Source organism: Phyllobates terribilis, unplaced genomic scaffold, assembly GCF_046119375.1.
Source record: "Phyllobates terribilis strain yellow unplaced genomic scaffold, ASM4611937v1 Scaffold_12__6_contigs__length_324123572, whole genome shotgun sequence".
Lineage (NCBI taxonomy): Eukaryota > Metazoa > Chordata > Amphibia > Anura > Dendrobatidae > Phyllobates > Phyllobates terribilis.
Genome location: NW_027362772.1, coordinates 155807871 through 155879364, shown reverse-complemented (window position 1 = coordinate 155879364; position 71494 = coordinate 155807871). Strand labels below are relative to the sequence as shown.

Genomic DNA, 71494 nt, shown 5'->3' with positions numbered 1-71494 from the left:
TTTTCACCTCTCTAAAAAAAACATCCTAAGAATGTCCCCGTCAGTAACACGATGTCCTGTGATCCCAGATGAACTATGACTGGAAGGAATAACTACCTGCTAAAGTCATTGTCTTTACTGGTCCTGAGTGACAGCACCAGGCAGGGCACATTACTGAATACGTGGACGTGGGGTTTTTGGGGGGTTTTTTTGTAAGGGTTTATCGGCAGCAATGATATGTTGACACTCTCTCATTCGAGAATGAAAATACAGGACAACAAGAATGACAGCAGCTTCTGCGCCTCGGGCAGGGCTGGGCAGAGGACGGCTCGGCAGAGGACGGGGATCCAGCTGTTGCTGACCTACTTCTTCCATAATGATCATCCGGCCAATATTCCCTCGGTTTGCGCTGTAGAACTAGGACATGACCCAACTCTGTTATCTATGCACCGGGGTAACAATGACGTTGTCTGTAATATAAATTTTTAAAAAAACGAAAACATTTTTTTTTTTTTTTCGTACCCCAAAATTCTGAAAACATTTACATTTTTGAGAATTATTAACAAAAGTTATATGACCACCATTGCAGCTCCTATTTTTACCGCAGAAGCAGAGGATACAGGGTAGTAAAAAAATCAGATTATCCCGAATTATAATACATTTATTGCATAGTCTGGAAGTGAATAGAAACCCGTGCAGCTGAAACAGTGACAGATCTGTAAAATGTATCAGTGATTAGTAAGAACTATAAGTCTAGAATCCAGGACAAGAGGAGGTTTTGTGCTGTTGTATTTAGCTCACAGAAGATTGCCTGGACTGATGCATTGTAACAAAGCATCAGCTGTGAGAGTAGGAGTAGGTGATATCACTGGGCTAGGTGACGGTGCAGGGCACCACTGTGAAAGGACAACATATCCCTTCATTCTCAGGATATGTTTGGACCCCCCCCCAATCATAAACTGATGACATATCTTAATATTGGCTCTGATATTTAAAGGGGTTGTCCATTAAACAACTTCCGCTGGATAGATGATAAACGTATGATCACTTAGGGGGCAGCTTCTGAGACCCCACCAAAGCCCTTCTTTGTGAATGTAACCCTACTGAGCATGTGCGACCACCACTCCTGTATGAAGTATGGTCGCACATGCTCACTACCTCTATTCCCACGGGTCTGTTCTCATGTCAGACTCCCACATTTACCACCTATCCTGTTCATCGGTGACATGTTAATTAAAGGGCAACTCCTATAAAGGGCTTGTCCTCTTTTATTAAATGTTGTAAAAAAAAAAGTATTAAAATACCCTTCACTTACCCTCCCCGGGTCCAGTACTTCGTCTCTGTTTTCATGTCGACATCTCTGCAGCTATTTGGCACAAGCTGTTGAGCTCAGTGTTTTGGCTGCAGAGATGTCGACTTGATGTCACCGCTGCAGCCAATCAATATAGACTTAGCGTTGGACCCAGGGAGGGTAAGTGAAACAGCGCACAAACTGTATGTACAATAAGACTGTGTAACAGATAAGGAAAATAATGATATTACTTACATGGCAAGTGGGGGCATTTTGCCAACTATGACAACTTGTCTGACAACTGTCGGTGAGTTTCACAACCCCACCCTTTTAGGGCGACAGATTTAGACGGGGTGTGTCATGGAATTTCCGGAAATACTAACTTTCTAAATGCAGATTCATTACGCTGTTATGTTACGGCTGCATCTTGGATGAGTTACAATCATCTAAGTGGGAACGTTTCTTCTTGTGGAGAGCGCAAGGAGACTCATAGGCCATGTAGTGCTCCTTAGGACGTGAACTGTAACGCTACCTATTGGATGAAGCAATCCTAAAAGTCAATATTAAAATCCTGATAATTATAATAAAAGCAACCACTGTCCATGTATCCTTCTAGTTCATATTGATATCAAAGATGGGGCAACTGCAGAAGAACCCTCTCTATGAGCCAAAAAGGAGAACTTGCTCTATACAAGCGGCTCTTGTTTTGGCCGACTCAAGCCTTTACGTGGATGGTACTTCATCTTCAGCCGCTTCAGGGGAAATGTCTGCTTCCCTGCAGCTTTCCCTGGCAAGATCAGATGATTGTCAGGAATGGGGCCACATTCTGAAAGGTTTGTCTCTCACTTCCGCATCGGGAGGTGAGCTTGGCTGGTGATGTCGGCTTTACAGATATTTGATTGCTCACAGACTTTCAGGAGTGAACAGAGGCAGATTACCCCTTTAAGGAATTTCCAGAAAAGGTGAAGGAACCATATAAGAAACATTTTCTGGAAATTATTAGTCTATGTGAAAATTAACTGGGACATCTATCGGAGCTTAAACACTACCTTTATAACACAGGTATATATCAGCTGCATCACATCAAGGTAGTAAATGTCAACATAGTCTGGTCTGAATGTCTGTCATGCTGTCAGTACACCAGGTGCCCTCAAAACACTTCCCAGCCTCACTGCCTTTGTATTCAAAGTAGTACTGTTTTGTTTTTTTTACCCATCCAGTCACTTGTCCCCCAATATTTACCATTCAGCTAGTATTACCTTATTTAGTTGTTCCTATTTATAAATTCATATTATTTTTCAGTTACTTAATTATGAATTGCATGGGTTACTATCTCAGTCACCAGAGCTTCCTGCATGATAAAATTGCATGGGCTGCTCTACTTAGCAGCTTCAGTCTTCTTCCCTGTTATCACAGTTACTGATTATGACTGCACAGCTCCTGTCACACAATCATAATGTAGGAGATCACAGCTCAGGTTCCATGACTTTGAAGGCCCCTTTTTTAGTTCTTTGCTCATATGGTGTCGATGAATGTACCAGCTCCCTGCTTTTCTGGTGTTGTTGCAGTGAATGTTCTCTCATGGTTAACCTCTGTGGCCGTCTCCGTTTGCGTTTCAGTTCACAGCCTACTTGACTGCTTCCTGTACTTGACAGAAATCTGTCCATATTTACCATCTACACAAACAATCTCCTGGCCACCTGTTGATGAAATTGAGTGAACTGTTTTACTTAACTTTTCCAGAAAACGGGCTGCTATCATATACTTCTTTTCAGTTAAGTCATGTGATCTCATAGTGACCCCCCCCCCCTTGTAAATTACACGGCTTTATGTTCTCTGAAGGGGGTTACCATTTCAGTCTCCAGAATTTCCTGTATGATGAAATTGAATGAACTGTTTTACTTAACTATTACACAGGGAGGAAGACATCTCCTATCTCAGGTACAGATGATGACTGCACAGCTCCTGTCACACAATTTTAATATAAGAGATCACAGCTCGGGTTCCATAACCTTCCAAGACTCTTTTCAGTTCTTTCTCCTATTGTGTCAATTAATGCACCAGCTCCTAGCTTTCCTGGTGTTGCAGTGAATCTTCTCTGGTGGGTACCCTCTGTGGCCATCTCCGTTTGTTTTCCAGTTTAGTGCCTACTTGACTGCTTCCTTCACTTCACAGGAATCTGTCCATACTTACCATCTACACAGACAATCTTCAGGCCACCTCTTCCCTGGAGTAGCTCTCCAATGAACTAACACTTGGTCCTACCTCCTGTTATATCTAGAAACCTAGCCTCTGCACTTCCAGTGCTTCCGGGTTCATGGCTGCAACACAAGGCAGCCATTTAATTGAAAGGCTGTTGACACAGTTCATGGATAGGACCAATTTGCTCTCTTTTCTAGCTCATGGTTGGGTTCCAAGTGTGGCACCACCTCTACAACATCCATATTTGTAGCCCTTTTCGGTTACTTAGACTTCATCCCTCAAGTTTTAGGCTAAGTTAATACATCAGAAACCTTAGATTCAGCTTTGGTTGTCAATAGCTGTAGAAAATAAGGAAAAATGGAAGAAGTTTGCTTGGAAGCTTTCCTTATTACTGATGTCATTACTCCATGAGCAATTTGGGAAATTTCCTAGTGGAAAGATAACAGCACAGAACTTGTTTATTTTCAGAAGAATGCTCCCTTGTATCAGCTCTCTATGTTCTGGAATATCCACTTGCCCAACCCGTGACTGGTCACATTACTTCACCCAAGTAAGCACATTTATGTGATAGGACACTTCATTGTTACACCTGAGCTGACAAGACATGACCTCAACCAGCTTAGGTAATGCCTGCTGACTGTATTGAACAGACTGTATGTCTCCAAGGCTCTGATTCACGATGGACACCTCATTAAATGCCCGGAGGATGAGCCGTGTGTATTTCACTTTACTAGAATACAATGCATCACCAGTTTCACTTATAACTTCTACAACAAATCCCGTCATTGTTGAAGGTGAGCAATTTAATTCTCCCCATGTGATGAATTGACATGTGTGCCTCCAATTTCATTACTGTACCTCCGTGTGCCTCCAATTTCATATGGAGGGTTTTCAAAAAAGCTTTTCCTATATGCTTCGTTACTAGTAACTCATTGCTGGACCCGGGGAGGGTGAGTAATGCACAGTTTGTCTCTTTTTTTGCCACTAACCGAACTTATAGGAAATACTTTTCCGGAAAGGGGTCAACAACTTTAAGGATTTTTATGTGCTGTATTATGACGGTAATCCACAACGCATTGAACAATATGGCGACACATAAATGATTCTGTACAGTATCCAGCAGATGTTTTCTCTCACCTCTGTTTTTTCGTTAAATATAAAAGTTGCATAAAATTACATTTAAAGTGTGTTTTGTTTTTTTTATCATTCATCTGGTCACTAGTTCCACAATATAAGTCATTCAGCTAGTGTTACCTTATGTAGTTGCTCCTTTCTATTTATAAAAACATGGTATACTTTTTTTCAGTTAAGTCATGTGATCTCACAGTGACCCCCGCTTGTAAATTACATGGCTTTATGTTCTCTGTAGGAGGTTACCATCTCAGTCACCAGAATTAACTATTACACAGGAAGAAGACAGGATCTGCTATCACAGGTTCAGATGATGACGGCACAGCTCCTGTTACACAATTTTAATGTAGGAGATCACAGCTTAGGTTTCATGACTTTCAAAGACCCTTTTCAGTTTTTTGCTCCTATTGTGTCAATTAATGCACCAGCTCCTAGCTTTCCTAATGTTGTTGCAGTGAATCTTCTCTGGTGGGTACTCTCGGTGGCTGTCCCATTCACGTTCCAGTTTAGTAGCTACTTTTTATGTTTTATTTATTTTACTCACTTATATAATGCCATTAATTCCGCAGCGCTTTACAGACATTATCGGCACTGTCCCCATTGGGGCTCACAATCTAAATTCCCTATCGGTATGTCTTTGGAGTGTGGGAGGAAACTGGAGAAGCCGAAGGAAATCCACGCAAACACAGGGAGAACACACAAACTCCTTGCAGATGTTGTCCTTGGTTGAATATGAACCCAGGACCCCAGGGCTGCAACGCAGCAGTGCGAACCACTGAGCCACCATGCTGCCGTAACTGCTTCCTTCTCTTCATAGAATCTATCCATACTTCCCCTGTAAATTACATGGCTTCATGTTCTCTGAACGGGTTTACCATCACAGTCACCAGAACTTCATGTATAATGAAATTTCTTGAACTGTTTTACTTTTTCCACAGGGAAGAAGACAGGAGCTGCTATCAAAGTTACTGATGATGGCTGCACAGCTCCTCTTATACAATTTATAATGTAGGAGATCACAGCTCAGGTTCCATCACTGTATACTTATATTGGCTTATATAGGGGAATATAGCGGGCAGGAAAAGTACCATATATAAGAGAAATCTGTAGCATAAATTGACATGTCGCAAAATTTAATCACATGGCGCCAGTTAATGCTGCAAATTTTCTCCGCAGCTAGTGGATAAGATATCGTAAAATCTCATCCACAATGCTGGTACTGACTTTGCACCTCTAGTTCATGATTCCGAAAGCTAGAAATACTCAAAAAACATCAATGTCTGGGGATGTCCAACCTCTGGGACCCTGAACAGTTACAATATTTGGGTGTTGTAGCCCAGTATGACAATATTATTTGAGCCTGGTATGGTAGGTTTTCTTTACGTTCTCCCCTAAGTTTTCTAAGACCTTAGTAACTCTCCATAGAGCCAATGATGACATACTGCAAAGAGTCACAGTCATGCAACACGGCGGCTCTATCAGTCACGTAACTCGCATCACAAAACCAGGAAAGTTAAACAGACTTTAATGTCTGCAGCTTGGGGAAGCCAGTACAATAGAAACTTTCAAGTACTTCCCGAGTCGCCTAAATTCCTTGTCTTAACACTTCCCTTTCTGTACTTTGTTGTATCTGTGAAAGGGGTTTATGATATTCTGAGCTTGTTACATTTGCTCGTTGCAAAGCAGTTTTATAGGAAAATAGGGGCTATGATCATTATGATGACACATAGATGATAGTTGTCACATGCAAATGGCCCATACAGTCTATATCATTCCTGACTTACCCCATTAACATGCGCATTTCACCCATTATTTCAATAGGAAGGAGAAAAATGTGTCAGTATAACTTCTGGCACCACATATCTATGGGGAAAATAATAGGATTAGACAGGTGAAATACCAGATTATCCAGTCCATGCTTTGCCTGTGGAAAAAAGTCACGGGATCTTTTTGAGGGGCCACATGAGAGTGTAGCGTCGGCGTCCCTGCCTCCTGCTAGGCAGGGACGCTGTTCCCCTCACCTCTCTGCTCCGTGCCCGGCGGCTTCCTCCCGCTCTGCTTGCAGCGCCCGTTCTCCCCCGGTCACTGTGCTTAGGGCGCGCGCGCGCTCCCCCTCTCTTAAAGGGGCCGCGCGCGTCGCCCTAAGGAGTACCCGTCCAATGGCCGGAGGATCCCTCCATATATAAGGCACCTCCTCCAAAACAGAGGTGCCCGAGCAATGTTGTTGCACTGTTCACTACTCTGCTTCAGCCCTCAGGTCCCGTTGCCAGTTACCTGCCAGTTACCTGTCAGTCTCCTGCCAGTTTGCTGCCTGATTCCTGCCTGTCATCCGCTTTCCTGCTTGCTAGCCTGAGGTCCGACGGTCTGCCTTCCGACACCTGTCAGTCTGTCTATGGACCAGCTTGCCCGCTCACCTGGGAGCGCTCACCTGCTACCTGCCTGATAGCCTACCTGGAGGCTCCGCCGTCACGTGCTGTGACCACCTGCCAGTCCAGAGACTCTTGCCGGCTCACCTGGGAGCGCTCACCTGCTACCTGCCTGATAGCCTACCTAGAGGCTCCGCCGTCACGTGCTGTGACCACCTGCCAGTCCAGAGACTCTTGCCCGCTCACCTGGGAGCGCTCATCTGCTACCTGCCTGTTAGCCTACCTAGAGGCTCCGCCGTCACGTACTGTGACCACCTGCCAGTCCAGAGACTCTTGCCCGCTCACCTGGGAGCGCTCATCTGCTACCTGCCTGTTAGCTTACCTGGAGGCTCCGCCGTCACATGCTGTGACCACCTGCTTATCCTGAGACTCTCGCCTGCTCACCTGGGAGCACTCATCTGCCATCTGCCTGCTAGCCTACCTGGAGGCTCAGCCGTCACAGGTCGTACCTGCCCGTTTACCCAGAGACTGCCCCGGTCACTTGCCGTGACCTCCTGCCCGTTTACCCAGAGACTGCCCCGGTCACTTGCCGTGACCTCCTGCCCGTTTACCCAGAGACTGCCCCGGTCACTTGCCGTGACCTCTTGCCCGTTTACCCAGAGACTGCCCTGGTCACTTGCCGTGACCTCCTGCCCGTTTACCCAGAGACTGTCCCGGTCACTTGCTGTGACCTCCTGCCCGTTTACCCAGAGACTGTCCCGGTCACTTGCTGTGACCTCCTGCCCGTTTTCCCAGAGACTGTCCCGGTCACCTGCTGTGACCGCCTGCCTGTCTTCCCTGGTCGCCACCCGCTTCCTTACAAGGACTGCCCCCTTGTATAAGTTGCTCAGAGGTTCCGCCTCCCAGACCCGTTACAGTTTGCTCGGGCCATGGAACCCGGTGGCACCCAAGCTCCCTCGCTCTCGGACCTTTGTCATGAACTGTCCCGACAGAGGTCCCAACAGGAGTCCATCCTGGGTCACCTGCGGAAAGTCAATACTCACCTGGACACTTTGACTGCCCCACCAGCAACCACCAATACCATAGTATCCTGCTCTGGAATCCGGCTTTCTGCACCTCCTCGCTTCGGAGGCGACTCCGCTCAAGCTCGGGGCTTCATTAACCAGTGCACCCTGCACTTTGAACACCAGTCCCACCAGTTTAACTCCGACCGGGCCAAAGTAGCCTTCATCATGTCCCATCTCACGGGAGAGGCACTGGCTTGGCTAAATCCTCTATGGGAGAGAGGAGACCCTCTGGTGTCCGACCTGCCAGCCTTTCTCATGGCTTTCCGGAAGGTCTTCGACGAACCCGGACGGAGGACCTCATCCGCCTCATCTCTGCTACGCCTCCGTCAAGGGAGTCTCACCGTGGGCCAATATGCCATACGGTTCCGTACCCTTGCTTCGGAGCTGGCCTGGGATAACGACGCCCTGGTGTCCGTCTTCTGGGAGGGTCTGTCCGGCCGTATTAAAGATGAACTCGCTGGTCGGGACATTCCTACCACTCTCGACGACTTGATCACACTTGCCACCCGGATTGACATCCGGTTCCAGGAGCGCGCTAGGGAGGTCACCCGTGAGAGGAGGATTCCACGTCTAGTCCCTACCTCTCAGAGACCCGTCACTCTCCAGGCACACTCACCTGAGCCTATACAGGTCGACCAGACCAAGATGGTCAAGACCCGTCAAGACTTACGTCGTGCCGAGGGGAGCTGTTTCTACTGTGGCAGTAAGGAGCACCGGATCCGTTCCTGTCCTGAGAGGTCGGGAAAAGCCTGTGTCTAGGATCGCTCGGAGAGGTCGCCCTAGACAAAAGTAAACCCTCTCCATCCCTGATGCTGTCTGTTTCTATCTTCTGCGGAGAGAACCGCTATTTTGAACTGGTTCAACTTGACTCTGGAGCTGCTGGAAATCTCATCTCTCAATCCCTGGTAGAAAAATACCACATTCCCACCAAACCTCTGGCCGTACCTTTATCTGTCGCCGCCGTGGATGGGGGCCTCTTACCACATCCCATCCAACTCATCACCGAATCTCTGACTCTACAGGTGGGAATGCTGCATTCTGAAAGCATCTCCTTTCATGTTCTGCCTGGACTCTCTCACGCACTATTGCTTGGCCTGCCTTGGCTCCAGAAACATGCACCCGTGCTTGATTGGCAGACCGGAGAGGTCCTTCGCTGGGGACAGGACTGCCATAAGACTTGTCTAGTTCCCGTTCGTCCTGCCCGTCCTTCTCCTACCCCAGCCAATCTGCCCGGTCTTCCGGTTCCCTATTGGTCTTATGCGGATGTCTTCAATAAAAAAGAGGCAGAGACTTTACCTCCTCATAGACCATACGACTGCCCAATCAACCTGATGCCCGGCTCTACTCCTCCCCGTGGGCGAATCTACCCTTTGTCCGCTGCTGAAACCCGGTCCATGTCTGAATATATTGAGGAGAACCTGGCCCGGGGATTTATCCGGAAATCTACCTCCCCGGCGGGAGCAGGCTTCTTCTTTGTCAAAAAGAAGGACGGCTCACTCCGTCCATGTATAGACTATAGAGGCCTAAACCAGATTACTGTGAAGAATAAATACCCCCTTCCGCTTATTCCTGAATTATTTGACCGTCTGAGGGGGGCTAGAATCTTCACCAAACTGGATCTCCGTGGGGCGTATAACCTGGTCCGTATCCGTCAGGGGGATGAGTGGAAGACGGCATTCAATACCCGGGACGGCCACTATGAGTACCTTGTGATGCCCTTCGGTCTCTGTAACGCTCCTGCCGTCTTTCAAGAGTTGGTCAATGACATTTTCCGTGATCTTCTCTACTCCTGCATGGTGGTGTACCTGGACGATAGCTTGGTCTTCTCTCCGGATCTTCCTACTCACCGGAGGGACGTTCGTCAGGTCCTGCTCAGGCTCAGGCAGAACCACCTCTACGCTAAATATGAGAAGTGCATCTTTGAGCAGACCTCTCTTCCATTTCTGGGCTACATAATCTCTCAGACAGGTCTACAAATGGATCCTGAGAAACTGTCTGCCATCCAGAAGTTGCCCCGACCAGAGGGGTTGAAGGCTATTCAGCGGTTCCTGGGCTTCGCCAACTATTACCGCCTGTTCATACCGCACTTCTCTTCCCGGACCGCCCCTATCTCTGCTCTCACCCGTAAAGGTACGAATCCCAGAGAATGGCCGCCCGAAGCAGAGGAGGCATTTCTTTCCTTAAAACAGGCCTTCCTCTCCGCCTCGGTGCTGCATCGTCCGGACGGCAACAAACAATTCTTCCTAGAAGTTGACGCTTCCTCCTCCGGAGCTGGGGCGGTACTTACCCAAAAATCTTCTTCCGGAAGAAAGGTAACCTGCGGCTTTTTCTCCAAACTTTTCTCCTCTTCTGAGCGCAATTATTCTATAGGAGACCGAGAATTGTTGGCCATTAAGATGGCACTGGAGGAGTGGCGTTACCTGCTCGAGGGGGCTCTCCACCCGGTAATAATTTACACTGACCACAAGAACTTGGCATATCTCCAGAGCGCCCAGAGACTTAACCCGCGCCAAGCCCGGTGGTCTTTGTTTTTTGCGCTCTTTGATTTCATTCTTCATTTTCGTCCGGCTGACAAGAACATCAAAGCTGACGCCCTGTCCCGATCCTTTCTGGTGTCTGATCTTGAGGAGGAGCCTAAACACATCATCGATCCCGCCAGAGTAATGCAGGTAGCCCCCGTGGGCCTAAATCGTCTCCCTCCCGGTAAGACGTTCGTAATGGAGTCCGATCGGGAGAAGATTCTACACTGGGGTCACTCGTCTAAGCTAGCTGGGCACGCCGGTCAGAAAAAGACCCTCCAGCTTATTACCCGGCACTACTGGTGGCCTACCCTGCACAAGGATGTAATTGACTTTGTTTCTGCCTGTGTGTCCTGCGCCCGCAACAAAGTTCCGAGACACCTGCCTACCGGCCGCCTTCTTCCTCTGCCTGTGCCTGCTGCCCCGTGGCAACATATAGCTATGGACTTCATAACAGATCTCCCCGTCTCTGCCAGTTGTACGGTCATTTGGGTGGTCGCTGACCGCTTTTCTAAAATGGCTCATTTTATTCCCCTGCCAGGCCTCCCGTCTGCTCCCGAGCTAGCTAAAGACTTTATCCGCCACATCTTCCGTCTCCATGGTCTGCCTCTCCACATCGTGTCGGATCGTGGGGTTCAGTTCACCTCACGCTTCTGGAGAGCCACATGTAAACTGCTCGACGTCACCCTGGACTTCTCCGCTTACCACCCACAGTCCAATGGTCAAGTGGAGCGGATCAATCAGAATTTGACCAGTTACCTCCGGCACTTCGTTAATGCCCACCATTCAGACTGGGTGGATCTCCTACCATGGGCCGAGTTCTCTTACAACAATCACGAGAGCGAATCTTCTTCTAAATCCCCGTTTTTTGTAGTCTTCGGTCAGCATCCTCGGATCCCTTTTCCTGTCTCCACCTCTGTGGACAACCCGGCTGCGGAATCTCTCGTTAGCAAATTTTCCTCCATTTGGGAGAGTACCCGATCCGCACTCCTTCAGTCGTCCGAGCGGATGAAGAGACACGCCGACAAAAAACGCCTGGATTCCCCACAATTTCGTCCCGGAGATAAAGTCTGGCTCTCATCCAAATATGTCCGGCTCAAGATTCCTTCCTATAAGTTAGGGCCTCGGTTCATCGGCCCACTGGAGGTTATCAAACAGATCAACCCGGTGGCCTATAAATTGAAACTCCCGGCCAACTTACGGATCCCTAACTCCTTCCATGTATCACTTCTCAAACCCGTGGTACTTAACTCCTTTTCCAAGTCTACAGGTACGCCTCCTGCTCCGGTTTCTGCTGAAGACGAGTTTGAGGTAGAGAACATTCTGGCCACCAAAAGGGTAAGAGGAAAGACCTTTTTTCTAGTGGATTGGAAGGGGTTTGGTCCTGAGGAGAGAACATGGGAGCCCCGGGAGAACATCCATGCCCCTCTCATCCTTGCTAAATTTTTGTCTGGCCTAAAAAAGGGGGGGCCTAAAGGGGGGGGTACTGTAGCGTCGGCGTCCCTGCCTCCTGCTAGGCAGGGACGCTGTTCCCCTCACCTCTCTGCTCCGTGCCCGGCGGCTTCCTCACGCTCTGCTTGCAGCGCCCGCTCTCCCCCGGTCACTGTGCTTAGGGCGTGCGCGCGCGCGCTCCCCCTCTCTTAAAGGGGCCGCGCGCGTCGCCCTAAGGAGTCCCCGGCCAATGGCCGGAGGATCCCTCCATATATAAGGCACCTCCTCCAAAATGGAGGTGCCCGAGCAATGTTGTTGCACTGTTCACTACTCTGCTTCAGCCCTCAGGTCCCGTTGCCAGTTACCTGCCAGTTACCTGTCAGTCTCCTGCCAGTTTGCTGCCTGATTCCTGCCTGTCATCCGCTTTCCTGCTTGCTAGCCTGAGGTCCGACGGTCTGCCTTCCGACACCTGTCAGTCTGTCTATAAACCAGCTTGCCCGCTCACCTGGGAGCGCTCACCTGCTACCTGCCTGATAGCCTACCTGGAGGCTCCGCCGTCACGTGCTGTGACCACCTGCCAGTCCAGAGACTCTTGCCCGCTCACCTGGGAGCGCTCACCTGCTACCTGCCTGATAGCCTACCTAGAGGCTCCGCCGTCACGTGCTGTGACCACCTGCCAGTCCAGAGACTCTTGCCCGCTCACCTGGGAGCGCTCATCTGCTACCTGCCTGTTAGCCTACCTAGAGGCTCCGCCGTCACGTACTGTGACCACCTGCCAGTCCAGAGACTCTTGCCCGCTCACCTGGGAGCGCTCATCTGCTACCTGCCTGTTAGCCTACCTCGAGGCTCAGCCATCACATGCTGTGACCACCTGCTTATCCTGAGACTCTCACCTGGGAGCACTCATCTGCCATCTGCCTGCTAGCCTACCTGGAGGCTCAGCCATCACAGGTCGTACCTGCCCGTTTACCCAGAGACTGCCCCGGTCACTTGCCGTGACCTCCTGCCCGTTTACCCAGAGACTGCCCCGGTCACTTGCCGTGACCTCCTGCCCGTTTACCCAGAGACTGCCCCGGTCACTTGCCGTGACCTCCTGCCCGTTTACCCAGAGACTGCCCCGGTCACTTGCCGTGACCTCTTGCCCGTTTACCCAGAGACTGCCCCGGTCACTTGCCGTGACCTCCTGCCCGTTTACCCAGAGACTGTCCCGGTCACTTGCTGTGACCTCCTGCCCGTTTACCCAGAGACTGTCCCGGTCACTTGCTGTGACCTCCTGCCCGTTTTCCCAGAGACTGTCCCGGTCACCTGCTGTGACCGCCTGCCTGTCTTCCCTGGTCGCCACCCGCTTCCTTACAAGGACCGCCCCCTTGTATAAGTTGCTCAGAGGTTCCGCCTCCCAGACCCGTTACAGAGAGGCCATGACTGTTATGGAGAACCAAACCAATAGGTTGAAATTAATAAATTAATTCTGCTTAAAATGAACATTAATTACAATTAATATTAATATACAATTATATCACTTAATATTGAGCGGAATTAATGATGCTGACATCCCCACCTATATACCGTATATGAGCCTGCACACAGCCTCCCTATATACAGTATGAATAACCACACAGCCCCCTTTATATATATAGAATGCGCACCTACGCAGCCTTCCTATATACAGTATGAGACCTCACACAACCCTCCTGTATACGGTATGAACCCTCACATAGCCTCTTATATACAGTATGAGCCCTCACATAGCCTATATACAGTATGAGCCCCCACGTAGCCCTTCTAGATACAGTATGAGACCCCTATATGCAGTGTGAGCCCACACATAGCCTCCTATATACAGTATGAGCCCTCACAGAGCCCTTCTGTATACAGTATGAGCCCCCATACAGCCCTTCTATATTCAGTATGAGCCCCCACATAGCCTCCTATCTTTAGTATGAGCCTTCACATAGCCTCCTATATACGGTATGAGCCTCCACATAGCCTCCTATATACAGTATGAGCCCCCACATAGCCCTCTACATACAGTATGAGCACCACATAGCCCTCCTACATACAGGCACACATCTCCCCTATATACAATGTGAGCTCCCACATCCTATATACAGGCACATCCCACACACATTCACACATATAAATATATAAAAAGACACATACTCACCTCGCTCCCATTCCCCTGTGCTCTGCTCTGGTCTTTGCTGTGTGCACTGACTTTCCTCACAGCAGACGCGATGTAGTGACATCATCGCGAGAGCTGTCCCAGTTGCACATGCTGACTGAGAAGGAGGAGCTGGCAAATCCCATCCTCCACCATTGTATCAGGATGTCGGGCATAGTATGGCCCATGGGCCTGTGTTTTCAAACATAACTGAGAGGTCATTAACAAACTCTAAAAAATGAACACAGTGCCATCTGCTGTCTGCTCAAGATAGTCCCCCAATTCACTGAACCATTTTAGGGCATGTACGCCTACTGGAGACAGACACCCAGACGCAGTCTAGTATGTCTGAGTGTCTGAGCGCGCACGTTCACTCTGTCAGCACCATTATAGTCTATGGCCCCGTCGGCGCGTACACCCAAATCCTGTTTGGGGGAGGTTCGGACATAAACCCCGAATGGACCAACAAATGGGTGCCAAAACGCAGAGTGAAAGCACCGTCAGTTGGAAATCCATATTTCTTTCATGTAAACCTGGAATATATGTTCTGAAGGTTTGGAATTCTTCAGCATTCCAAATTCTAAACTTTATTCAAAACTTTGTTTTCTATCTGCTATCGGACAAACATAGCAGACAGCTATCCTTCCTGACTCTCCAATGTACATGAGCACTTGGTTCGGTTGACCATTTATAGGTTTTCAAGAAGGAGAGAGGAGAAAGCCACTGCCAGACACTTCTGGCAGTGGCTTATCTCCACTGAATTTACAACTTCTCGATCCTTCTGTCCTCCTCTATCAGGAGATACTCTCCACTCATATCAGTTGGTTGACCAGTCCTGTCAGCAGGTTCTATGGACTTTCATCTAATGTATATGTGGCCCCTAAAGGGAAAGCCATCATTAAAAAATTATCTTTTCTTTAAATCAGGTTTTTGTATTACATGTATTTAAAAAAAAAATTGCCTTTTTTTCATTTTCCATATCCCAATCTTAACTAAAAAAAATTAGAATTCTTGCAATTTTCACACTGGCCACTGGGGATTTTTTAAAACTCCTACTTTCTGTCCTTTCAAGAAGAGTTTTCAGCAGGTTCTCTATCATCAGAGGCAGGATTACAATAAGAGGTAACACCTCTACTGGATCCACCAATCACAATAGGTGATGTCACAGCCAACGCTCCTTCCCCTCCCTTCACAATGACCTTGGCACACGCTCATTACATGGTTCCATACAATAGATAGGGTCAGAGTATTTTGATTGTGACCAAGGTATATGTGGATTTCCTGAAACAACAGAAAGTTATACTCTAAAGCAGCCCCAGTGGCAAGATTTCTAGTTGTTATTTTTTTTAGTAAAGATTGGGAACAAAAATTGTGAAAAATGTAAGAAAAAAAAAATTAATTTAATGCAAAATATTTGGTCATTCAGTGCCATGATTCTTAAGGAAATGTGTCATTTAACAACCCTGTTGACATGTGGCATCGTTGTGCATGGAAATGAAACCACCTGTCTTTGTAAATCTCGTCTTCTGTGCCGAGTCTTGCACTTGGAGGATCAGACATTTCTCTAGTCTGGCTGTGTACTGCTGCCGTTGAACCATGTAGAGCCGGTCTGTCCTGCAGGAGCTTATGACACTCCATACCATGACCCGAGTTGGGTGCAGGACACGTTGAACGGTGCAGCCTACCCTCGTCTGTTCTCGGCACTGCTCAGAAAACTGGATGACTCTTTCCTCTGAACATCAATCATAATGTTCACAAGTTGCCCAAAATATGCAAAAACAATTTAAAAAAAATCTAAATATTTATTACTGGAATCAAATATTAAACATTCTAATAAGTTACAATGAAAGTCATTGTTCTTACCCAGTCCCAGTCATTGGTTAACCAGTTTTCTTTTTAGCCCAGTCAAGTCTTTATTTCTCCAGTTGTCTAGTAACTTTCTGTTTCTTTGAGGTTCTGCAGACGCAAAATCCCTGGAATTCACGAGTCCTTTTTGAACAGTTCACCAACTTATTGCAACTCTTTCCAAGTAGTTTTAGCCCATCCATGACCACATTTGCAAGAACATCTGGGTGACAGCGGTTCAGCCGTCATACGTTTCTTCCAAATTTGGCTGACAGATGCTGGACTAAAATTGACCTTGTTTGCAATTTCTAATTCATGAACACCAATGTTTGAACAAGCTTTCATGGCATTAGTCATGTCATGCATCTGGGTTCAAACCCTTGAGCCTGTGCTTTGTGGTCGGCTTCTCTGTCCGGCCAGCCACAGCAGATACGCCTTTTTCTCTGCTTGTTATCTTTGCTTCAGTCTTTTTAGGGTAACAGGTGTTTTCATTTACTCATTTGTCTGCCCTGTCACCTTTTGGGTGCGACTTTATATACTTTCCTCCTGCTGGTATTTCCTGCTAGTGATAGTCTCATTTAGATGTCCAGCTATACTGCTGTAGTTTAAGCCAGTCAGTGAAAGACCAGCTAGGGTTTATCTCTCTGCTGTTTATGTTCTTTACCCTGCACCTATCTTCTGTTTCTTTTAGGAAGTAGGTGACAAATTCTCCAGCAGTACATACTTAATCCTTTATTTTGTATTTCATGGTTTGTTTTACAAACTGGGATCTCTCTCTATTTCAGCACACTTTCCGTTCTGTAGGTAATTTGCACTCTGCTCTGTCCTTTGGTTCTTTAGGAGGAACGTGAAGCGCTTGACAGCCTTTCAGGCAGCATAGGTCCGAATTCCCATCATCTAGTCTGTGATTAGGGCTATCTCAGCTCACAAAGGAACCACTAGGGACTGCGGGGTCAGGATCTCTAGTCTGTACAGGAACCGGCAGGTTCAGTTGCAGTTTTTAGTGTGTTATCTATTTTCCCGAGTGAGTTGCTACATTATCATAACATTAGGTCAGACAGTTTACACATTACTACTTCTGAATTTTTTTAATAATTGAAGCTCCAGTAGATGGTTCAATGGCAATACTCATCATCATCATCATCAAAAAAGGAGAAATGGACCTAATCCCTTTAGTGACCTAACCAAATTTTTCAAATCTGATTTATCAATTTATAGGGTAATAACTCTGGAATGTTTCAACATATCCCAGTGATCCTAAGACTATTTTTTTTCGTGACATATTGTACTTTATGCTAATGTTACATTTTTGTCCATAGGTTTTGAATTTGTTTATGAAAAATACTGGAAATTTGACAAAAATTTTGAAAAACTAACAATTTTACAACTTTGACTGTTTACACCCTTGGTGTGTTTTGCCTGTTTTTCATCTGCGCCTGTCTGCCTCCTGCCGGGCAGAGACGCCTATCCCCTCACTGCCCCGATCCCGATCCGGCATCCTCTGGCTCCCCTTCTGCATCTGCCCGGGGTGCGCGCACCACGCGCAGTTCCCCGGGCACTGTACTTAGGGCCCCTTTAAGAGGTAGGGAGCACACGCATGCCCTAAGCCGTCCTAAAGAGTCCCCGGCCAATGGCTGGAGGACTGCCCTTATATAAGGCACCTTCTCCAAAATGGAGGTGTCTGTGCAAGGTTGTTGTTTGTGTGCTAACACTCTCTCCAGCCCTCAGATTCCAGTGCCCGCCAGCCTGTCTATCAGCCGTGCCCGCCTGCCTGTCTATCAGTCATGTCCGCCTGCCTGTCTATCAGCCGTGCCTGCCAGCCTGTCTATCAGCCGTGCCCGCCTGCCTGTCTATCAGCCGTGTACGCCAGCCTGTCTATCAGCTGTGCCCGCCTGCCTGTCTGTCAGCCGTGCCCGCCAGCCTGTCTATCTGCCGTACCCGCCTGCCTATCTATCAGGCGTGTCTGCCAGCCTGTCTATCAGCCGTGCCCGCCTGCCTGTCTATCAGCTGTGTCCGCCTGCCTGTCTGTCAGCCGTGCCCGCCAGCCTGTCTGTCAGCCGTGCCCGCCAGCCTGTCTATCAGCCGTGTCTGCCAGCCCAGCCGTGCCCACCTGCCTGTCTATCAGCTGTGCCTGCTTGCCTGTCTATCAGCCGTGCCCGCCTGCCTGTCTATAAGCCGTGCCCACCTGCCTGTCTATCAGCCGTGCCCGCCTGCCTGTCTATCAGCCGTGCCCGCCAGTCTGTCTATCAGCCGTGCCTGCCAGCCTGTCTATCTGCCGTGCCCGCCTGCTTGCCTACCCGCATCACCTGCCTGTCTATCAGCTGTGCCCGCCTGCCTGTCTATCAGCCATGTCCACCTGCCTGTCTATCAACCGTGCCCGCCAGCCTATCTGCCATGCCCGCCTGCCTGTCTATCTGCCGTGCCCGCCTGCTTCCCTACCCGCATCACCTGCCTGTTTACCAGCCGTGCTCATCAGCTGTGCCTGTCGGCTTCGGCCTTCAGTTCCGTGGGAGTCGCCTGCTCTCACACAAGGTCGGTCCCAGAGTGGCACCTGGTTCACCTTCCCGGTCCCTCCTTGGTTCACGGAGTCTACTAAGCCGCCGTGTGGCCAGGGTCGGTCCGGGTAGGCACTTAGTTATGCCCCTCTGGTTCCTCCTTGTATCACAGCACAGAGGTTCCACCACCCGGATCCGTAACAGTGCCTTCTTCTTCTTTTTATTTAGGCCTTTTTTAAAATCACTTTTTCATGTGTTCGTCTGTGGGTTCGTTTTTTTTTTAGTTCGCCATTGTTTGCCATGATTGAGGTTTCCAGATGTTTTTCCCTGATTCATCATTTGCGACTTTTGAAATAGTCGCAGACTTTTTTGCTCAAATTTTTCTTCAGTTTCTTCCCTTCTGGAGTAATTTTATGTACGTCTGTATGTTTTTGCATAATTTTGTTTGCAACATTTTGCAAAATGTGCCACTTTTTTGCACTAACAAGTCCCAAAAAAGGTAAAAGACTGATATAAAATTTATGAACCACGTGCACCATTCTGAAGAATTACGCACACAAAAAGACAACAAAAAAGTGACTTAAAAAATGGAAATGAGAAATCTGGACCAAAGAGTGTTACGTCCTGCCCCTTGTGCAAGCCTGGTTCTCTAAGTTGTTCGCCATGCCTGCTGGTTTGATGCCTGAAAGCCAAGCAAATCGTTTTCCAGTTATGCTCCTTCTCCCCTCTCACAGCATGCACTCTCAGAGAGAAAGAGATTAATTGCAGCTGTATCCCTATCCTCTGTCTCTTCCTGTTTAATGTATTACAATATACATTTTTTTAGTTACAGAAGAAGTTTTTGAATATTTCAAGACAACATGAAGTCAATAAAATGGGAGCTACAGGCTGCGGAAAGTTGAGTAAGAGGACACTTTTCCACTACTCCAGGAGTGGTGAACCTTTTTCTGCCAAGGGCCATTTTGATATTTATACTCACATTTGGGGGCCGCATTAAATTATCAACTTGAACATTATCCTGCTACATTTGGTCATACAATTAACTCACCCCCAATGTGATGGCTACAGCTGCTTCTCTTTGGTGAAATGTGTGACGTTAGGTGGTATTGATCATGTTGCTAGTCGCTGGGGTTGGAGCATATACAGGTGCATCTCACTAAATTAGAATATCATCAAAAAGTTAATTTATTTCAGTTCAATACAAAAAGTGAAACTCATATTATATAGAGTCATTACAAACAGAGTGATCTATTTCAAGTGTTTATTTCTGTTAATGTTGATGATTATGGCTTACAGCCAATGAAAACACAAAAGTCATTATCTCAGTAAATTAGAATACTTTATAACAATAGCTTGAAAAATGTTTTTAAAATCCAAAATGTTGGCCTACTGATATGTATGCACCTGTACATCACAAAGAAGATGATTGGGCTGGAGTATATACAATAGGAAACATAGTGGCTGGAGCATATGCATCACAGGAGACAGTGGGGCTGGAGTATATACGTCACAGTAGTTTGCGAAAGTTTTCACCCCCTTGGCCTTTTACCTATTTTGTTGCATTACGACCTGTATTTAAATATATTTTTTAATCAGATTTGTGTGTGATGCATCAGCACTAAATAGTCAAGTTAGTGAAGTGAGAAAAATATAGACAAAAATTAAATTTATGGGATCAGATAACTAAAATTTGGCATGTGCATTTGTATTCACCTCTTTTGCTATGAAACCCCTAAAAAATCTGGTGCAAGCAATTCCCTTCATAAGTCCCATGCTTAGTGACAGGACATCCACCTGTGTGCAATCTAATGTCACATGTCTGCCAGTATATACACTTTACCTTTTCTGAAAGGTCACAGAGGCTGCAACACCATTAAGCAAGAGGCTCCACTAACCAAACAACACCATGAAGGCCAAGGAGATCTCCAAACAACACCATGAAGACCAAGGAGATCTCCAAACACCACCATGAAGACCAAGGAGATCTCCAAACAACACCATGAAGACCAAGGAGATCTCCAAACACCACCATGAAGACCAAGGAGATCACCAAACAACACCATCATGAAGACCAAGGAGATCTCCAAACAAGTCAGGGATAAAGTTGTTGAGAAGTACAAGTCAGGGTTGGGTTATAAAAAAATATCCCAATCTCTGATGATCCCCCGGAGCACCATCACATCCATTATCATCAAATGGAAAGAACATGATACCACAACAAACCTGCCAAGAGAGGGCCGCCCACCAAAACTCTGCACCCGGGCAAGGAGGGCATTAATCAGAGAGGCAGCACACAGACCAAAGGTAACCCTGAAGGAGCTGCAGAGTTCCCAAGCAGAGAGTGGAGTATCTGTCCATACAACCACAGTAAGCCTTATACTCCATAGAGGTGACTTTTATGGAAGAGTGGGCAGAAAAAAAGCCTTTACTTACACACATACAGTGGTGGCCAAAAGTATTGGCACCCCTGCAATTCTGTCAGATAATACTCAGTTTCTTCCTGAAAATGATTGCAATCACAAATTCGTTGGTATTATTATCTTCATTTAATTTGCTTGCAAGGAAAAAACACAAAAGAGAATGAAGCAAAAATCAAATCATTGATCATTTCACACAAAACTCCAAAAATGGGCCGGACAAAAGTATTGGCACCCTCAGCCTAATACTTGGTTGCACAACCTTTAGCCAAAATAACTGCGAACAACCGCTTCCGGTAAGCATCAATGAGTTTCTTACAATGCTCTGCTGGAATTGTAGACCATTCTTCTTTGGCAAACTGCTCCAGGTCCCTGATATTTGAAGGGTGCCTTCTCCAAACTGCCATTTTGAGATCTCTCCACAGGTGTTCTATGGGATTCAGGTCTGGACTCATTGCTGGCCACCTTACAAGTCTCCAGTGCTTTCTCTCAAACCATTTTATAGTGCTTTTGGAAGTGTGTTTTGGGTCATTGTCCTGCTGGAAGACCCATGACCTCTGAGGGAGACCCAGCTTTCTCACACTGAGCCCTACATTATGCTGCAAAATTTGTTGGTAGTCTTCAGACTTCATAATGCCATGCACACGGTCAAGCAGTCCAGTGCCAGAGGCAGCAAAGCAATCCCAAAACATCAGGGAACCTCCGCCATGTTTGACTGTAGGGACCGTGTTCTTTTTTTTGAATGCCTCTTTTTTTTCCCTGTACACTCTATGTTGATGCTTTTTCCCAAAAAGCTCTACTTTTGTCTCATCTGACCAGAGAACATTCTTCCAAAACGTTTTAGGCTTTCTCAGGTAAGTTTTGGCAAACTCCAGCCTGGCTTTTTTATGTCTCGGGGTAAGAAGTGGGGTCTTCCTGGGTATCCTACCATACAGTCCCTTTTCATTCAGACGCCGTCGGATAGTACGGGTTGACACTGTTATACCCTCGGGCTGCAGGGCAGCTTGAACTTGTTTGGATGTTAGTCGAGGTTCTTTATCCACCATCCGCACAATCTTGCGTTGAAATCTCTCGTCAATTTTTCTTTTCCGTCCACATCTAGGGAGGTTAGCCACAGTGCCATGGGCACGGAAGACACAGGAACATTCAGGTCTTTGGAGATGGACTTGTAGCCTTGAGATTGCTCATGCTTCCTCATAATTTAGTTTCTCAAGTCCTCAGACAGTTCTTTGGTCTTCTTTCTTTTCTCCATGCTCAATGTGGTACACACAAGGACACAGGACAGAGGTTGAGTCAACTTTAATCCATGTTAACTGGCTGCAAGTGTAATTTAGTTATTGCCAACACCTGTTAGGTGCCACAGGTAAGTTACAGGTGCTGTTAATTGCACGAATTAGAGAAGCATCACATGATTTTTCAAAGGGTGCCAATACTTTTATCCACCCCCTTTTTTAGGTTTGGTGTGGAATTATATCCAATTTGGCTTTAGGACAATTCTTTTTGTGTTTTTTCATTGAAGACAAATTAAATGAAGATAATAATACCAAAGAATTTGTGATTGCAATCATTTTCAGGAAGAAACTGAGTATTATCTGACAGAATTGCAGGGGTGCCAATACTTTTGGCCACCACTGTAAATTGTAAGGCTTGTTTTGAATTTGCCAAAAGAGATGTGGGAGACTCCCCAAATGTACGGAGGAAGGTGCTGTGGTCAGATGAGACCAAAATTTAACTTTTTGACCACCAAGGTAAACGCTAGCTCATCATCCCGAGAACACCATTCCAACAGTGAAATATGGTGGTGACAGCATCATGCTGTGGAGATGTTTTTCGGCAGCAGGGACAGGGAAAACAGTCCAAGTTGAGGGGAAGATGGACGGTGCGAAATACAGGGATATTCTTGAGCAAATCCTGTTTCAGTCTGTCAGTGATTTGAGACTGGGGCGGAGGTTCACCTTCCAACAAGACAATGACCCAAAGCATACTGCTAAAGCATCACTTGAGTGGTTTAAGGGGAAATGTGAAAATGTTTTGGAGTGGCCTAGTCAAAGCCCAGACCTTAATCCAATTGAGAATCTGTGGTCAGACTTGAAGATTGCTGTTCACCAGAGGAAACCATCTAACTTGAAGGAGCTGGAGCAGTTTCGTCTTGAGGTATGGGATAAAATCCCAGTGGCAAGATGTGGAAAACTCATAGAGACTTATCCAAAGCAACTTGCATCTGTAATTGCCGCAAAAGGAGGTTCTACAAAGTACTGACTTTAGGGGGGTAAATAGTTATGAACACTGAAGTTCTAAGTTATTTTGTCCTAACCAAATGTTCACAGTTGCAAGCATGTTCTTTACATGAACTGATGTAAACTCTCGAAAAAAACAGTGAAATTCCAGGTTGTGAGGTAGCAAAACATGAAAAATGCCAAGTGGGTAAATACTTTTCGCAAGCCATTGTATTCAGCGGAGGAGACAGTGGGGAAGGAGCAGATACATCACAGGAGACATGGGGGCTGCTGCTGTCTTCATCTATGACCCAGGAACGCATCACGCTCTAACTCTGCCCACAAAGTACAACCAGACGCTGGTACTGGCCAGCGTCAGGATGTAATCCTTCAGTGCATGCACCGCAGTGTTCAGTAGTGTAGTTCTCACAGTGCAAGAAGGTAATAAATTGCCGGTGGCCAGAAAAATGCGACTGCCGGTCCAAGCACTGCAGTTCTCGAGAAATCGGCCCGCGGGGGTGGAGAAAAAGTCATCGCTGGACACAAATGACCCATAGGCCGGGGGTTCCCCACCCCTGTACTACACTGTTCATTATAAAGGTTAAGATTGATTTATACAATAAATGTAACAATGGAACAGACTGAAAAAAAAAAATACAAACAACAAAAACGAAACAAATCAGTTGTATGAATTCTCGTTTTCGCTGTTGAGCCCTGCAGGTTATTCAACATGCCGGTGGCCAAGGAGATCATGTGTGTGATTACAATAGAAGGTCACAATCAGGATTATGCTTGGTCACACAAGCCCAAAACATGGGAAAACCCTCCAAAAAAAAAAAACATCAGCCAGAAAAATGTTCAGGTAATGACACAAAACATGCTTAAGGAAAATAAAAAGTCCAGAGTTTCCTGAAGTGTCTTCTGCTTGAAAAACTTCTCGTAAGCACATAGCCAAATTCTCCAGATCCTTCTCCAAATCTAAAAAAAATTCAGCAAAAAGACTCAGTGTGCACAGAACCTTAGGCATGAAGTCAAGCTTGCTCAGCTGTTTCCAAGATTCCCGTAGGGTGTCACCAGCGAGCATGGCACTTCTCCAAAGAATCTCCTCCTCCTGAATGTGCCGAGCGTCTTACCTGGTGTTTAAGATATTTCCAGATTCTTCTAGAATTATTCTTATCATTTTTTTTATTTTATTTTTATATTTCTAGTTTTGCAACATAATAAATCTAAAAACAAAACTAAAGCCGAATACATTTGTCGGGATGATACGACAAACCTGCCCCAGTTTAGTCGCTAACCTCCGGGCAGCTTTCTACCCACTCACATTTGCTCTCTACTTCTCAGCTCCTTTGAACCGGCATTTCAGGCTCGCGCTGTTTGCTGTCATTACTGTGTCTCGCTGCTATTGTACAGCAGCACACATCGCCTGCAGGGGAGGCTTAAGGAAGACGTCACTTGGAAGACTCATATTGAGGGCACGGGGGTTTATACAAGAACACAGCAGGTCAACGCTAGACTTAAAGAGATAATATCCACTTTTTTTTTCCGAAGTGGATAAATGTCATCTTCAAAGCAAAAGTAGGTGGTTGTCCATCTGCAGAACGTATGCCAGGACATAGAAGAAATTACATTGGAGTTTATAATATTTTCCAATATGAACGTCCTAATACTTCAATGCAAAACTATTTAAAAATTGAATAAAAAATGTAAAAAAAGAAAAACGTTAAAATAGCAAACTAAATAAAAATGATTAATTTAATGTATTAATTAATTTATTATTTATTGATTATAAATAGGGATGAGTGGACCCATGGAAGTTTGGTTCAGGTACCAGAGCTTGACCCAAACTTAAACCCAAGCCCCATATAAGTCAATGGGGACCCGAACTTTGGTGCTTTAAAATGGTTGTAGTAAGGGCTAGCTGGGGGCTGATAATAATAGGCTGTGAAGGTCCATGGATATTGACCCTTTCCCAGCATAATTAGACCAGCTCGCAGTTGTCTGCTTTCCCTTGGCTGGTTATTAAAAACAATATTTGGTATGGCTGTGATGGCTCTGAAAGTGCTTCACTTGCCAGTGGACTATAATAAGGTCTGGTCCAAATGGGGTTTCTGCCTCTTATAGGCTTGGACAGGGGTGGGTCCTGTTGTCTGTTACTTGTAGTACACAGACCTGGGAAGCATAGAGATTGGGATTTACGGGCAAGCAGATATTTAACTGACCGCTGTTGTGTATGGCTGGTCCCATACTGCAGTGATCCAAAAGTTACAAGGTCGTACCTCTGCATTTGGCTTGGGTAAAAGTCGGGAGGGTTTATATGGAGTAGACTGTTTTGCACGGCAGACACTTACTTGAATTGGAGCCTATAGATGTCATGGTGAACAGCAAGACCAGGGGGGCGAATGCCTATATCACTCCCCATGCCACGTTCTTTAGAACTCAATGGGTTGTTTAATCCCAGCCATTGGACGCAAGGTAAAAAGCCAAATACGGACCATTACTAAGGGGTTTGTATGTAGGTCAATGGCTTTATACATAGTTCATGGGTATAGGACTCTAAGAAATTACACCTTGCTGGCCATTAGTAATGCAGAAGCTAAAACCAGCGCAGGTCCATTCTACACCTCCACCATGACTGTGTACAAGGTCAAAATGTTGGCCTAATTTTGGCACCTGCGGTATCAGTAAATTCACTTTCATCTCTTGATTTCGTGTGCAGGGATTCACTATTTTTGTGGAGATTTTTTTTTTTAGTACTTATCCCACCAAAGAGAATCAGAGTGCCGACGCCTACGGTAATTCTACATTTTGGACACCAAAGAAGATGACGTCAGTGTCTCGGGATTGACTGATTTGGTTCATGAAGGGTTAACTCACCAAGCGTTTCTCTTACATACAAGTTCTGTAAACTTTGTCATACTTTATTTGAGTCATAGATGGAGCATGTGATCTCATTAGTCACTGACTGGTAGAAGTGTATCAGTGTCACTTGATTAAATCATTATGGAAATATCCAGAATATCCATCATGGGCTTTACTGGAGCAGAGAAAAAGACTTCCATAGGGATGTATTCCAGGAGTTACCACCAATTCTCCAGAAATGGTGGAGTTGCCTTTTAAAGGCATTAGGGGGCAATGCTAGGGGGTCTTAAAGGATCGGGGGCACAAATCATAAGGGATATGTCCCCACCACCTATAACACATTATATGGAGATAGTGATCATATAACACTGTTGTGGCTATACCACGACTAATTAACTATTCTGTGCAAAACCCACTATACGAAGACCATTATTACCAATAATACCACTATGCAAGGCTAAAATAATACCGTCAGCACCATAATGATTAAATAATATTTCTATACCTTTACAGGACAAAACAGACTGTACTAAGACCAATATTACCAATAATAACACTATACACTACAGGGTACTTGAATTTTACATAAAAATTGTATCTAAAAAACGTTATAAAAAACATTATTACCACTATATAGTGGTTGATACCAGTTCTGCCGACCATAGAAGTGATTAGTGTACAGTTATAGATAGTGACTCAGAGGAGATGTTCTTTCTGATTGGAGCCGTTCACTCTTCCCGTCTTTTGTATCAGTCAGGCCCAGACCTCCATGACTCTTCCCATCTTTTGCATCCGTCTGGCCCAAACCTCCATGACTCTTCCCGTCTTTTGCATCCTTCTGGCCCAGACCTCCATGACTCTTCCCGTCTTTTGCATCTGTCTGGCCCAAACTTCCATGACTTTTCCCATCTTTTGCATCCGTCTGGCCCAAACCTCCATGACTCTTCCCATCTTTTGCATCCGTCTGGCCCAAACCTCCATGACTTTTCACGTCTTTTGCATCCTTCTGGCCCAGACCTCCATGACTCTTCCCGTCTTTTGCATCTGTCTGGCCCAAACCTCCATGACTCTTCCCATCTTTTGCATCCTTCTGGCCCAGACCTCCATGACTCTTCCCATCTTTTTCATCCATCTGGCCCAAACCTCCATGACTCTTCCCGTCTTTGGCATCCATCTGGCCCAAACGTCCATGACTCTTCCCGTCTTTTGCATCCATCTGGCCCAAACCTCCATGACTTTTCCCGTCTTTTGCATCCTTCTGGCCCACACCTCCATGACTCTTCCCGTCTTTTGCATCTGTCTGGCCCAAACTTCCAAGACTTTTCCCATCTTTTGCATCCATCTGGCCCAAACCTCCATGACTCTTCTCATCTTTTGCATCCGTCTGGCCCAAACCTCCATGACTTTTCCCGTCTTTTGCATCCTTCTGGCCCAGACCTCCATGACTCTTCCCATCTTTTTCATCCGTCTGGCCCAAACCTCCATGACTCTTCCCATCTTTTGCATCCGTCTGGCCCAAACCTCCATGACTTTTCCTGTCTTTTGCATCCTTCTGGCCTAGATCTCCATGACTCTTCCCGTCTTTTGCACCTGTCTGGCCCAAACCTCCATGACTTTTCCCGTTTTTTGCATCCATCTGGCCCAGAGCTCCATGACTCTTCCCATCTTTTGCATCCGTCTGGCCCAGACCTCCATGACTCTTCCCATCTTTTGAATCCGTCTGGCCCAGACCTCCATGACTTTTCCCATCTTTTGCATCTGTCTGGCCCAGACCTCCATGACTCTTCCCATCTTTTGCATCTGTCTGGCCCAGACCTCCATGACTCTTCCTGTCTTTGCATCTGTCTGGCCCAAACCTCCATGACTTTTCCAGTCATTTGCATCCGTCTGGCCCAGACCTCCATGACTCTTCCAGTCTTTTGCATCCCTCTGGCCCAGACCTCCATGACTCTTCCCATGTTTTGCATCTGTCTGGCCCAGACCTCCATGACTCTTCCTGTCTTTTGCATCCATCTGGCACAGACTTCCATGACTTTTCCAGTCATTTGCATCCGTCTGTCCCAGACCTCCATGACTTTTCCCATCTTTTGCATCCATCTGGCCCAGACCTCCAAGACTCTTCCCATCTTTTGCATCCATCTGGCCCAGACCTCCATGACTCCTCCCGTCTTTGGCATCCATCTGGCCCAAACGTCCATGACTCTTCCCGTATTTTGCATCCGTCTGGCCCAAACCTCCATGACTTTTCCCATCTTTTGCATCCTTCTGGCCCAGACCTCCATGACTCTTCCCATCTTTTGAATCCGTCTGGCCCAGACCTTCATGACTTTTCCCATCTTTTGCATCCGTCTGGCCCAAACCTCCATGACTCTTCCCATCTTTAGCATCTGTCTGGCCCAGATCTCCATGACTCCTCCTGTCTTTTGCATCTGTCTGGCCCAGACCTCCATGACTTTTCCAGTCATTTGCATCCGTCTGGCCCAGACCTCCATGACTCTTCCCATCTTTTGCATCCGTCTGGCCCAGACCTCCATGACTCTTCCCATGTTTTGCATCTGTCTGGTCCGACTTCCATGACTTTTCCTGTCTTTTGCATCCATCTGGCCCAGACTTACATGACTTTTACAGTCATTTGCATCCGTCTGGCCAAGACCTCCATGACCTTTCCTGTCTTTTGCATCCATCTGGCCCAGACCTCCATGACTTTTCCCGTTTTTTACATCTGTCTGGCCCAAACTTCCATGACTTTTCCCGTCTTTTGCATCCGTCTGGCCCAAACCTCAATGACTTTTCCCATCTTTTGCAACCGTCTGGCCCAAACCTCCATGACTCTTCCCATCTTTTTCATCCGTCTGGCCCAAACCTCCATGACTCTTCCCATCTTTTGCATCCGTCTGGCCCAAACCTCCATGACTTTTCCTGTCTTTTGCATCCTTCTGGCCCAGACCTCCATGACTCTTCCCGTCTTTTGCACCTGTCTGGCCCAAAACTCCATGACTTTTCCCGTCTTTTGCATCCTTCTGGCCCAGACCTCCATGACTCTTCCCATCTTTTGAATCCGTCTGGCCCAGACCTTCATGACTTTTGCCATCTTTTGCATCCGTCTGGCCCAAACCTCCAAGACTCTTCCCATCTTTAGCATCTGTCTGGCCCAGATCTCCATGACTCTTCCTGTCTTTTGCATCTGTCTGGCCCAGACCTCCATGACTTTTCCAGTCATTTGCATCCTTCTGGCCCAGACCTCCATGACTCTTCCCATCTTTTGAATCCGTCTGGCCCAGACCTTCATGACTTTTCCCATCTTTTGCATCCGTCTGGCCCAAACCTCCATGACTCTTCCCATCTTTAGCATCTGTCTGGCCCAGATCTCCATGACTCCTCCTGTCTTTTGCATCTGTCTGGCCCAGACCTCCATGACTTTTCCAGTCATTTGCATCCGTCTGGCCCAGACCTCCATGACTCTTCCCATCTTTTGCATCCGTCTGGCCCAGACCTCCATGACTCTTCCCATGTTTTGCATCTGTCTGGTCCGACTTCCATGACTTTTCCTGTCTTTTGCATCCATCTGGCCCAGACTTACATGACTTTTACAGTCATTTGCATCCGTCTGGCCAAGACCTCCATGACCTTTCCTGTCTTTTGCATCCATCTGGCTCAGACCTCCATGACTTTTCCCGTTTTTTACATCTGTCTGGCCCAAACTTCCATGACTTTTCCCGTCTTTTGCATCCGTCTGGCCCAAACCTCAATGACTTTTCCCATCTTTTGCATCCGTCTGGCCCAAACCTCCATGACTCTTCCCATCTTTTTCATCCGTCTGGCCCAAACCTCCATGACTCTTCCCATCTTTTGCATCCGTCTGGCCCAAACCTCCATGACTTTTCCTGTCTTTTGCATCCTTCTGGCCCAGACCTCCATGACTCTTCCCGTCTTTTGCACCTGTCTGGCCCAAAACTCCATGACTTTTCCCGTCTTTTGCATCCTTCTGGCCCAGACCTCCATGACTCTTCCCATCTTTTGAATCCGTCTGGCCCAGACCTTCATGACTTTTCCCATCTTTTGCATCCGTCTGGCCCAAACCTCCAAGACTCTTCCCATCTTTAGCATCTGTCTGGCCCAGATCTCCATGACTCTTCCTGTCTTTTGCATCTGTCTGGCCCAGACCTCCATGACTTTTCCAGTCATTTGCATCCGTCTGGCCCAGACCTCCATGACTCTTCCCATCTTTTGAATCCGTCTGGCCCAGACCTTCATGACTTTTCCCATCTTTTGCATCCGTCTGGCCCAAACCTCCAAGACTCTTCCCATCTTTAGCATCTGTCTGGCCCAGATCTCCATGACTCTTCCTGTCTTTTCCATCTGTCTGGCCCAGACCTCCATGACTTTTCCAGTCATTTGCATCCGTCTGGCCCAGACCTCCATGACTCTTCCCGTCTTTTGCATCCGTCTGGCCCAGACCTCCATGACTCTTCCCATGTTTTGCATCTGTCTGGTCCGACCTCCATGACTTTTCCTGTCTTTTGCATCCATCTGGCCCAGACTTCCATGACTTTTCCAGTCATTTGCATCCGTCTGGCCAAGACCTCCATGACCTTTCCTGTCTTTTGCATCCATTTGGCCCAGACCTCCATGACTTTTCCCGTTTTTTACATCTGTCTGGCCCAAACTTCCATGACTTTTCCCGTGTTTTGCATCCGTCTGGGCCAAACCTCCATGACTCTTCCCGTCTTTTGCATCCGTCTGGCCCAGACCTCCATGACTCTTCCCATCTTTTTCATCCGTCTGGCCCAAACCTCCATGACTCTTCCCATCTTTTTCATCCGTCTGGCCCAAACCTCCATGACTTTTCCTGTCTTTTGCATCCTTCTGGCCCAGACCTCCATGACTCTTCCCGTCTTTTGCACCTGTCTGGCCCAAAACTCCATGACTTTTCCCGTCTTTTGCATCCATCTGGCCCAGACCTCCATGACTCTTCCCATCTTTTGCATCCGTCTGGCCCAGACCTCCATGATGGCTTCTTCAATCAAGACTTGAGTTTGCAACAAAAACAGAATTGCCTCCTCAATTTCCACCACCCAAACTTCCCATGCTGCTCCCTAATTCTGTTCTTGCTGCTTCCCTATCACTGCACCAGTAATGTGACACCCAAAATATGTCATTACTATAGCTACCACCCCAAAAGAGTGTTATACAAATAGTGCCCCCTTTGTGTGCACTGGACACTAATATTGACTCCTTTGTATCCCATAGAAAGTAACAAAAACCCTACTCTGCCTCCTAGAAAGTAGTAATACCCCATGTGTAAATCTTAGAAAGTGATAATGCCCCCTTTTTTCCACCATAACACAGTAAAGTAGTGCATCCTTTAAAAAGTAGTCTCTTTGTGCCAGCTTTCAAAATAATAATGACCCCCTGAGTATCAGCTTTTACAATAATATTGCCCCCTAAGTGCGGTTGCATGCAAAAAATAAAACCTATATTTGCCCAACCCTGATCCTTTGTGGATCCCAACCACCAATTTCTCTTCTGACCTGCAGCATAATGGGCCAGCGGCCAACCAAATTTCAGATTTGTTTTCTTGTGAGAGTGTCTCTCCCAGTTATATTTCAGAACTGTGTGTTTCTCTGCTGTTATCAGCACAGCTTCTATCCTGCACATATTTCATCTTCATGTGCTGTCCTCATTTTTTATAGCTTTTTTTTCTCTGGGAGTGTCTCTTTCAGATATGTAGGCTGGATTTTAGGATGGTGTGTATCACTGCTGTTTTCAGCACAGCTTCTATCCTGCACACATTTCATCTTCATGTGCTGTCCTCATTTTTATAGCCTTTTTTTGATCTGGGAGTGTCTCTCCCAGTTATATAGGCTGGATTTTAAGACTGTGTGTATCACTGCTGTTTTCAACACAGCTTCTATTCTGCACCTATATCTTCTTCATGTGCTTTCTTCATTTCTGTAGCCTTTTTCTCTCTGCCCTCCCTATAGACGGTTTCCCCTTGAGATCTGAGTACAACCCCATTCTTCTAACTGCTGCGTTATCTGAGAGAGGAGAGGAGAGCATTTTTCATGAATTAATTTGTTCATTGCATAGCCTTCCTCTGCTTAAAAACAAACAAATGGAGTTTTACTTATATTCCCCTACTTCAGTGCTGGCTTTTTACTGCTTCCTCTGGTCACTGTTTACTGGCTGTAGAGGTGATGTCACGACTGCAGCACACATCACCGCTGCAGCCAATATCTGGGCTTGGCAGCTCAAGCGGTTTTTATCAGGACCAGTCGATATGTATTAGGGGTAATCTTTGGCATGGGTTGGACACATTCCTTTTAGTGCGTGACGTTCCCCCCCTTCCTGATTGGGGCTTCCCTCCAGGAACCAGAGACATCAGCGAATTACTGAGAGCCTGAAAGCACAACCTCTTAAAATGGTATTCCAACCCTGCAGAGCTCATCTACACAGCACTAGTCCAACTAAAGTCTTTAAAGTGATATTCTGAAGTTTGGAAGTTATCCCGATCGCTGGGGATCTGACAACTGTGACCCCCACTGATACTAAGAACCCTGGGCTCTGAGGAGCCTTGTATGAACAGAGCATTGATCTTCCTATATACTGCAATACTATTGTATTGCAGTGTAAAGTACAAGCGATCATGTGACCACAGATTCAAGTCCCCTAGGGGGACGTGAAAATAAACATATTTTTTTTTTAAAAATTAAATGTATAATATCACCCCATTGAGTAGAAATTAAAAAAAATTGCAAATTTGGTATCGCTGTGTCTGAAAAATTCCAATCTATCAATTATTAAATTAACTAACCTATACTGTAAAGAAAAATTTTTTGGTCACCGCACTTTCTCAAAAAATTCTAGAATAATAGGGCTGTTCAGATGACGATGCGGTCCAATTTTTTCCACTGATAGAGTTGAATGGGCGAGTAACTCGGAGGCAAAAGTGTGCATGCTGCAATTTTTTTCTACTCGATCCGAGGAAAGAATCGGCCAATGCGCACAGCCCCATAGAATAACATGGACTCAAGCGCTCTCAATGAAAACCACAAAGCTCTTGTCCGATTTTTACGTCTTTCTACAAAAATACCAAATTTCATTTATGGACAGCTCAATCATTATGAAAGAAAAAAATCTGTATTTTACGTATGCAAAAAAAACAATTTAATTGTATGATAAGCTTGCAAAAAAAATCTTTACACTTCTAACGCTATAATTTTTCTTTCTTCTTATTATTCATTTCACGTATGCAAAAACAAATTAGTAGCATGAATAAGCTTGCAAAAAAAATCTTTAAAAAAGAAAAAGGGATCCAGCACCTCCAATCTGGAAAACAAGAAATTAGATTAAAAAAACAACATTTATTGAAAAAATTATTACAAATATTCCATGAAAAAAAATCTTCTAACGTTTTCTTTATTATTATTATTATTATTTTTACGTATGCAAAAAAAATAATTACATGAATACGTTTGCAAAAAAAAAAAATCTTTACATTATTTCAGAAAAAAAGAAAAGAGCAATATGCTTTTACGATTTTTTAGGAAGCTCAATCATTCAAAATTATGCATACGTGAAATACAGATTTTTTTTTATTATCATGGAAAAATAATTAAAAAAAAAATCTGTTTTTAAGTATGCAATTTTTTTTAGATAAATGCATGAATAAGCTTGCAATTTTTTTACATTTTTTAATGTTTTCTATTTTTTTTTATTTTTTTTTTATTTCAGTAAATATCGCTTTTGTCTTGTGTGATTCTGGAATGCACCGGTGAAAGGGTTAATGCTGTGTGTGTGTCAGTGGAAAATCCACCAAGGGATTGTTTTAATCAGGCTAAGGGGTGACATCACAGCTCAGTCCTGACATGCCTTCTGATTGGCTGGAGATGACATCAACCTGAGTTATTTTTAACACTCCCCCTGTGCACCCCTCCCTCTCCCTGCACATTACCTCATCCTCTCTCTGCTGGCTCCAGTCACCATAACAATATAGTACAGAGCACCTGGGACACTCTGCTACCTCCTAGCTCTGCTGCTGCTGCTGCTGCTGCTGTGTCTGTCTGTCCATCCATTGCAGGTACTGCTGCAACAAGAGGCTGCTGCTGCATTGGGAACCCTCCAGAGCTCTCCAGAAAGGTAAATCTCTTTGTTTTGTTGTTTATCTTTTTATTTGGTAAATATTGATACATTTGTTTCCCTTTTACGTTTGTATCGTTTTTTTATTTCCATTTTATGCCTTTTTGTGTTTTGTTTTGTTTTCTGCACCATGGAGCTGCTGCAGATCCAGTGGCGCAGACATATATTGTGTCGTGCACAGATGACAGGTGCATTGCAGATGTAGCAGAGCCCACTTTGTCAATGGGATTTTTCTCTCTCTTACATAGAATTGCACAAACAAAATTCTATAAAAAAAAAAATCTATAGAATGAGATGAGACCTGTGTGACTGCACTGTCCTAGCTTTTTTTTTCCCTCCAGACCAGCTGGTCAGATTTCTCTGGGAAAGACAGAGGTAATCCCTCCCAGCAGCTGTTATGATCCAGTCCTGCACGGATTGTGTGATGCATTGTGCCCACCATCAGTGCAGTGCAAATTCAGCTAGAATTCTCCTACCCTACACCTAGCACATTTCTTCTATTTGCAGCCTCCATCTCCTTTTCATTTTTTTTTTTTTTGATTGCAGCATTTTTTGCATATTTGGAAACCGCTTCCCACATCCCTGTTTCCTGTGCATGACCGATATGTTGGAATTCCATTTACTTCTTGGAAAGAGGGGGAAAAAAAATAATAATAATAATGTGTTGAGCGTGCCTTAATGCGGAGGAGCTGTTGTCTGTGTGTGTTTTCCGCTATATTGGCTTCTACCCCATTTTGCTGTAGCAAGGCCAGGAACGCATTGCAGAGCGGATAAAAAAATGCATAGCTCATGTATCATCAGGAAATTGTAGGGAAAGAGAGCAGCATTAAATCTCCTAACCTTAAAGGACATCAGGATATTTCGCATGCTTAAGGGCCGGACACACTCTAAAGGGAAAAAATATTTACGTTTTTCTGTAGGACAAAGGACGTGTTCTGGTATCGGGTAGGTATCAATTAGCAAATGGGTTTGTTTACCAGTAGAGATAAATAATGGTGAATACTTATTTTGCAGGGAACATCTTCTTTTTTTTTTTTTTTATGAAATTAAGGAAAAATAGGAAAATATATTCTAAATGTATAAAAAAATAATTTATATATATATATTTATATTTAAAAAAATCATTTATTAAATATATATTTTTTTAAATATAAAACAATTATAAAAATATATATATATTTTTATAATTATTTTATATTTAAAAAAATATATATTTAATGATTTTTTTTATACATTTAGAATATATTTTCCTATTTTTATAAACTATATTCTTTTATTATTCTATAACTTATACAGTATGTATGTGCATATATATATATATATATATATATATATATATAATTTTTATGTTTTGTGTGAGATACGTATATGTAATTTTATATTCTCTATGTAAACATTTTTTATGCAGATATTATGTATATTTATAACATACATGGAGAATATAAAATTACACACACTCATATAATAATAATAATAATAATAATAATAATAAATTAATTATTTTATTTTAAATGTATTTATTTACTGATCCTCTTTCTTGCTGGTTGTATTATATGGTAATGCCATTGTGCCCTGTGCTTCTTACTTACGAAGAGGGGAACAAAGGAAATTATTCAAAAATAAATGCATAAAAAAATTGTGGGGAAATTACTAATTTTTGAGAAACAAAGGATGAGTCCAGTTGAAGGTTTTTGCTAAAACTTGTAACTCAAATATTAATGTCACGTTTTTGGAATTTGGGTAGGATTCATAAGAAATCATTTTTCTTTGACTTCCTTTTTTTTTTTTTTTTTTTTTTTTTAAAGCACAGACCATACAAAGGAGCCATTCGGAGCCTAAAATGGCTCTTTACAGAAAGCAGAAGTATTTTCCTGATTTGCATTACATTGATGTGTTGTATCATTGCTTATTAGATGCAGGGAGGTAATCTTTGCGTGTGTGAATGATTCATAAAGCTATTATATGGGAAGTAGACTTGCTGGAGACCTCCGGTATTATGTCATTAGGCTCCTATTGATTAGTGATATTTTTAGTTCTGACTTTTGTGGTCACTATGTTACATGGAGATGTTGATCTGCTCTCGAGAATGATATTTCCAGCAGTAAGTCATGCCTCTGGTATCCCATTACATCACAGATAACAGGCGCCTCTTACACCATGACCTCATCTGCTGCCGGAGCTGTCAGGAGTGACCTAATGCCCAGACCAAAGAAGGCTGTTACTGGGCAGTGGGGATATCTATAGAAAACAGCATTTCATTCTGAGCAATTACCAAACACTTGGAGAGAAGGTATAAAAGATAATACTGGTACTGTTACAATAGGCCTCCATATTACGTGGTAAAAATGCCATGCTGTGTTTCGGGAGGGGGGCGAAGAACTTCACTAACCCCCAAAATGATGAAAATTGTTAAATACACATTTTATATTTCTCAATTGCAAAAAAAATTTTCCCTAGAAAAAAAATGCAAAAAAGTCGGAGAAAAGTGTAGTTTTTCCTTAATAATGCGATGTGTGAAGCTACCATAAGTGTATTTGATGGATTTTTGTTTTACATGGATTTTCATTTTCTAGTAACAAGAAAATGAATGGGATTTCTAAAATCTCATGGCCATGTTGCGTATTTTAATTTTTTTTTTTACCTTGCCTACAGCATGCTTTTATTCTTAAGATATATGGCATCTCCCAGGGGAGGAATAATGAAACAATTGCACTTAAAAATCTGCAATGAAAAAAACGCATCAAAAACTGCAAACGTGTGTAACGTACGCAGCATCTTTCTTGCCAATATTCCGCTTATCTCCCAAGGGGAAAAAACAAAACAAGAACGCCAACATGTGAACATACACCAAGACTAGTTTTCACACTGAGCGCTAGGTTCTTCATTGATTTTTTTTTTTTTTTTTTTTCTGCTTTTGGAGAAAAAACACCTCAATCAGACGCTGCGTTTTTTCCAGTAGTGTAATATGTTTTGGGTTGTTTTTTTTTTTTGGTGCAGTGTAAAATAGTGGAAAAAAACATGGGATGGAAGCGAGAAGTAATAAAAACATTAGGGAATGTCAGTATTCTGATATTGTACACTCAGCTTTCGTTACACTTCCGGATGAAACGCAGAGCGAGGAGAGAGTATTTCTCTAATAAAATATTAATCCTCCTACTTTCATTGTAGGCCCCATCCCCAGCATGATACATGACCAATCCAGATTAAAGCGTTACTTTTTTTAAAGTTTGTTTTAAACCCTCTTTAGATACAGGGATACATTTTTTTTCTTTTTATTTAAAAATATTTTTTATTATTATTTTAAAATAATTCTCGATCTTCGCCAGGCCTCATTGAGACATGTTTCATCCGTGTCTATATTTTTCACGGATAGAATATATGCCTAATAGTAAAAAACAAAAAATATGTAATAGGTAGGAGAAGCTTGGAGTATTAAATAAATATATATTTATATTATTTTGCGCTTGAGAAAAACAAATTCTGCATGGATGATAAAAAAATTGATGAAAATCAGTTGTTTTTTTTTTTGTTTGTTTTTCTCGTAAATAAACCAGACGTATGAATGAGCCTTTCAGGTCACTATTATAAGAGCTTTATCATTTGTACTTGGTGGAAGTGTGTAGTTGGATCAAAAATCACGTTTTTGTATTCTTACCAGATTGACCAAGTTAGGCCAATGTTGGTGTTAAGCATCCTAAATATATCTGAAATGTCTTCATGAGTCAGACCAAGGTCATTTGAGAAGGAGAGAAAAGAAAAAAAGGACTCATAATAAAACATTATGTTTTAAGGGTTTGTGTTCTTGCAAAACCACATGCAACACTTGAATTTCCCAAATGACATCACTCGGCTGTGTTCTTGAGGACATGCAATGAATGGCTTTTTTAATCCTGACTTGGATTTGCTAGTGATTTAGAAGAGATCCAAAAAATATTCTCATGCCCCAAGGGGATAGAATATAACTCATTTATGTGCAGGTTAAGGAGTGTAAACCTAAAAAGATACAATATTTATAAATATTAGTTGATTAAAAGTAAATCACATTTTATTCTTATATCTTAGTTTTTGGTTTGCAACCAGTGATTGCTAATTTTTCTTATGATAAATGATAACTTCCGCCCTTTGGCCATTGAACTTAATAAATAGATATATTGTCGGCACTTGTTTTTGGAGTCAGGTGTTTACATACATCAGGTTTTTCATGTAAGCATTCTTCTACCTGTCTAAACTAGCTGAGCCATTACTGGATATCTTGCACTGGAATATAACCATTAGCTAATGCTGAAAATATGTTCTGGTTGCCCAATAAATAATATTTCATTGATGCATTGGGCATGGTACATCCTTATCTCAGGCTATCTGATCTGGCAGGTCTTCTTTATCAGTCTGGTAAGGGTGCAATAAAAACTATTTAGATGAATTTTTTCAGTAATGGCATGTTTGAACTTTGCTTTGACCTACAATAATATATGGGTATTTGATTTTGGAGCTAATTTGCATACCCATGGAGCATTGCCTTCTAAGTAAGTTTCTATAGACCAGATAAATTTACGAGAACTGGAATCCCTGCTCAAGGAATGGACACAGACAGAAGAGGGCCCTTGTGCAGGAACAATATATGGGCCCTTTGCAGTTCAATAACTCATCATGATGTACAATTCCACCTGCTTTGGAGGTGGCCTTATCTCTTGGGACCCTTGTGTGGCTGCAACATTGGTACCCCAACAAAAAGGTTGCCATTACAATAGGCAACTGGTGTACTTTTGAAGATGGTTGTCCGACCCAATTTTTGCACCAACATTGGAAGTTACGACACCATCTACTGGGATCACCACCGATCCAGAGAATGGGACTCTGAAGAGCATCGTCTGAATGGAGCAGAGGTCATCAACTGGAGTGCTGGAGAAAGACCAGCATGGTGCTCCAGTTATTTCGGGTGGTACCACTGAGAATGAATGGAGCAGAAATGTGCTTGCACAAATTTTGCTCCCCTGTTCTTGGGATCGATCTGTCGCCACCACCCCCCACCAGCAATTGGGTAGTTGTCTCCTATACTATTGATTGGGAATAACTTCAAATCTTGGTATAAATCCTTTAAGGCTTTGATTGGAATAATAAAAATTAAAGGAAGTAGTAACTTCACACTCCCTTGATTCTCCTCTCGAAACAGGAAATGCCAGTGACCAATCACTGGATAAGGCGTGTCAACATTTCATCCCGTGATTGGCTGTGAGTGCATTTCCTGTGTGTCGAAAAAGATCTTTTTTAATGTTATGGTTTTCTTTACAATAAATCCACTGTAGTCCAAAAAGAAACCTTGAACAACTGATGGAGTGGGATGATGCAGCCGATAGTCCAGTCTTGACTTCATCTTACTCTTAGTCCATATGTCTGTCGTACACAACACGTTGCTTTGGCTATGCTCTCCAATGGTGTCGTATAATAATGCCGCAGAACAATTTATGGTGGACATCTTTCCCGTACTGGATCCGGTATGGCCATTATTATGAGACCTTAGAAAATAGCATTATTACTCAAACATATTTACAAGATGATGAAGCGGTGTGATTTTATTATTTTGTGCTTATGGAATCTCATCCATATATCTTCCATCTCTTTATGTTTTATTACAGACTGATCAAAATGGGTGGAGAGAGGAAACCTCCCCAAGCAATACAAGCCCAAAAACTGGCTGGCATCTTGAGGGAGGACAGTCAAGGGGTCCTAGTAATCGACTGCCGCTCATTCAGCGACTACAACAATCTCCATGTGGTGGGCTCCGTGAACCTGTGTGGGTCCAAGCTGGCCCGAAAACGTCTTCTTAAGGAGCTTCTTGTGCTGCCACATCCTAAGGTTTGTTGACTAAGATGCTTAAGACTTCACCGTTAGAGAGCGCTGAGCTCAGTGTATCATGTATCTTGTTACTATCGACATTCCTCAAATAATCAGGATGCTTGTTAAGTGATACCCCTACTGACTACATGTTACTTTTAAAATTAATATGAATCATCCAGACCTAAATATAGGCCAGTCAGGGTCAATACTGCAGCAGACAGACATGGACAACAGGAACCTTGCGCTCGATCGCTGACAAGTCTTCTATGTTGACATGCAAACTATTTAGATTTACAAAAGTCAAGTTATCCCCATCAATTATCGTAAAAAAAAAAAAAAAAAAAGTATCAGGAAGATGATAGAGGAACTTGATATTGTGAGTGTTTGAAGTGTTCAAAATCTTGAGTTCCGTGTTAGTTAAAAGGAGCAATCTCGACCAGTTGTGTTGAGGCTTGTGTAGACCACAAAAGAGATGGTGGAGATTAAAAGTTCTGCCTTTAAAACCTTAAGTTTTTGGCTTCTGCCAAGTTTTACATCTCGTCATAGATGTTAGTTTAAAGTCAACTGATTTTGGTGGCTTTGGTGACAATCTATGTATATGGTGGCCTTCTGACTATTGGCAGATGTTGTGAGATGGAAGGATTGGGATGTTTCGATCCTTTAGTTATATCTGTTTTTGCTCAAAGACGTTGTTTGACAACCAGTATGGTGATTGTAGCTCCCACATGGGCTTTCCCTTATAATTCTAGACTCCAGAAGAACAAATTTGCCTAGTTTATTAACATCACTACCCCCCCCACACACACACACACACACACACACACACACACACACACACACACACACACACACACACACACACACACACACACTCCTGCCTCAATGGAATTTTGCTTTATTGGACCACAAAATCCATATTTTAAGAGCTGATCATGGACTTTCAGCCACTCAACATTTGTTTTCTTTCTTCCTATTCAATAGATCGATGCTTCGTTTGAGAAGCAAGTAGTTGTATATGACCAGGGCAATCAGGAGTTATCTGCTGGCCATTTTGTGTCCTTGATTGTCGGAAAGCTGGAGAAAAAATACAGCTCGGTTTCTCTCTTAGAAGGTAAGCGAAACGTAATGTAATGCAATATTTCCAAAGTCATCTTGAGTTCACCTGGTAATATACATTGTGATTAATGTGTAAACCAGCCAATTTTGGTGGAACTAGTCAACCATGTAAAGTGTATGGTGGTGTCCCAACTTTCCCCTGTTGGCAAATGTTTGGGGAAAAGAAGAATCAGGCTGTTGGATTTCATCATGCCAGATCCTTATGTGGCTAGGCGATATATGCTTACTCTTCTCTTCCCATTTAGTACTTGACCAAACCGATAACGCTTGTGTATTGGGGGGGAACAAGCATTTGGCCAACTACTATCGAAAGTATATGTTCAGCTAAAGGGGATATCTCCCTACCCTTTTTTTAGGCAGAAGCTGTCTCAGCGATCAGATGGTCACCTTGAAATTCTAGCTCCCCGGTGGTCATGTATCACATTCTAGCCATTCAACTGAATGAAATACGCGGCAGGACCTGGGTCCACCAAAGCAAGTGCCACTCTTTGTAAGCTGGTCTTCACCTTGTATCATAGAGGAAGGGGGTCCAGTTGACCGATCTCTTAAGGATTGCCTTTGAGACCTTTTTAAGATTTCATTTTAATCCCATAAAGACTTGATCGGGAAAGAAAGTCTACGAATGAATCTTTTCTCAAAGAGACTTACAGTATATGACTGAATCATCTCGATGGAAATCCAGTACAGGCCATTTCAAGGCACCGACTGTTGTCAATTGGGTAAAATTACATTCATCTTGAATGGCGGTAAGATGACCTAACCTAAGCTGCATTCAGAAAATCTGATCGTGCCATTGATTTCCCCCCTTCCTCCATTCAGACTAAATTTGTCCTATTGATTAATTTATCTCTTTCCGAGTGATATCATGTTTTAAAAGACTCAGCACATGTACTGGATTTCAGAAAGTGCTGCATGATCCATGTTTTGCAGTGTGAGGTCATTACCCAAGAGAGAGGAAAAAACTAAAGAGACTGTAAAATGGGTCGGAAGTTAACAGCCAGTGATGGAATGAATTCACTAACTCCCGAAGAATGTAAAAAATATATAATTTCTATTGTAAGAAGTCATCAAATATTCTATTAACATTTTTATTTCCTTTAAGTGTGTAGGCATCATAGAACGAGGTCCTTCACTCGGGATCCCGTTCTTTTGAACCACTAAATAAATGTGGCTTTTGCTTTGGCGAACCTGATGCATTTATGTTTATATAATTTGGCAATTTAATTAAATGTCTGGCATGTAAAAATACATTTACTGTCAATAACAGCTGATGGCTCAGTGTCCCTAGAGCTTAATCCACATCAAGGAGCAGGTTTGGTTGCTGTATCTTGAGATGGTTGTCGTTAAGGAAAATGACTCCATACATACCCTAAATTTCACAGAAATCCAAATTGTTAGAGGGCATGTCACTTGTAATATTTTTCTTATTTGGTGTAAATGCCGCTGTTTTCCTGAATGCGGCGTTGTTTTTCTTTTCTTCCTGCGCCTCTGTTCCTGAGATATTGTCCTATATAAAAAGCTAGGCTTATTTATCATAGGGGTGTGATCATCAATTACACGCCCACAAAAGAGTGTAGGATCACACCCACTTGGCTAATAAGAATAGATTTATATTCAGAGAAGAGGAGGCCATATCTCGGGAACGGAGAGGCGCAGGAACAAGAGAAAAACATCGTTTAACTTGGAAGAACAGCGCCATTTACACCAGGTAAGAAATATATATTATAAAAAGTAACTGGTCTTCTTAAGTCATGATATCCATCAACACTGCTCCTTTATTTTCTACAGACCTGTCACTATATGAGTGCAATAAGTCCCTTACAGATTGGTGGGTGGGAGTATAGCCACAAATCCCTGTTTGTTGTTTGTTTTGTTTTTTTTACGCTTTTATATATATTTAAGTGTGGTTGGAATAGATATTTGATTTAGGCTATGTTCACACGTTGGTTTTTTTTTTCTGCAGCAATACCTGATCTCTTGCCAGGAAGGTTTGTTCAGGATTTTGTTTGGTTTTTCATGAGTTTTTTGCTGCTTTTTTTTTTTCATTGTCCTTGTGTACATGCATAAAAAGACAAAGTTCAGTGAAAAAAAACCTCATTCTATTTCATCAGGTTTTGGCACAAAAAACGCTGGAAAAACTGACACCTGTGTTTTTGGTGTGGTTTTTTTCACCACCTATTACTTTCAATGGGTGAAAAACGCTGAAAGTGACATGCTCTATTCTGCAAAAAAAAACATGCAAAGCGTAAAATACTGATCAAGCAAAAACCAAGGTGCATGCATGAGATTTCTAGAATCTTAGAGACTTTGCTGATACTGTAAAATGCAGCATCAAAAAACGCAATGTGAACATAGCCTTTATAGAGATGCAACTAGTAACAATAATAACTTTTTTGCAATCCCGCATTCACCTTTTTCAAAAGTAAAACTACCCCTCTAGCCTTACCCTGGCAGTCGGCCTAACTCGGATTTGCAGGCGTACATTAAGAATTGGCATCAGACCAAACTCTTGAGTGCCGGTCAGAATCAAATTTTCTCACACTCACAAATCATCTCACCCCAGAAAGAAACGCCGTATTACCATTGCAGTCATCCTGCTTTAAATGGCCTATGCCGTGATCCCATCACCCAGTCCGCACCAAATTAGGTAACTTGCCAAAAATAGTGAGGAGGAGAAAAAAAAAAAAAAAATACAGCTCGGTGCACCTTTATGCAACACTAAATAAAGTTATCCGACATAGGGTTCAAAAATAAACCAGAACTGAAAAATATAGTTTTATATTTGGGCTCTCTGCATTTTGCACCGGCAAAAATTTCAACCTGTTCTCTTCTTCTACAGGGGGGTTTGCCGAATTTTCGTCCCAGTTCCCAAACCTGTGTGAAGGCCGCACCTCGAATATTTTGCACACGAGCATATCACAGCCTTGTCTGTCCACATCCACTGTGTCTGTTACCCGTATCCTGCCGCACCTTTACCTGGGATCCCAGAATGATGTCATGGATCAGGTATGAACCATAAACATACACGGGTCATATTACAATCTGCTTCCTGCACTGCCTCCGAAGGAGTTTAACCTTTTGTCTTCGGTAGGTTGAGCTTTAACCTGTGACCTTATTCTGGTAGAATTTATTAGACTTGTTTTTGTTTTGTTTTTTTCTTGCTTTTCCTTGTTTTGGATATTCTGTTACACAAAAAGTAATTTTGCTCTCAGTCCGTCAGTAAGGACCTCGCCGATGAGCTAAATAAATTTGGGTACGGTCATGGGCGGCATGCTCGAGCTGAAAAATGCCATTTATAGAGTGACTTGGGAACCTTGAGGACTATTTCATGTGATTTTTCTTTTTTTGATGGGAAGAACAGACAATGACTAATGTCTTAGATCGAACCAAATACCTAGTGGCCATGTAGTTTACAGGAAATAATCGGTCGGTATGCAAAACTGATAGCCTATGGACAGCACACACCGACCTATCCAAGTCAATGTGACTGCAGCATATGAAGTATAAAACAAGATGAAAAATCAGTTTTTTTTTCTGGATGAAAAATGGACAATTTTGCATGCACTCATCTGAACCCAGCCTTAGACTGAGAAACAACCTTAAGGGCCCACCCATACATGTTGGATGAAAGTCATCCGATGTCGCTGAAACTGGTGGCTTTGGATGATTTTTATCCAATATTTTTGTAGGTCTTTAGATTTTTTTTTTTCTCAGTCTGATAATTAAATGCACTACATAAAACGATTTCAGTGGGGTCGGACAGTCGTCTAATGTGTATGGGGGTCACCTGACTGTCCCCAACAAGGGAGATAAGGATCGGGTGGTTGGAGTACAAATGGGAGATAAGCTGCCGCCAAATGATTCTGACAGTGGTGCTCTTACAGAGGACATGGGAATGTTCAGGGGACCTGTGTATGGGGAAGTCGGGAGAGAGGGATTTCAGTTGAACCAAGGATGGACATATCATTGATGCAACCCTAGCGGTAAAGAGGCCCATTTCCACCTCCAAATAAGGTGGAATTGTCCATTATGATGAACTATTGGGTCCATTTTGGTCTGTCCGCCAGTGGGCCGAACTATAATCCGACCAGCTTTTAATTTATTTTTTTGAAACCGACCGAACTTTCTCTTCCGTACAAGAACTAAACTAGACCCCCTTACAAGGAACCAGCAGAGATGAGATCTACTCTGTAGACACAGTGGCATTTCCCAAGTAGGACAACCAATAGTTTGAAAACTCTTCTGCCAATGTCCATTTTAGAACTGAATTCTGAGAAGCTGGAAAACTCCTCCAACCAAAAATGAACATTGACATGGTCTTGGCCTGTTTTAGCCAAATGATGAGGTTATTTTTTTTTAAATTACGGGCTCGATTTATAGGGGTCTCTGGCCACCTTGGGTGGCTAGGTTCACTACGATATGCCATTACTTTGTGGGGTCCAACCTCAAGAATCCCAAGAATAAAGGTGCTATGCTACGCCCCTACGCTTTTTTATTTTGTTTTTCTGCATTGTCCCCTCCTGCCTCCATCCCTACCCAGATACCTGCTGTGCAGAAAGCTGCCGAACTCCTCCTTTTAAGTGAATGGGACAGCTGCAGGTTCTCGCACAACCAGGAAGACAGGAAATTCCTTAATGCAGGGAAAACTTAGAAGGGACTCATGGCTAAATCAGCTCTGCAGTTCCTATGGGAGGTCCCATAGGACGAGTTCACACTAATTATAAAGTGATGGTATATGTAAGTTAAAATCCATTAATTTACAAGATGGGGATACCCCTTTAAGTATAATTGTGATAATGTGGCAGCATATGGTTTGTGGATTCCTCATTATGGGACATATACCAGACATTGCAATCATAGAATTTGTATGAATCACTAGATTCCACTTACAGAATAATAACCTTGAATGAAAGCCGCTTCAACCTTGCGGAGCGCAGCGTCAGCATTACACATCTTCAGCCCTGAGCTTAATGTATATGTAATGACTCTGCTGCATGTTACAGTGATCTGGCCAGTCTACATCACATTCCCAGGCAGAATTTAGTGCAGCCTGTCATTCCTTTCTTTAAATACCCTAGAAATGCCTGCCTGATGGCTCCTGCACACATCAGCAGTGATTTGTGACCTAACTACACTGACCATGCGGCAGAATCAACCAGTGTACATCTTTAAGGAAGACCGGTCACCAGGTTAAAGTCTCCAGTTTTTGATCTTATTTTATTCTCCTTGTTCCCATGAGTATTGCGCTTTTTTTCTTTTTTAAATCCGCCATTCGGTTCCAGAGATATGGGCATTTTTTATTAAATGTTAATTTTCATATTCTTTATGAAGGGGTGTGACAGCTTAAAGTCCCGCCCATGAGGATCCTAAGAGTCATTAAAAAGGCCCATATCTCCGGGACCTTATGGCGGATTTAAGAAAAACAAAAAGTGGAATACTCAAAAGAGCTGCGGGAATAAAATGAGTGCAAATACTGGACACCTGGTGACAGGTCCTCTTTAATGGGAATTCACACCCCAAAATAGGCTCAGGTTTAATTGACTGTAAATGACATGTAATTTCTCATGGCACCGTTCAATGGGCGTTCTTATTGTGGTATGGGGTATTTCTAATATGAACGTACAGTATGTATGATGCAACGGAGCATCCATTTTACTGAACTCTCCCGAGATTGCCTGCAAACTGTAAAATGTTCTCTGTAACATTTACCATCTCGTGAGGAGCGTTCAGGCCGCAGCGGTAAAGCTCCCTACGGGATTTGCTCAATTAGGATGAGTCATATTCATGCATCCAGCTCTGTTATGTGTTATTCAATCAGATTTTGCTAGAATATTTTTCTTTTTGTACCAGTTGTTCATAATGTACACTTTCACCTGCCTTCTGAAGTAATTTTTCTGAGTCGTATCAGAAGAATTGACTGTTTTTCCATTGAAATTTAAATATGATTGATCCTTATCTTCTGTCGTGGGAGGGCCCCATACACATTAGATGTTTGGCCAATCCTTTCGGAATCTATGGATTCTGACAACTTTTGCCTAACGTGTCTGGGTGTTTTAAGTAGCAATTGGAAACTGATCACTTGTCTGAAATTTTTGAGGTTATGCAGTACAGAGGAGATGGTCTGTTTTTAAAAGGTGATCTTACAAGCATCCATAACACTATTGAGTATCATGGAGCTGAAAGTAGTTCACATTAAAGGGGGCTTGTCACAAAGTCCAAAGCATCCAGTTTTGGCTCTCATTGTATTCTCACTGCTCCCCCTGATTATTCCACTTTTTTTTTTTTAATCCAGTCTGTTTATGGTATTTTCGAGGGGATGTGGCTTACATGATTCTCTGGGGGCGTGTTGTTTTTTTTTTTTTCCCCCCTGTGAACCACACTCCCTCAATAGAGATCATAAAAATAAACACCAAATCAAAAGGCCCATATCTCTACAACAATAACAGTATATTTTTAAAAAACGAAAAGCGGAATAATCAAGGGAACAGCTGCAATAAAATAAGAGCAAAAAGCTACTTTGACCTGGTGACAGGTCCACCTTAAAGTGCCTACACCTTTTTGATGCTGGTCTGATTTCCGTAAGGCACATCAGGGGTAATTTATCTAGGTATTTGTGCCAGTTTATGGTTTAAATTGATGCAAAAATTGCAGTAAATCATGGCATGTTTCACTTTTTACACCACACTTGCTGAACGGTAAGATTTATGTATAGGGCCACAGTGCTCAATGCCACATGCCCTATTATAAAATGACTTTGACACACCATTTGGATAGCTTCACTCTCTTGCATATACAGTGAGACTTTGCTATTGAAGGAGGATCTATAACATGAGTTTGCGGCCAACATGGCGTGTTGACAACAAGGGTCTTTTCTTTTTTTTTTAAAGCAATAATTTGTGTGACTTGTGGGGATTTTTTTTCTTGCTATGAATGGGTTTCTCATATTCAGTGATCTCATTGTGCTGCTTAATGTCCTTTTTATAGGAGGTGATTAATCAGAATGGCATCACGCATGTGCTGAACGTCAGCTACAGCTGTCCAAAGCCCGTCTTCATCTCGGATAACCATTTTCTACGCATCCCCATCAATGACAGCTACTGTGAGAAGATCCTGCCCTGGCTCGGTGCAGCTGTCGAGTTCATAGGTATCTTTTCCTCTCTCATTCCTATTATTACACATCCGATATCATGAATACATAAGCTGTATCCTAGCCACAATCTATAATACAGTGGTAGGAAATGTTGGGTTTTACAAGCTGATATATTCATTGTCGGCCCCCAAAAATGTCTATTGCCAGCTTACGAATCTCATCAAATATCCAATCGTGAGCCAAAAAGAAGTTTTTAAAGGGTTATTTCCATTTTCATAGATGGGTATTGTTGGATAGTGATTTGTAAATATGAGCAATTTTTCAATTTACTGCTTGTTAAAATTTTCAGCCATTTTTGAGATATTAACATTTTTCTGTTTACACCTCGTCGACTTGGAGACCGACCACTGCTGCTGAAATAAAAATGTTAATATCTCAAAAACGGTTGCAAATTTTAATAAGCAGTAAATTGCAAAAGCATTAACCAACAGTACCCATTTCTGAAAATTGGAATAACCCCTTTAATCAGTGATGTTCTGGCTGCTGAAACTTCTATGATTCCTAAATGATTCAATGAACAAAAGTATTCAGTTGAATGTTGCTCTGCTCTGCTTATTAATGCTTTTTTGGAGGTTTCAGCATTTAACCTCCAACCAATCAAAAATGTCTGTAACAATTTACAAAATGATGTATTTTATATTAATTTGCTATTTTATTTTTCCCAGGAAAAGTGGAGCTGGTAAATGGTAAAGTTTTAGTCCATTGCCTGGCTGGAATCTCCCGCTCCGCAGCCGTTGCAATTGCTTACATTATGAGGTCGATGGGACTTTCACTGGACGATGCATACAGGTAAACCAGTGTAGACTAGATAAATGGAGTGAATTACTAATATAAGGCCAATGTGGTTAAACCAAAATATGCAAGCAGTTACCATCCTTCGAGCTGACAAAAAATAACAATATTCTTCGAACTATGTTCTGTTCCTTTCCTCTGTTATTCCTCCCCTGGATATTGATGGGTCATCAATATCAGATAAGTGAGGTCTGACACCCGGCACCCATCAGCTGTTATTAGCGCCGACTGTGTCTGGATGTAGATGGTGAACCGAGAGCACAGGCAGTTTTACATGCAGCCGCCACGGAAAGCGGCTCAGCGGTGGGGGGTATCTGTTGTAGGACCTCCACCGATTTGATGTTGATGACCTATCTCAATGAGAGGTCATCAACATTATAAGGCTGAAAAGTCCTTTAGTATACAAAATGTCTCTCGCTTTGCAGGAACCGGCCCATCCATGCATTACACCAATAGCTCAGTGATTTTTAGTGAGGACTGTGATGCTTGATTTTCCCCTGTGGTGGCGCTGCAGGAAAATTGAACTCTTGCTACCGGATTCCCTTAATGATTGCAGCTAATCGCCAGGATAAGCTGTGATCATCTTATGTCAAGGTACAATTCTAATCCTAAAATTGGACATATTAAGATTTTGTTCTTTGCTTGTTCAACTTGTCCACTTATTTTATTTTTTTTATAGTAAACCTATAATTTTTCTTTCTTCCAAAGGTTTGTTAAAGAAAAGAGACCCACCATTTCCCCCAACTTCAACTTTCTTGGACAGCTTCTTGAATATGAGATGAGTCTCGTCAATTCCCGGCAATCACATCCCGCCCAAGCGGTTCATCCGGAAAGCCCTACAGACAGAGAGCACTCCGAGCAGCCACTTACCGAAAAGCCCTCCAACACCGAGCAGATTTGCCAAAGCAATCACAATCTCAACTCTATGTCCCATGAAATAGAAGTGGCCATCGATGCCACCAAATTGGACAGCAGCTGTGCGAAGGACGAGTCTGAGTCCACCCTGGCGGGCAGGTTTACCTCCATGGGGATCTCATCCGACCAACGTCGTGAAATTAGTAGCTTGAAGCGTTCTTTCTCTCTGGACATAAAATCCGTCTACACGCCTTTGTCTTCTTCGACAGAATCTCGCACAAACTTTTATCAGTCTTCCCAACTTGTCCCATCATCCCAATCTGTTTCTTCCAAGCCGATGGGGCTTTGGGATCGTTTTTTAGGTTTTGGACTTAATTTCCTTTACTTCTATTCTGAGGAGGAAGAAGCTCAGCAAAATCTAAACAACAAGGTCAGACCAAAGGGAATCTGTGATCAAAGAGATGCTCCGGAAAACTTAAAAAAGAGGCGAGCGAACACAAAGAGCCTAGATGAAGGACCTCCTCGTCCCTTCACTCTCAACATTCCCAACTGCAAAGGCCAAACGTTTCTCAAGGAGAAGACTTTGGAAGTTGGATCAAGAGTGAGGACAATCTCTCCAGTTCCTCTGTGAGGAACATCTCAAAGGATGATGTGACGAAAGAACATTTGGGATCTATCAAATGCACAAAACTTTTTTTTGCTGTTGGTTTTCTGCTAAGAACCTTTTTTTCTTTTCCGCATGTTAAGATCCCCCCGACAGGCCTGAGTAGCATGCTGAGAAAATAACTTGTTTTCAAAATGTTTCTTCATATTGAATGAGCAAATTTTGGACTAAATTTTTTTCGAGCAAAGAGAAGACCTTCTAGGTTCAGTGATGGTGGGGAAAAAAGTCACTATGTACCAAAGGCCCCACCATCACGTTTTTTTCAATTCTGTTGTGTGCAATTCTCTATACTGTCATGCAGAGGCAGCATTATGGCCTTCCGTCATAAGTTGGAGATGGTCCTCTGAACTGAAACATCAGAAACCAAGAGGCGTCGAACGCGTTGTGTACCCAATATACCTCGTGCTTCACCCTATTGTCGGGGTAATTTCGTGGTGTGTTGTGACCATCCTGCTACGAACTCTTTTTATCCCGCTTGGTCTACCCGTCCAGATTATTACATTTGCACAGAATGGTCCATGCAATTTCACCCTTGGTGTAATGTAGAGAGGTATTGAGGGTAGTTCTATAATATATATTTATATTTTCTATTCCTCTAGGTCTTACATGGATGTACGCCCTAGAAGCCAAGCAGTGTCTGTGACAATACTTTGCTGCCCTAATACCTCAGTTATTTTATTTTTATTTTTTTGTTTATTGCTGTGAAATTTATTTAAGTATCCCCTCCTAGCATGTTTGGGGTGTGCTCCCCTGCATATAACCCCCAAAAACGTGACCCACCTCTCAGGATTCAAGGACGGCAACGTGGTCCTTTTATTAAAAGCGGTGGTAGAAAAGCTTATTTTATTTTTTTCCATTATTTATTTATACACGTGTTTTTGTTTTTGTTTTTTTTTCCTGTTGCTTATGTTTAATAATCATTGAAGCCGGTAGTCTTTGTTATTGGCTGTGCCTTTTTGACTTTGTGACCTGCTGAAGAAAATAGGTTATTATAGGAAGTAAAATGTGGCATTGACTCCTTTTTTTTTTTTTTTTTTTTTTAAGGGAAACAATTTATGAATCCTAAGATGGCCCATTGATTAAATTAGATTTGCTCACATTTAGTTGAGCATTCCTAAAGGCAGTTTGGGGTACTGCACCAAAAAAAAAAAAAAAAACACATTTATATTAAAAATGCTGATGGTATTTTCCATGGCTTGCACTATCCTTTTTAGAAAACATGTTTGAAAATCACAATCATTCTTTCTTCTGAGCCCTTTTAAGACCAGGGAATAGTAAGAGTTTGGTACTTTAGTCACTCCATGGAGTTTTACACTGTTGATGATTCTATAAATTTCCCCAAAAAAATCAGTCATGCCCATATTGCCTACCTATAGTGAGGTCTCTCGACACGTTTGTGATCTAAGCCTTATGGAGTATGTAAAAGCTATATTTTTTTTTCTTAAAAAAATTCAGATGGCATTTCAATAATCAGTGTGGTTTAGGGTGCGGTCATAGGGCTGTATAAATTGGACCGCAGTGCATGGACTGGCTGGCTGCTCTCCCGTCCAGAGCTTGACTGCCTCATATATTTCTGTGCAGCTGTCCTGCTCTGGACGGGAGAGCAGCCAGCCAGTCCAAGCATTGTGGTCTGATTTATATGGCCGTCTGACTGCACCCTTTAAAGGAACATGTCCTGAAAAATAACACTGTGTTTTAGCTAATGCAGAGGGTGGAGCATGACACCGGGATTAAGATCTTAGCGGGTACTATTTCATCTTATGGAAACCGTCAACTGGAATTCATAATGTCACACCCTAGGGAAAAAAAAAAGAAAATTAACTCTCCTCCAGGAGGAAGGAAAACTGTCTCTCTAGTGCCACCTATTGAAAGTCAGTACGTAACTCTTTAACAAAGGTATTCGCCAAATCAATCTTCCTCTGTAGGCAGCTGTTTCTGGCTTTTTGCCCCTCATCAGTACAGAGCAAAGCAATAATTGGCTAGGTGATATGCCTTTAATGTTGGCCTCAGGGGTGGAGACCGCCAGCAGATGTAGGAGGTTTTACCGATCAGGCAGTGCTCCCTGGAGGGAATAAAAGGTCTACAAGTAAGCTCTCCTCCGGAAGGAAAGAAACTGTTATTTCTTATAGTGTTACCTGTTCAAAGACATTTTTTTTCTTCCTTCTGGAGAACAGCTGATTTGCATAAGGTAAATTAAACAACACCAAAGAAAAACCCTGTGTCATGCTCCGACCCCTCTGGTCCTACACTCCTCCGGACTGTTCCTTTAATATTTAGTGCAATTATAATTGTTACGATCCCAATAAACCTAAAGCCAAATGACAAGACGTCCAGAATTATGTCAGATCACGCGAGGGGTAAGAAGGACGGACGTGAGGGACAAATGCTAGCAAATATGATTGCACTTGGTATTCTTTGTGATGACGACTGAAAGGTTGGGTGGCCCTGTTGGATGTTACTAATGGGAGACGTCATAATGACCGTGACATTTGGGCACAAAGGAGACTCTCCGTAATGTCTCATAGTCTCCATCAAGCCATTGCCTGATGGCGAGGCCAGTCCGGGGTGAAGGATGGGAGTGCTCTGTATGTATGTAGTTAGTATTTTGTATTATTTGCATATATCTGTGTCTCACTGTGTTTTTATTATATTTATATTTGATTGGGTTTGTGCTTTAAGACTAACCATCTCTCGATTAAAGCAATGGCCAAAGAACTTTAATTCACTGTAACTTAATGTCCATGGGACTGCCGTGCGGTTTTGGTTTCTCCTATGGGATTGGGGAATGAAGATGACCCGCTACGGTCGAATATTCCCATACTCCATCCTCTCGTTCTCCATGACCAGCACTGACGTCCATATATCGGAGTGTGAACTTAGGTGGATGAATGAATGGGAAGATTATCTTTTGTTCTTGTGCAGGTTCACAATGGTTCTGAGGTTCTCGCAGTTGAATGCATTGCTCCCTAGCGCTTCTCTGGTTGATGATCATAATAAAGATGTGAATCTTTTTAATTTCTGCGTCGTGTGTTTACTGGGTTGCTAATAAACATGGGGCTATGTTTGGCAAGAGGAAAGTAAATCTGGGTCACAGCTGTTGTTGGCTTCAAGTCCCTGCCCGACCAACAAGGATCAGCAGATGGGAGATGAGCGGGTGCTGATCTGGTGGCTTCGCGCTCAGTATTGTTCTGCTTCACACTTGTTTTTTTTATGGGGTCATTTGAGGGGTTTTATTTGCAAACAATAGTCCAATTTTCCAGAATTTTTATCATTGAAGGTAACTCAATCTCAAATATATATCTCCTAAATGGCTGCATCATTGATGTATCGAAAGTGAAGCTAACTGTAGATCCACTAGAGATGGTGCAAATCCATTCCCAAGACCAGGTCCATCGGCCAGGTCAATAATCTGTGGCCTTAGGATGGGATCCCTGAGAACTACTTCTTACCTGCCTCACTAGTTAGTCCCAACAATTTTGGGGGATGAAGGTTCTCAGGTAGACTTGGGACTTTGGGTGCCCCAGACTCCGACCACCCCCTAAAAATACAATTGGACACCAGGTTTCCGCCCAAGAATTCTTTATCCTGGTGTCCATCACAAAACTTCTGGAAACTCTACAAACTCTTAGGGTTTTGGAAGGTCACCCTTCCCAGAATTTTTTTTTTTTTTTTTTTTTAGAGTTGGCATATATCTGTGAAAACGAGAGGACACTGTCATATTACTGCAGTCACTATAGTGATTGCACAATATACACTACAACAGACCCCATTCTCAAGTGGCCCTACTGACAACACGGAAATTTTACCACCAGGACTATCAGGTGGCAAGAGGACTGGTAAACAATTTTTTTTGGCTTGGTTAAAAAACCTCATACTGCGTAGACCAATTTCAACCGAACCTGTTGATCTCGACAGGCTCAACTGATGTATGTGGGCCCCATACGGATGATTGTAGGGGCCGTTAAGGATCCGACTTGTCTGATTTCGGACTGCCAATACTTTTGAACTCCCGGAGATAAGTCGCCACCAGAGATGTCCGGTAGCGGTTCTCTCAGAGCGCAGTCAAACGGCTGTATAAATTAGAACACCGTGCATGAAGCGATCGCGATCGGATTGGGAGAGCCGCTGGCCAGTCCGTGCACTGCTTTCCAATCTTGGTCTGATTTGTACGGCTGTCTGACTGCGCCCTGTTAGCGAGCGCTCCTGTGTATGGGATAGCCATCAAGATAGCTGTCGTTGTCTAAACTGTTCTGCCAATAGCTATTTCAGATGTATGGAGCATTTAAAGGGAATTTGTCATCAGGTTTTTGCAGCATGATGTAGGAGCAGAGACCCTGATTCCAGTGCTGTGCCACTTACCTTACTGGGTGCAGCTGTTGTGATAGAATGCTGAGCCCTGTGTAACCCCGCCCACACCTCTGATTGGTAGAAAGCTGCCAATCCGTTCTAGGGGTGTGGTTGGACCAGGAGGCATGAGACACCTAGTCCTGTAGTGATAATCTTCTGCTGATAAAACACTAATTGTACTGAAATTACAAAACACAGCCTAGTAAGTGATATCGCTGGAATCCGGGTCCCTGCCACTACATCATCCTTCTCTCAGATTACATAAATCAAATCTGTCAGCAGGTTTTATTTCCAAGTCCCTATTTTTTACCCAACCTATTCACTGCCCATAAAGTCTTCCTGACCAGGCCATGCTTGCACCACAATGTGCGGATTTTTGGATGGTAATGGACAGTTTATCTCAATCCCCATCTAGTCTTAAAAATAAAATGATAATAAGCTGCTTGGAAGTATGGAGTCCAGATCTTCGGCTTGTGTGATCGGCTTTGATGCAGTGATGGCTGTCTAGTAGCGCCTCCCTACAGTATAGTGCGGTACTACATGACTTGTACCGGTCTCTGGAGTTGCTCCACTAGACAACGCATGGTGGTGGCTCCATGGTATTTTTCTGATACATTATGTTCTGTACAAGACCCCGAAGAAGCTCCTGTACCAAACATAGAAAGTGATTTACAGCTCCTATACATGCCGCAGTCTGAAGACCATAAATCTGTCGTAAAATAATCTGACAATTTTATTTTTTTTTGGTAAAGTTGGCTGAGGAATCTGAAAATAGATTCAGATACAACCTGTTCTGCATGGGATTAATTAAAAAAAAATGACATGACACAAATTAGGTTATTGGCATTTATGCACAATTTTAATATTTTTTTGCAAAGTCCATCCACAGCAGTCGTATGGACAGCTCCAAATATACACTTTTAGATTTACTGCCCTGATATCAGAAGGCAGTTGTCACTTTTCACCTGTTCACATGGAGAAGCCCCTATGACTCCTCGTTCCCGGCTCATTTTTAATCTACGGTGGGAGAAATTGTAGAAGTCACTTTTGCTTACGACTGCATTGCCGTAATTTGCACCAAATTTATCAGTGTTGCACAATGTTTGATTCATTTGGGATATCTTTAGGGCATCTTTAGATATAACACTTCTGCCTAGACCAGTTTTTCTACTTTTTTACATCTCGCCCCCTCTACTGGAGCAAGAATTTATTTATTTTTTTTAATGTCAACTGTAAGTGCTTTTTAGATGAGTTTTTCAGCAGTCTCCTTATCAGCAGAGTCAGGATTGCTTTTCAGGAGAGTTTTTCAGCAGTCTCCTTATCAGCAGAGGCAGGATTGCTTTTCAGGAGAGTTTTTCAGCAGTCTCCTTATCAGCAGAGGCAGGATTGCTTTTCAGGAGAGTTTTTCAGCAGTCTCCTTAGCAGAGGCAGGATTGCTTTTCAGGAGAGTTTTACAGCAGTCTCATTATCAGCAGTGGCAGGGTTGCTTTTCAGAGGAGTTTTCACCAGTCTCATTAACAGCCGAGGCAGGGTTGGTTTTCAGGAGATTTTTCAGCAGTCTCCTAAGCTGAGGCAGGGTTACACTGACAGGTAACACCTCTATTCACAGCTGATAACACAGGATCTAACAATCACAATAAGCGATGTCACAGCTCCCTTGCTCCCCCTTCTTTCAAAATGACCTTTGCACAGGCTCATTAGATGCTTCCATCCAAAAGATAGGGTCGAGCTCTGACCATACCATGCCCAATATACATGCGTAGTTTCTGGGGGGGGAGGAAGTTAGAGACTAAAATAGCCCCAGTGGCCAAAGTGAAAATTGCAAGATTTCTGTTTTTTATTTTAATTCCTAATTGTAATATAGAAAAAAAAAGCTCTTTCCCTCTTGAACTGGAGTCGTAAAAAAATTCTCATTTTAATATTTGGATCATACAGCCATTCATATATGGATTTTCAAAGTAAGTACACCATACTCATTAGGTCTGAGGGTGTGTTTTTTTTTATAGTGTACACTGTACTCTGAAATCTGGTAACAAAGTGTCTTTAAAGGGAACCTGCTACCTGATTCATGCTGCCCAAATTACTACTCCGCTTTGATGCCGCAGAGACCAAGCTGCCTCTGCTTGTGCATTGGAGAGCGCAGAGTTCGGGGCAGTGGCTCAACTATGCTGCTGATCCATACTGTCAATCATTCAGGAGCAGGCTGAGGAGCAGTGCGATCCTGAAGATCAATCATGAGACAACCTCTTTAATTAAAATTATATACATTCAGCTGAAATGTATTGTGGTGCAGAGACCCACCACACCAGGTCCCTACACCACAGTACATGCAGCAAGCGTGCCAGTCACAGGCAGTGCAAAGCAGTGACATTATGTGTCTCCCATAGTGGGCACGCCAAAGCCAGCTGCCGGCCTTTGCCCTGATTATAGAAGTGGATGCCACGTGTTGTGGGAGTGGGGAAAGGTAAGAAGAATGTTTTGGTTTTTTTAAATGTGTTCGAGAACAGCGGAAGAAAAGGAAACATTATTACAGGATGGGCCCAGGAGCTGGGACATTATACCAGGAAGGGGCCTACGATGGGGAACATATATTACATGAAGGAGCCAGGATGGGGAACATTATGCCAAGAACGGGCCCAGGATAAAGCACATTATTACTGGAAGGGCCCAGGATGGGGAACATTATTATTAGAAGGGGGCCAGGATGGGGACATTATCTAAGGATGGGCCTATGAGCTGGGACATAAATTATACCAGGAAGGGCCAGGATAGGGACATTATCTAAGGATGGGCCTAGGAACTGGGACATTATACCAGGAATGGGCCGTGATAGAGACATTATTACAGGAAGGTGCTCAGGATGGGTGACATATTAGCATAAAGGGGGCCTGGATGGGGGACATTATACCAGGACAGGGCCATGATAAGGATATTATTACAGGAAGGTGCTCGGGATGGGTGACATATTAGCATAAAGGGGGCCTGGATGGGGGACATTATACCAGGACCGGACTAGGATAGGGACATTATTACAGGAAGGTGCTCGGAATGGGTGACATATTAGCATAAAGGGGGCCTGGATGGGGGACATTATACCAGGACAGGGCCAGGATAGGGACATTATTACAGGAAGGTGCTCAGGATGGGTGACATATTAGCATAAAGGGGGCCTGGATGGGGGACATTATACCAGGACAGGGCCAGGATAGGGACATTATTACAGAAAGGTGCTCAGGATGGGTGACATATTAGCATAAAGGGGGCCTGGATGGGGGACATTATACCAGGACAGGGCCAGGATGGGGAACATTATACTGGAAGGGGCACAGGATGTTGGACATTATTATCGGAAAGGACCCAGGATGGGGAACATTATACCAGGAAGGTACAAAATTTAGATTGAAGCTCAGTAGTTTCAAGCTGCAACTCTGGATGTGCCTGAATCCGACAGTATCCCAAATATCCCGTATATCACATTCCAAATAATTATTAGCGGTATGTGCTTTTTTTTCTTTTTTTTTAACGCCAGAAAATATATTTTCCCATGGAGAAACTATACCATTTGTCTGGTGTGAACTACGTTGTAGATCCATCCTACAATAACAGAACCCAGGATCAGATCACACGTGTATCATACAAGGGACAGATCTGTAATCTGTGCCATCATTCTTCTCTGGAATGAAATGTTTATCCTGCACTTGACTTTGTCACATACTTTTATATTTTCAGGGTCCTGAACATGATCAGATTCTCTCTCATTTTTCTTAAAAGCTCAAAAATACTGAAAAGTTCTGGGAATACAAAGTATCTCAAGCTCCTCGTGTTAGAGGTCAGAACCGAGCTCTCCGGGGATTCACTTTCCAGACAGAATTCCCAACTCATTTTCAACGTTTTACCTCATTATAAGGCGATTACATCACTGAATAGGGTCATTATTCAGCAGCATTCAGGGGACGACATCAATTTTTTTTTTATTTTCTTTTTTTACAGGTCAGGTTATAGGCTTCTTATAAATTATACAGATGGTATATTATGGAAATGACTTAGACTTCATTCAGACGTCTGCTTTGGAGGTTTTGCATGTGAGAAGAAAATGGACCATTTTTCATTAATGCGCTCAATGCATTTTTGCTCCTTTTTTCCATTAATGCGGGATCATTATTTTTATATGCAAATAAAAAAATAAAATAAAACATTTCCAAGCTTCTCTTACCCAATAAATAGATCATTTTACATATTTTCGGCTTTGATCGTACTTGCGCTTTTAAAAAGTTCTAATTTTCATTCTCTTTTGGATATTCAAATAATTTTACCTTTTTGTTTTCTATACATGGGACTTAATTTTTATTTCATTTTCTAGATTCCTTTTTTTTTGCTGATGTTGGGGAAAAATGTAAAAAAAGAAAAAAAAAGAATGAAGAAATATGTGCTTATATTTCACAATTAGATTTTTTTCATTTCACATGAAAAATTATTTTAAATTCTGTTCCCCTTTGCATAGAAATAATTTTAATATATTGGACATATTTTTTTTTACAGGTGTGGGGTTTTATAACCAGCCATTTGGACTGTTGTTTTTTTTAAATCTGTTTTACACACTGTTTCCCTCTTAAAACAAACCTTTATGAGGGGGGGGAGTAAAAATGGAACATATTCATTTTATTGTCAGTTTTTCCCTGTAACTTGGGCTGGTATATTAGCCCAAGTTACAGGATATATTCACAATCCCAGCTGCACAGCAGAGCTGACCTGGGTTTTCTAGGTCTTCCCTATACCCAGAGACCACATGAGAAGGTAGAGCGGTCAGTGCTGGCTCATCATTCTGTAGGCAGTGATCAGGAAGGTAGACATGATAATAAATCATGTCTGCCTTCTCTGTGTGAAGTCTGGCCATGTCTGACTGTCTTCTCCCTGCCTCACAGCTGCATGATCTCCTGCAAGCTGCTTACTCTGCAGTGATGTTTTAGAACATCACTGTAGAGTGAAAGGTGGACCGCCCAGAACCAAAGGTTCCCTTTATTTACAGTTACAATATACAGTAACTTTCAGTACAGGGCCCTTGATAATTGTAAAATACAATGTTAACTCATGTTCGCTGATACTTAGAAGGAGTAATACTCCTCTTCCAAGCTGCTAGATACCATTCATTCTGAATCCTGACAGCCAGCTCCCCGTCTTCGGTCCTTTTATTTCATCATGAATACTCAGCTATCCGGTTTTCATTAGCTATGAATTTTATTTTGTTTAGGTCTCATTCACACTTCATTTTTTATTTTTTTCTATACAAGAAAAAATGGTAAATTTTTCATCAGTTTCCTGAATTTGATTGTTATCGATTTTTGGTCTGGGTGTCTTTTTACCATCAGTGCGGCATCCGTTTTTCTCGCGTACAGAAAGACTAAAAATAAAATTCCCATGCTTCTCTTCCAATTCAACAGTAAAAGATGGACAAAACCCAGATGACTCACAGATGGTACCCATGTGCTGTTTGTTTTTTCACGACCCCATTGATTTGAATGAGCGAGTGTGATCTGTGACTAGGATCAAAAGATTCGTGAGCAGCCCCATAGACTATGATGGGTACATGTTCTGTGAAAAACATGTAAAGAACAAGTACTTGAAAAACAAAAACGGATGTCTGAATGAGGCTTTAAACAGATTTGAGCTTAGATGAGCCTTCTAGGGAGGAGTGAGAGGGACTCGTAAAGGGGGCGCGGGATGTTGATGTGTGCTCCAACAACAGTGAAGGTCGGGGCTCCCCACAAATGTAGTCAGGGTCAAGATCACACAAGACTCAGTTCAACACTTCATTGTAAAAGTGTCACAGTCTTGAACATTACAGAACAATTTACAAGTTACCGTAGACAGATGCATCACAGTTTGTCTCAGCACAGACCCACCTTCCTCTCCTTGCACCCCTCATTGGTGCACATCTGTCGGTGGTCACTAAGTCCCTCCCCAGTCCTCTCTTCTAGCGCACTCTCACGTGGTTCACGTAGACATTTTCTGGCTGTTTGGGCACAGATACGTCTGGCACTACTAACACCTCTTACCGTCTGACTTCTCACTACTTTTACATGGCCCTTCCTAACCTCTCGCTGGTAGGGTAGGATCACAAGACCATTTTTTTCCCGTCCAATTATAATGATTAGACTTTAATCAGAGTTTGATCAGAGTTGTATCAGTTTTTGTGGCATGTGGAAATAAAAAAAAAAAGGTTCCCCATCTTCTCCATTCTGTCTGTGAAAATCAGACCGCATTTGGATGTCATCTGAGTGCGGTCCAATTTTTTTCACGGACCCATAGATGTGCATATCCAGTTTTGATCCACACTTGGATCAAAATATCGGACTTGTCTTTGATTTTTATATTGGACCACTCGGTCTGAGATAAAAATCAGACATGTGCACAGCCCCATTAAATATCATAGGTACGAGTGCTATCTGTGGATGGCACTTATATGAGAAAATCATTCGTGTACACTAGGCCTAACAGGCAGTTTCACACTTTGCTTATTCTCAGTCCACGCAGGCAGAGTTCCTTGGCTTCTTCGCCTTTAGTCACACACAACCATGGGACTTGTGCTGTCCTTCTTTCCTATTGGTGAGTCATTCTCCATACTTGGGACAGCATGCAGACACAACCATCATTAGGGATCTGGCATCCCTCTGTCCCTCTTTTACCTGGTGGGCACACCATTTGGCGAGTGTGCCGGTACCTGACTTTATTTAGGTGCAGGCTATTTAAGCTGTGTAGCAGCTCCTATCCACTCATGTGCGCTCTCCGTTTGATCCTTTGTGGCTGGAAGACAGAGGCTTTTATATCCTCTGTGTGCTTCGGGTTTATGCTAACATTGATTCTATCCCCCCCCCCACCCCTCCGAACCTGTGAACTACACAGTCACACTCGCTCTTACAATACAAACCACATCCTGTCAGAATTCCAGTTGTCCTTCTACAGTTTGACCACTAGTGGCTGCTATTGTTCACCTTAATAATTGTGCTGCAATCCCACTCCTTACCACTGGAGGCTGCTGTTGTGTTCTGAAGTTGCCCATTATTAAGATGGCAGATTCTGAGCCTGTGGGATCCATCTTGTTTCCTGTTTGGGCCTACTTAAAGCCGCATGGATCTCTCACTCATTGCTTGAGTATTGTGTCTAGCTGTTAGCCTAGTTTCCAGTCTCCAAACTTCTGAACATTCTTACCTAGATTGTTCTCACATGTCTACTGATTGTTTCCTACAACGTCTTTTGCTAACTACAAGAATTTCTACTACTGCTTGCTGCTGAGCGCTGCGCCCATCTATTTCCAGAAATAACAAACACAAGGAATGTTGCAGTGGCCGCGCATGCGCACCTCAGCTCCATTCAAGATGGGGCAGCGGAGCCCCATTCTCGTTGTTGCTGGTGGTCCCAGATGTCAGACCCCCAGGGAACAGCAAGTTATCCCCTATTCTACAAATCACAATAGTTGATGTCGCAGTTCCACCTGTTCCACCTCCCTTCATAAAGACCTTTGCACACACTCATTAGAAGCTTCAATACAAAAGATAGGGGCGGGGTCTGATCATTGTGGCTATGTACATGTGTTGTTTCCTGAAAAAAAAAAAAAAGATGTTAGAGCCTAAAAAAGCCCCTGTGGCCAAAGTCAGAATTGCAAGTTTTCTATTTTTTTTTTATTTTTCTTACAGATTATAATATATATAAAAAAAAAAAACATTGCTAAAAAAAAGTACCAAAGAGCAAGGTTGACCCGGAAGTAAAGCCTGCATATGCGCATTACAGTACTCAGCAAAGCGAAGTACGCCTGTACTGGAGCAAGATTGGGGGTAGGATGTGTCATCCACATGAAGTAGGGCAGGAGAATGGCGCTTGCAGGGATAGAGGAGGTGCCGAAGCAAGACCAGTGACGCTCATGGGACCGGACCACGCTGTATGGCGGGATTATAAAAGATATTTTTTGGGATCTGCTGAGGTGGTTGGGGGCTTATAAACAGGTTGCTAAACTGCTGTAAAAGAGGTGGTAAAAGGTGGTGGCCTTAGTTTATAGTGGGAAAAGCTGGTGACAGGTTCCCTTTAATCTTTCACGCACAGTGCTGGTACAATAAGGGCACATTCACACATCAGCTTCTGTTCTTCCGTCCACCAAAAAACGGACCACTTTTCTCCTGTCTGGCAACCGCTTTACTTCTATCAAGCATCTATTTTTTTGTCATCAATTTTTTAAAAAACTGAAGGAGATAAGAGGAACTTATTTTTCATTGCCACTTAGCAATGGAGGGCTTCCGTTTTTTTCCCCCATTTTTTAACAGATGCCCATAGACTTGGAAGGCTGGTTCTGGTCCTTAAAAACAGTTGAGAATAGGTCATACAATGGGTTAAAAGGAACAGACACACAACTTTAAAAAAAAAAACACATGTGTGAACAGTTCCATTAAACTCTGTGGGGTCCTGTGCTATACTTTTATGTTTTCAATAAAATTCTGTTACGTTTTTGCTACGTGGGAATAAAGGTCATTCACAAAATTCTTTCCTCCCATAAACCATTATTTCACCTTGATATTACCTATCTCATTTGTCAATTTATGTCACCATGTAGCCCTTAAATGCAAAACGCCTTCTCAAATATTGTAGCATAAATACATGAACCATCAATGGCCTCTTTATTATATATATATATGTTGCTCTCCATATATCGGATCCGATGTAAAATTTCATTTGTAAACCCGACGCCAGAGAGTTTTGCCAAGACTGGGACAATTTCATAATGATATGAGTTTAAACAGCGCCCCCTTATGGTGTAGTAGTATTACTTGCAGCCTTTTGTGTGGACGCTGGCGACACAAATGAAGCATACATTTACTTTTTTAGTTGTTTTTGGCCTTTTTTGTGCTTTTCTGCTCAGTGCACTTTATTTAGTCTGATGCTAATTTGTCAGATGTTGATGTGAGTAAAGTCATGTGAGGCTGGCATTCCTCTAAACTTGTGACGGGTCATGTTAGACTCGGCTGCTGTAAGCCTAACTAATGAGTTAACCCCTTGTTTATAATCTAAATTATGCACTACTATATACGTTTTTTTATGATACTGGTATAAAATTCTATAGCTGATGCAAAAAGAAGGAATAAATCTAAAGCATCAATGGATTTATTCCCTTTTTTTCCTGTTCTTTACAGGACAACTATCTTCTATGATCTCTATGTAAAGGATACAGAATCCTCATTTCCCCTCAATATTATAGGAGCCCTGAGCCCTCCATTATAAGACATACAACGCACTGCTACAAGTACACACAGTTCTGCTACAGAAACACACACAACTCTGCTACATTAACACACAGCGCTACTATGTGAAAATATACGCAGCTCTGCAACATCACAATACACACAGCTCTGCTATATTAACACACAGCTCTACTATGTGAAAATATACACAGCTCTGCAACATCACAATACACACAGCTCTGCTATATTAACACACAGCTCTACTATGTGAAAACATACGCAGCTCTGCTACATTAACACACAGCTCTACTATGTGAAAATATACACAGCTCTGCAACATCACAATACACACAGCTCTGCTATATTAACACACAGCTCTACTATGTGAAAACATACGCAGCTCTGCAACATCACAATACACACAGCTCTGCTACATTAACACACAGCTCTACTATGTGAAAATATACACAGCTCTGCAACATCACAATACACACAGCTCTGCTATATTAACACACAGCTCTACTATGTGAAAACATACGCAGCTCTGCAACATCACAATACACACAGCTCTGCTACATTAACACACAGCTCTACTATGTGAAAATATACACAGCTCTGCAATAACACAATACACACAGCTCTGCTATATTAACACACAGCTCTGCTATGTGAAAATATACACAGTTCTGCATCACAATACACACAGCTCTTCTACATTAACACACAGCTCTACTATGTGAAATATACACAGCTCTGCTACACTTACACACACATCAGTATAAAACACACATATCAGTATGTAACATACATACATCAGTAAATAACACACATATATTGATGTGTGTGTTATATATTGATGTGTGTGTTATATACTGATGTGTGTGTTATATACTGATGTGTGCGTGCTATACACTGATGTGTGCGTGATATATACTGATCTGTGTGTGTATATGACACACATACGCACACACATCAGTATATAACACACACCTCTTGCCTGTGTCCTTCTCCTCTTCTGCTGCATAATCATGCAACCTAAGACTGTCACCTGGCCTAGAGGTTGTGGTAGGACCTTAAGACTTTACATAGACTGAATAGTGGAGGAAGGACCTGTTGGCTCTCTGCTCCACCAACAGGACATACCCCTGACCTTCCGGGACAGCTCTCCAAATTCGGGTCGGTCCGCTGGATCTGGGTCAGTTGGGAGGCATGTATGTGTGAGCAGGTGACCGGATGCCAAACGCAGAGAGGGCAAGGCGGGAGTAACCAATTAAACTATTTATTTCCCTGGTATGGCGGGAAATTGTGGTAACTATAGCAACAGTGAATAATACAAAGCAGGGTACTTACAGCATGAAATATACAATATAAGATATACAATAAATCCTAACTATTATAACAGTCCTTTGATATATAATCTTATGACTTCTTAATGGGGTTAATAATCCCAGCACTATGAAAGTCACTGTACTCTTTATTCCTCTAACACAGGCTCTAGCGGGTGTCTCCATTTTTTTCCGCTAGGCCACAAGTACTTTTTACAAAGTCTATCAAGGCTCGCTGGGCCTTCTTCACATCTACTGGCCTCTGACCTGTCTGTTGCCCTATCCCAGACCAACCCCTGTACTGCACATTAGTGCTGAAAGCAATGGCCTCCCCCGAGCGGAGTATCCCAACAAATTTTGGTGCTTGACCAACGACGAATGTCTCTCAGCTGGGATGAGGGCTGGGCCTCGGCTCTTGACTGGCGTCGTCTGGGCTCCGGATCTCGACCGGCGCCATCTGGGCTCCGGATCTTGACCGGCGCAGGTCTGATCTTCGGGTCTTGACCGGCATCATCTGGATTCCGGAACTCGCCTGGCGATGTCTGGGTTTTGCTTCCAGACATGGCACAACACGCTGATTCAAGTTTCCTGTCTCGGAGTGACACCCTGTGGTCTCCACATCTTCCTCGCCACATGTCCTGTCTGTCTTTCTTATTGGCGCTAAATCCTCTCCCGTCTTGGCGCTCTGGCTTCTTATAACAGGAAACTGTGTCATCAAGGTCACCTGACCTGGTGCTCCATCTAAACTCGTCCCTCCTGAAACTCTCTCCCTTCCGGTCGATTCCGCAGAGTCCCGTTTAGACAGTGGATGGCAGTCTTCATACACAAAGGCCGCACAGCGCTGGGGATTCTCATCCATTACATCATACACCCTTAGATATGTGTTTACACATGGGGATGCCAACTCTCAGACATGGATCATGACGATTCTTTAATGTTTAGGCAATCCAGAGTATATATGTGACATTTCGATCTACATCTTCAGACCTTCATCAGACTACACATTACACAATAGGGAACGATTTATCAGAATAGCCAAAAAGACATCACTATTCGAAAAGCGTCTTCCATCGCTGGAAAGTGGGGTTTCTTTCTCTCTCCTCTCTTTGGCGACAGAAGTAACTCTCTTTCTGGCTTTTTTTAATAAACCATTACCTGCTGTGCTATCTGTAGGTCTGATGAAGGTCTGAGGAAACATCAAGATGTCACATCTATACTTTGGATTGCCTACATACCAAAGGATCGTCTTTCCAAATACATTTGTCTGGAGGCCGAGGTTTTCTTCTCTTATTGGATTATGGAGTGGTATCCTTTCCCGTACACCCAACCTTGCGGAGTGCCATGTCTTCTAAAAAAACAGTTTTCCATTTATACCTGATATCCTCCTGTTTAGGGACTATTGGACTCACAACATGAACACGTACCCAGAAACAGAGGTACAGTGTGCTCTGCCATCACATCTGGGTCCACATTCCACCATCACTGTCCCTTGAGCTATGCCGCCCTTGTGCTACTGCTTATTACAGCCATACACATTGAATCGAAGGGCCCCATGTTCTTTTGGCCTATCACAGAGGATAAAAAGATCAGGCATATTGAATTTCAACATACCCAATCTTTTTTTTCCCAAGAGAGAGGTGGCAGAAAAGTTCTTCCCTCTTTCCATTGAAAACACTTTCACACTCAGCCGAATCATACATCAATGTGTATGGGAAGTTCGTTAGGCATAAGGGTTGGACAAACATTCATCTGACAGCTAATAAAAGCATATGGACGGCAGCTTTAGTCCTGGAAATGTTAAGAACAATGATCAGGGCAGTGAGTTTTGCAAAATATATTAGTGCAGCATGAGAGAAGTCCGACAGGTCAGAATGAGGTGAGGATTCATTACTAGTTTGTCTGGCAAATTCTCCATCCATCTATTACTGTAGACATCAACGTTACCTAAAAAAAACCCTTATAACAGTTTGGATTGACTAATTCTTTACTAATTGAAAAATCTCATTTCCTCATTCTTATAAGATACTCACAATAAAACATGGAGGATTACTCAATGCGTTCACTTACGCAACCTCACTGGTATGTTGAAGAGCACGAGAAACAATTGATGGCCTTACAATGGCAGATTTAGGGTTTGTTCAAGTAATCTCTTATCAATCACGAGTCTCTTGAGACAAAATACCATCCACCCAGTGGAGATAATGGCCACTATTGAAGTCACGGAAGGTCGTTTTATGTCTACTCTCTATTTATTGGCCAAATAGTATACACACAATGTAGCTGATACTCGGTTGCTTTCTGGCAAATGCTTTGGCATCCATCAAGTCCAGACTTTGTCTCGTCTACGAGGCCACAATTTTAATGGAGATTTTTTTGTTCATGAGAGCCACTTTTCAGTACTGGAGATAATGTTCACATCTAGATCATCTTACACAGTGATAGGATGTCAACTCTAGCCTCAGAGGTAAATCACTAGTGCCTCCACCGGCAAATAGTCATAATGTTGGTCAGAAATGGTCAAATGTTGGTCAGAAATGGTTATAATGATGGAAGTCCATGGGTAATTGCACCTTTTAGCTTTCCTATGAATGGACCTGGTCAACCCTGCATCTATCCTCTACTACATGTTAGGATAGGAACAGTTACAGCAAATCTCACATTGGATTTCTATGATCGAAAAATTCAACTTTACGGATCCAAATTGTGTAATTCATTGAGAACAAGAATCAATGGTCAATGGAAACCAAAATCATCAACCATTTGAGACCTGAATTCCAAATCATCCTCAAAATCAAAGAAGTATTTATGGCCCACAGGAGCGTGTGTGCAATCCCAACATAGCTGATCTGATGGCGGATGGTGTCCTGGGGCAGGGATCTCATCCCAGACTAGGATCTGGATATCACTGAGCCCCTGGACAGGTTGTGACACTACATAATGGTGACAAATGCACTAATACATGATGTCCCAGAAGGTTTGCTCAATTTGATTCAGGTCTGGAGAACGTGAAGGCAAATGCTTTGGTATACATCAAGTACAAACTTTGTCTTGGCTGGCCACCATTTTATTTTTAGAGCTTTCTGTGCCCGAGATGCACATTCCGGTGCTGGAGATAAAAAATGTGTGCATCAAATGTTCACAAGATCTAGATTGTCCAATGAAAAAAAGAGTTTTGGTCAATGGCATCCATGCCTTCATCATCTTGGATCTGCCTGCACATGCTGGTCACATGAGACCGGGCATTCACCTGCACCAGGAGGAACCCAGGTCCAACTGCACCTTCATAAGGTCTGACAATGGATCTAAGGATTTCCTGGAACCTACCAGCAGTTGGAATACCATAGGCTGTCACATAGAGCCACTGCCTAATGGGTCACACTGGATGATATTGCAGATAGCATAATGTTCACCATGATCTATCCAGACTCTTTCACGTCAGTCACATGTGCTCAGTGTAAGCCTGCTTGCAACTCTGATGAGAATCTACTGTCACACATGTGGATTGTGAACCCACTGTGCCACGGTCCGGGCTTACCCTTGGAGGGGCATGGCTAAATGGCCACGTGGTGGAGTTAGGCTCGAGCTGCAGGTGACTGCTAGATATCACTCCAAGGGCAGTCCCCAGTACTGCTGCAGCTGACCCCAAGGGTCAGAATATCAGTCAAGGAAGCGGACTTGGAGTCACTGGCAGGACAGAATTTGGATACAAGTTGTGGTAGTATGGATCCTAGAACACTTGACAGGACCGACACTGGTGCAGGATCAGGTACTGACAGAGCGGTTTCATGTTCAAGTACTGACGGAGCAGCTTCAGGCTCCGGTACTGCTGCAGCAGTGTCAGGCTCAGGTATCGCTGGAGCGGTTTCAGGTCCAGGTACCGCTGGAGAGGTTTCAGGTTCAGGTAACACGAATAACAGGGATAGGTTTGGATTCAGACTAGGCGGGTTCAGCAACAGGTTCAGGTACTAACAGAATAAGTTCAGGAACAGGTTCAGGGATAGATTCAGAGACCTGTCAACAAATTCAAACTAACACTAAAGAGGGCGTTGTACAAGCAACTTCCTAAAGGGAAGCGTGCCTTAAATACCAGCTCCCTCCCAGCTATTGGCTGGGGGTCACTTCCAAAGTGTGCGAACTGCCCCTTTAAGAATTGGGGAGCGTGCGCGCACCAGATGCGCCGCCGGAAGGCTGAGTGGACGAGGAAACCGTATAGGTGTAACACGGGTACTTTAGATGCAGTGACACAGAAACACAGAGCAGCCAATACAGGGTTAATAAACAAGGGAAGTTTATAATAACAGGGTAAATCTCCATGCAGGGAGTATCAGGGGAAAATATGGGGGAAAACAAGGAAAGTAGTAGGTAAAAGTCTTTAACTGACAGTTCACAGTTTAACTAGATATAGCAGAGTCGAACCGGTTGTAAACGACAGTTTTTACACTTAGCTGACTCTTTTCCTCCACAAGGCAGTTGCCAGCTGAGGCCCGTGTTGATTTCTTCAGGATTCCCCGCCCAAACAATGCTCCGCCTTCTGGCGGCAGCGGGCGGTCTCCGGTTTTACCCGCTGAGACCCTAGTCCATAACACAGTACCTCACGTGCCCGGCTCCACCGACCCTGCGTCTCTTCTCTAGTTGGCTTGATTCCTCCGGTCCACTGCACTCGGCTCTTGCTCCCAGTCCTGGAGCCAGGAGCCTGGACCCTCTCACACTGCTCTGCTGAGCAGGACCCAGCTCCGCTTTCCCACGCAAGCGTCCTTGTCTCTTCCTCTCTCTACCCAAGTCCCCAGTCTCTCGGTCACTTGACCTCCCAGCTCTCACTCTGGACATGCCCCCAGCTTCCCAGTCACCTGACTCCTGTGCTCGCAGTCTGTCTTCCTCCTGTAACCAGAGGCACTGCCCTGGCAGTTCTGGATCCCTTGCTCTGAAAGTACTTACACCCTGGTCTTCCCCCTTACACTCCTGCGCTCCTTTAACTCGCCATTCTACGGGCGAGAGTTCCTTCATCAAATGTTCACATTCTTGGACTTCCTGGACGATACTGTACCATATGAATTGATCTTGTTCGTAACGGTGAGGAGGCACTCCTGCTGTTGTCCGTTCTGACCGGTGTAACTCAGTCTGGCCGATGGGGGGTGCAGGGTCAGTCGGATTTCCAATCTCCGCCTGCCTGGTGGCTTCAACCGATGTTGTTCCCTCGCAACCTGCACTGGGGACTGCAGGTAATTGAGTGCTGGGGCTCGGAGGTAGAATCAACAACTCTTCTTCGTCCACATTGTGGCTTGGGGCAACTGTGACAGGATCCTCTCTAGAAGCAGGTGATTCTTCTCCATCCTCATCATCTTTAGACAGACAGGGTCACAGCATACTACGATGAACCACTCTGGTAGGGGTTCCTTCAGCCTCCTCGGGTTGAACTTCATACACAGGTCCTTCAGCGCCAATCCTGCGCTTCACTCGGTGCGGGGTCCGTTCCCACCGCCTACTCAATTTGCCCGGGTCCGTTCCCACCGCCTACTCAATTTGCCCCGGGGCCGCCTGTCCCGAACCAACACCCGCTCCCCGGGCCTTAGAGCTGTCCTTCGAAGAGGCAATGTCTCATGATGTTTGAGCTTCTGAAACTTGTTGTACCAACCGTCAGAGGGTTTGCAGTTGATGCCGATGTTCCCGGACCCAGGAAGACACCCCCGTCCGTGGATAGTCCTCCTCGGGGTCCAGCTCTAACTCGGTAACCTCTCGCCCCTTTCGCCCGAACAGCAAGGTATAAGGAGTGAACCCCATCATACTATTCACTCGGTTGTTGTAGACCCACACCAGCTCGGCCACAAACTCAGGCCACCGTACCTTCCGATCTTCCTCCAACGTGCGGAGCATTTGGATCAGTGTCCGATTAAAGCGTTCACAGGCCCCATTTCCTTGAGGGTGGTATGGAGTAGTCCGTAACTTCTCAATCTTGTACAACCGGTGCAGCTCTTCCATCACCTGGCCTTGGAAGCAGGCTCCTTGATTGGAATGAATCCTCTTTGGGCAGCCGTACACCCGAATGAAGTCTCGGCAGATGGCCTGCG

General features: G+C 43.6%; 1 protein-coding gene across 3 annotated transcripts; it reads left to right on the top strand.

The window, feature by feature from the left end:
• The first annotated feature begins 33933 nt into the window (after positions 1–33933).
• LOC141172324 (dual specificity protein phosphatase 8-like) lies at positions 33934–51593 on the top strand. Of its 3 annotated transcripts, XM_073656409.1 has the most exons (8): positions 33934–34121; positions 36258–36411; positions 39755–39974; positions 40938–41067; positions 43912–44078; positions 48057–48216; positions 48888–49011; positions 49723–51593. In XM_073656409.1, exons 3-8 carry the CDS (start codon positions 39765–39767, stop codon positions 50498–50500), a joined length of 1569 nt encoding a protein of 522 aa, XP_073512510.1. In that variant the 5' UTR covers positions 33934–34121; positions 36258–36411; positions 39755–39764; the 3' UTR covers positions 50501–51593. The 3 variants fall into 3 exon arrangements, with proteins under 3 accessions (XP_073512510.1, XP_073512509.1, XP_073512508.1); XM_073656408.1 differs by lacking the exon at positions 36258–36411; XM_073656407.1 differs by lacking the exons at positions 33934–34121; positions 36258–36411 and adding an exon at positions 34504–35066.
• The last annotated feature ends 19901 nt before the right edge of the window (positions 51594–71494 follow it).

What these genes read in the sequence shown, in the direction of transcription:
- LOC141172324 (XM_073656407.1), top strand. Translation starts at nt 34,987, where the DNA reads ATGCTTAAGGGCCGGACACACTCTAAAGGGAAAAAATATTTACGTTTT. An exon ending in AGGACGTGTTCTGGTATCGG is followed by an intron (nt 35,067 to 39,754) that starts GTAGGTATCAAT and finishes GTTTTATTACAG; the next exon opens with ACTGATCAAAATGGGTGGAG. An exon ending in AGAATGATGTCATGGATCAG is followed by an intron (nt 44,079 to 48,056) that starts GTATGAACCATA and finishes TCCTTTTTATAG; the next exon opens with GAGGTGATTAATCAGAATGG.